Here is a 60,948-nt window from a genome sequence, read left to right as displayed (position 1 = left end):
ATGCGAGGAGAGTCTCACAATAAACAATTTTGTTCTGCTTGCCATAACTTTCATTATTTTTTCAAATAAATGTACATCATCAACATTGAAATTGCACTTTTAACATGTGTGCATTAATAAGAATAATCTCCGCAGTTCACCACCACACAGATTATGGCCCCCACACACAACCACTCTTTCCGCATGTTTAAAGTTCTGGGAACTCCACACAGTCCTGATTTTACTAAACGATGATTCAAAGCAACAGAATATAAATGGAAGCTTTTTCTAATCGATTATTTGTTGCAGCCCTAAATATATATATACAAATAATACATAAAATGTATGCTTATTAGTATTTATAAAATAACAACAACTACAATAAAAAATAAGACAAGATTAAAATGTGAATGCAAAATTGTACCACCCTACCTGAACTAATTTACAAATCCACAGAAGAACATCCATCCATCCATCCATCATTTTCCGCTTATCCGAGGTTGGGTCGCGGGGGCAGCAGCCTAAGCAGAGAAGCCCGGACTCTCTCCCCACGCACCTCTCCACATTAAAAAAATTACTCAGAAAAGGGAATCCATGCTGCTACGGTTCTTTTGACTTTGACTCATTTTTCTGTAAAGTCAGGTGGCTCGCACATGCCTGGGCAATATGGATATAAAATGATTCGCAAACAATTTACCTGCAACTGCGAATCAGATATTATAGTTCACTTAAAAGAGCCGTTCAAAAGAATCAACTGGTTGGTGAATGTCACATCTCGAGTGTTGCTAAGCGTGACTAACGTGAGTCAAGCCTGTACTGTTGTTGTGGTGTTTTCAGCAAGGAAGACAACAAAAATAGTCAACCTCCTAGACTGGTAAGATAGAAAATATCAGGGTTACAGAAGTAAAAGGAATACCACGGCCCCCGGTCCTATAAGCTTTCTAAAAATGTGAATAAAAGATGTGAATAAAAATGGAAGCAAGGTTGCACTTTGATAGCTCATCGCACTATTTTATTCAATTACTGACATCTCAGGAGAAGAGGAGAGTCTTTCAACTGTGTTGGTAAACCATTGATGTATTTTTCCCCCATAGCGTTGATGCAACACTGAACAAGCGCTATTTTCCACACAAACACAGGTCCCCCTTAGTGATATGTACGAGTTTCACCTGGACAGTTTTGCATGAAACATACAAATGAAACAGCTTCAACCTTTTTTTTTTTTTTTTGTATTTCCACATATAATAATAAATATCTATATCTATAAACACTCCAACATAATCAAAATATTAAGTCACATGTACTGGAAAAAGATCCACTGCCAAATCACAATGATAAATGTACAAAACAATAGACATCTCTATATAAATGGTCATGGTTTTTTGTGTTAGCGATTTCAGTCTCATTGCAGAGGAAATCAGTGGATACAAACTCCACTTGGAGATTGAGTATTTCCTGAGGTTTATGGGTTCCCCGTAAAGGCCAGGAGAGGGGAATGGCTTATATGTTACCAAGGATGTGTACCGTTCAAGATACCAGATGGGTTTAAGAGAAGTTTTCCGAGCACTTGTGTTTTAAAAATGTACCTACTCACCTCCTACAGGCCACACGAGTATTTGATTTAAGTTGTAATTATCTTTGATACACCTGTGATGTTCTCTTTCACCAACTCTATTCGCCCAGGTACCCACAACCATGTGTCATGGCAACCTTTGACCAGGTGAGTTGCACTTCGAGCAGAAAAAAGAAGACCGTCAGGTTGTGTGTATGCAAATAAGGGGAACAGGTGAGTGAGAAAAACCTCTTGAACATTTAGTGTAAAAGAAACATATTCTGAAAAACTGTACATGTAAACATCACACTTTCACTGAGTCCAAAACTGGAGGGAGGGGGATACAAAGTTTCACACAGGTGTACAGTACACCCCCCATGCACCGAGCTACAGTCTTATTAGTGCAGGAGAGGCAACCATGAAATCATATAAATAACAATAGCATTACAGACCACCACCAAATGATAAGTTAAAACAGGCAAGGGCTTAAACCACTTTGATTTTTTTTTTTTTTAAACAGTGCCGTACCCACAGAAAAAGAACACTTCAAAACATCTTTTATCACTCTTTGTACAGCTATACAGTACATTTATCTGACCACTTTAGCAATCCACAAGCTACCAGGGCATTTCATCAACACCAATAGATTATTACATTGTCCAGTCAATACAAATAGATGATCCATTGGGCATCATTAATAAAAAAATCAAATAAAAAACAAATGAAACCGACAACAACGAAATGGTTGTTGATCACACAAACTCCAGCACACAATGTTGCTTAACATCCACTTTACAAATCAGCAAGCAAAAGTTGGAGTGAGGGGGTCTGGGAGTGTGAGCTGCATGGCAAAAAAATTAATTTAAAAAAATTAGGAGACGAGGAAGACACCAGCGCACATCAGGGTTACTTGTGATACGCTGCACACGTGTGAGTTGGCAGACCGCCCCGCTGAGGAGCTGTAAAGCTGCTTGTGATTGACTAGCGACCATCATGACTTGGAGGTAAAGACACTCTCACGTATCACTATGTTTGTGTTTCCTTAATCCTGAGCTATAAAGTGCTTCCAAACTTGCAATAGTTCATAGAGATTACACTCGAAATGCAACTGGGATGCTGGCATGGCGATGACGTGTGTGTGACGCTCTGATGACAGACTTGTGATAAATAAAGAAATATATCTCTCTAATCTTTGTAAGGTACAAGCCAAGGTGGCTGCTTGGAGAGTCCTTGTTTGGAATGTGCTGAGTGACTGAAGAAGTCATCACAGACTCATGTACAAAATGGGTCACAAAGACACTTTAAATCAAACCACAATCATACTTAATAAAACATTTAAAACCTCAACAACATACTTAACGCCCATGTCTGTGCTGAGTTACTCACCGTCAAAAGTGTGAGACTATGTGCTCTCCATCTGGTTTGAGCACTCTGTGTGCCATCAGACCCCCCGCACGCACACACACGCAGACACACACTCACAGAAACACACACACACACATGCACACAAACAGCAGAGAGCGTAAACTGAGATGTCGTTACATCTTTGTCAAAGATTGTCTCTTGCGAGGTTTCAAACATCGATGAGGAATGTGGTGATGAGAGGGCATAGGGCAGGTCCAAAGAGATGCGGGGAGGGGTGGAGGGGCTATCTGAGTATCATCCGGTAAAGCCGTGTGGACATCTACAGTCGCCTCAACAAAAAGTAATCAATCAGTATTACAGTGGGAAAAGTGACAGATCAACAACAGGTCAGTCATGGCAATCTATGTGTACCTTCTGTAGATCTGTGAGTTAATGATACATGTTATTCACAACAGAAAACATTGAAATTGACTACAATGCTGCATTGGATTATAACATTTTTATAACAGTTAGGACAGGAGAGGATTGCGGTGAAATACTCCCCGTTTTTGCCTTCAAAAGTACACCATTACTGATTATCATCAATATTGCACCTTCGTCTGTTGACATTAAACAATATATTAATCTCTTTTTTACCCTGAAAGATTTTCATGATCTCATATCAACTCATATTCAGGTTTCATTGCCCAGCCAGGGTCAGAGTCTCTAGTCTCAGAGAACGAGGTAATGTTTTGACTAGGGCTGTCAAAAATAACAAGTTAACTCGTGTGATGAATCCCCCAAAAGTATCGCATTAATCATGTATATACACAGATTAATCACAGAATTTACTTGGAGCCCAATGATCCGGTCTGGGAGGCATTTCATCCCACTTCTGACAATTAGCGTGCTTGCTGGAAAATTTCGCTTGAAAATAAATCCAGACGAGGTTTTATATTAAACTGTTACCAAGTTTTGAGAAAATAAATGATGTGCATGCAAGGAAACATTAAAAAAAAATCTTGTATGACATTCTGACAATAAAATAGCATTTGTGTCCAAATATTGAGGTTTTTTTAAATCAATTTAAATTATGCAAGCAAGTAATCTGTCATTAATCATGATTAATCCAAAATGTAAAAGTGTGATTAATCTTATTTAAAAAATTTAATAATTTGACAGCATTAGTTTTGACCACGCAGCTTGAAGAGACGACTAAAATGGTCCAAAAAGTAGGCAGGCAATTTAGCAGCGATTTATCAAGGGACTAATTATTTATGGGAAGAGTTTGAAACGTAGTACCAGTGTGGAGTAGATCACCCAATCAACTCGTGCCACTGTACAGGATATTTTACACATGTGTGTTTGATAACATAAAGACGGCAAACTTTTGCACAGCAATGCTAATCAAAGTCCTGCTCCACTAGATGGACAAGCAGATGAGTTTTCCACGCAAAATATTATTTCCTGAGACAAATGGGGGTCGTGGCGGTGTAAGCAAGACAGAGCACTGAGGTCAAAGGGAACCAAATGCATAAATAATTGTGTGAGATGAGTAAAGGTACCTTACAGGACCTGCTGTGCTTGGCAGAACCACTCCCGTCTGTCCAAGATGTGCATGTCAGTGTGACATATTTACATATGTAGACGGACAGACTGCGGTTTGGGTCGGTTTTGAGCTCAATTCTGCTGCAGGATTAGGTTCTCTAGCTCATCTGCCGAGCGAAGAAGGAAGGCCGCCGACTCCCGGTAACCGGCGATGAGCTGCCTCACCGCCGTGACCTCCGGAGGACTGAGCTGGGCTGACGCTCCACCGCCGCCGCCTCCCTGACCGTGGCTGTTGGAGCTGGAGGAGTTTGGAGTGACAGACTTCATACTCAGGTCTGTTGGGCCTGCAAATAAGTGTCATGTCATTTCAAAACCAAATCATCAAATATGCATATATTGTATTATTGTGTGAATGCCCAAGCATTATTCCACCGTAAAAGTTTGGCGCGCTCCAGAGCCCACAGTTTTCATCCGATAAGAACCATTCCAATATCAACACGTTCGGCTCGACCGGGAATCGTGAGCTCCCCAAAAACATTTTTTTTAAACATCCCAGATTACCGGGACATTTTTCTATTGAAAATCAATGGACCATTTATCAAACTTGCACAATTACCACATTTCCCAACCAATTCGAACTGTTCCCCCATCCACACACTCCACTCACCAAGTTCATAGAATTCAGGGAATTCTCAGAATTCCCGGTTTTCCAAAGCCCTATTTTCACCTCTTCCTGGAAAGTTTTCAGAGTCCACATTTTTCAACCGTTTTTGACCATTCAACCTTCAAAACCTTCCTCCTATTTGGGACAAAAAAAATTATCTTTTTTGTAAAAATTCTCGATTTTCCCAAAATTCCAGGAATTACAAAATACCAATTCAAATTCAAACTGTTAGTACGGCAACATTTTTCAACCGTTTTGAAAAATTCCAACACCAACCCATTCATATCATCGAGGACAATTGTGGTGTTATCTACATTTTCAAAATGTCTGGTTTTTCCGAAATTCCAAAATTTCTAAGAAATTCCTATTCAAATGAATGGACAAGCATATTTATAGTTCTACAATGCCCGGCGTAAATTCTCAAAATGTTTAGGATTTTTTTAACCCGATTCAGAACTTTCAACCATCCACCCACACTGCTCTTCCGATATATGGAATGCAAAACATGTTTTCCCTTTCCCAAATTTCCAGGTATACCTGGAAATTCAAGTAATTTTCTACCCATTGACAATGAATGTAAAATATACAAAATCCAAAACCAGTGAAGTTGGCACGTTGTGTGATTTGCAAATCCTTTTCAACTTATATTCAATTGAATAGACTGCAAAGACAAGATATTTAATGCTCGAACTGAGAAACTTATTTTTTTTTTGCAAATAATCATTAACTTAGAATTTAATGGCAGCAACACATTGCAAAAAAGTTGGCACAGGGGCATTTTTACCAATGTGTTACATGGCCTTTCCTTTTAACAACACTCAGTAAACGTTTGGGAACTGAGGAGACCAATTTTTGAAGCTTTCAGGTGGAATTCTTCAAGTCAAGGGACTCCGTTGTGGTATTTTAGGCTTCATATTGCGCCACACATTTTCAATGGGAGACAGGTCTGGACTACAGGCAGGCCGGTCTAGTACCCGTACTCTTTTACTATGAAGCCACGCTGTTGTAACACGTGGCTTGGAATTGTCTTGCTGAAATAAGCAGGGGCGTCCATGATAACGTTGCGTGGATGGCAACATATGTTGCTCCAAAACCTGTATCTACCTTTCAGCATTAATGGTACCTTCACAGATGTGTAAATTACCCATGCCCTGGGCACTAATACACCCCATACCATCACAGATGCTGGCTTTTGAACTTTGCGCCTAGAACAATCCGGATGGTTCTTTTACTCTTTGTTCCGGAGGACACAACGTCCACAGTTTCCAAAAACAATTTGAAATGTGGACTCGTCAGACCACAGAACACTTTTCCATTTTGCATCAGTCCATCTTAGATGAGCTCGGGCCAAGCGAAGCCGGCGGCGTTTCTGGGTGTTGTTGATAAATGGCTTTCGCTTTGCATAGTAGAGTTTTAACTTGCACTTACAGATGTAGCGACCAATTGTAGTCACTGACAGTGGTTTTCTGAAGTGTGATATCCTTTTCACACTGATGTCGCTTTTTGATGCAGTACCGCCTGAGGGACCGAAGCTCCGTAATATCATCACTTACGTGCAGAGATTTCTCCAGATTCTCTGAAACTTTTGATGATATTACGGACCGTAGATGGTGAACTCCCTAAATTCCTTGAAATGTTTTTCTTAAACTGTTCAATGCATTTGTTCACAAAGTGGTGACCCTCGCCCCATCCTTGTTTGTGAATGACTGAGCATTACATGGAAGCGGCTTTTATAGCCAATCATAGCATCCACCTGTTCCCAATTAGCCTGTTCACCTTTGGGATGTTCCAAAAAAGTGTTTGATGAGCATTCCTCAATTTCTCAGTCTTTTTTGCCACTTGTGCCAGCTTTTTTGAAACATGTTGCAGGCATCAAATTCCAAATGAGCTAATATTTGCAAAAAATAAAAACGTGTTCCTGTTTGAACTTTAAGTATCCTGTCTTTGCAGTCTATTCAATTGACTATAGGTTGAAAAGTATTTGAAAATCATTGTATTCTGTTTTTATTTACGATTTACACAACGTAGCAACTTCACTGGTTTAGGGTTTTGTATAATGCACACTCTGTACACTAAATTGTAATGTTTGTCAAAATGTCAAAAAAATAACAATCAAACCTATGACCTATGATAATGTGACGTGCTGCGACCTGCGCCATGAACCTGACTGATCTAAATGCTGCTACTGCTGGTGGAGGCCGGCATCACGTCCCGTCACGGTCGAAGAAGACTATCCATCCATTCATCCATTTTCTACCGCTTGTCCCTCCGGATACTCCGGCTTCCTCCCACCTCCAAAGACATGCACCTGGGGATAACTTGATTGGCAACACTAAATTTGCCGTACTGTGTGAATGTGAGTGTGAATGTTGTCTGTCTATCTGTGTTGGCCCTGCGATGAGGTGGCGACTTGTCCAGGGTGTACCCCGCCTTCCGCCCGATTGTAGCTGAGATAGGCTCCAGCACCCCCCGCGACCCCGAAGGGAATAAGCGGTAGGAAATGGATGGATGGATGGATGGATGATAATATTTTAAGATAAAAAGGGGGACATCAAAGTTTTCCAGTGCAGCCTAAAAAAGCGAAGAAAGGAGGAGGAGGAAATACAGGCTAAAAGCAGAGGTATGTATGTACATTTAGCTAATCTATTTTTAGCGTTAGCATCTTGACTTTTCTTATATGGACTAACAGCAGCAACAGGCTGTTGTTGCTGTTATTCCTATTCAGGGACCAGCGAGAGTTGTTCATATATGATAACTATAAGCTCAATTGGGGGAACTTCTTAAGTAAACAGAAGGTATACATACATCAGCTGTAAAGCAAAAAAATCAAAAAATGGGGTGGAAAAGTCAGTAACCCAAACTTAAACTGTATTTGTTGTAAGCTCGGCTATTGGCTCATTTGGCTGCAATGTAAACTATTATTTAAATGATATAATGCATGCTATTTGCGATGATATAGATGCAATCAGAAAATATTTACAGCAACGACAGGCACATTGAGAGGCGGCTACAGATGGAGGCAACTGTATTCACCTGAGCCTCACCGCGAAGAAACATATAAGTGTTTCACTTTTGGAATATGATTGCAGGACAATTTCTTCCCATTATCTATGTTTTAAAATGATCAATAAATGGAAAATGAATGTAATATTTGTATCATATTAGAAAAAGTACTTTAGTGTTACAATGCATTCAGAGATTACATTTGTGCCATTTTGTGTTTTACACTTCAGCATCTATTCAGACAGCAAGCAGCGCATTTGCTGGTGAGAGACAGACTCAACATGTAGATCCAGGTGAGTATTTGGTATTTCTAACAGACTTTAGTAACAATCTGTTTTCAATTAAAAAGTATACAACATATATGTTCAATGGTAATACATCTAAATCAATATTAGACTCATTTTTGCCACAATCATTTTTAAATACTCCCAAAACATCCTGGCCTATTCATCTGAAATAGTTGTCTTACTTTGGCTGCATTAAAATTAGTGCGTAAATGTATTTTAACATTATTAACATCATTCTTTAAAAGAAAATAACGGATATTAATAATGGATATTAGCTTGCATGCTCATACTAATGTAGCTATCAATGCTGTTATATGGACTTTTTAACAACAGATAAGTATAGTTACTACACCTATTACTGGGATAACAAATAATAGGTTATACTGTACATACTGTATATTATGGGTTAAACCCTATCATTATATTTTACACATATATATCATATATACTTTGATATATAGTTACAGTATATCATTATATATACCATACTCACTATATTAACAGGGCATAGTGAACACTCAAAACAGTCAAAATTTAAAATGTTGGTCTTTTAATAGAATTAAAATCATCATTATTATTACATCTACATATATATTTCAAATTTGTTCTGTGTGTGTATTTAATTGTCTTACAGGGTGATGAAGCAGTAGCAGCAGACTCAATGTTACAATCCAACAAGCTGAAGGTACATCCTCAGCTTCAACAGATGCCTGTGAATCTATCAAAGCTGCCCCCATCGATCCTGCTGACTGGCCACACCATTTGACTGATACACTAAGAACTGAATTACTTAGTAGAGGACCTTATGAGGTAAAATCGGACTTCACATTCCCTCAAAGAGATAATAGAAGAAGTTTCCATCACCACAACTTCCACAGACATTTAGTGAATAGAGAGAATATTAAGAGAACGTGGCTCATGTATGGTTTGTATTCCGACAAGTGATTTCTTCCTGGAAGTAAAAACCAGTGGTGGTCAACCAAGCTAATATGGTTGTTGTACAGCAACTCTTTGAGTACACAAAGGGCCAATATCTTCCTGCAAAAAGCAGATACGGGCAAAAAATACAACTATGTAATGTAATACATCCCTATACTTTATTTAAAAAAAAAGTAATATTCTTTGGTGCAGCTACTAAACATATCAAACTCTCATGTGCTCTAGATGCCATTCTCCTCGACAAAACAGATGAACACCTGGAAAAGCATGGAGGTCTACAGCTTCTTTGTGTGTGGCTGGATCAAGGACATTGGTATCAAGGCTCTCACGGATAAATATGCATTGTTTTTGCTCGGGAAAGGTTGCATTTCATGATTTAACTTTGTGTCTACTGCCATGTTTGTTGCCTGCCCTTGCTGTTGCACGCACAAGACAAGCAGTCACATGACTACTAGAGTCTTCGGTGAACCTAGCATTCGCGCTTAAGGACTGTAAGAAGAATCCTGGAAGCGACACACAAGCACACGAATGGAATACAGTGGTACCTTAACTTACGAGGACCTTAATTTACAAGTAATTTGAGATACGTACTCTCTCAGCATTGTGTTAAAGGCCTACTGAAACCCACTACAACCGACCACGCAGTCTGATAGTTTATATATTAATGATGAAATCTTAACATTGCAACACATGCCAATACGGCCGGGTTAACATATAAAGTGCAGTTTTAAATTTCCCGCTAAACTTCCGGTTGAAAACGTCTATGTTTGATGACGTATGCGCGTGACATCAATAGTTAAACGGAAGTATTCGGACACCATTGAATCCAATACAAAAAAGCTCTGTTTTCATCTCAAAATTCCACAGTATTCTGGACATCTGTGTTGGTGAATCTTTTGCAATTTGTTTAATGAACAATGAAGATGCAAAGAAGAAAGTTGTAGGTGGGATCGGTGTATTAGCGGCTGGCTGTAGCAACACAACCAGGAGGACTTACTTGGATAGCAGACGCGCTAGCCGACGCTAGCCGCCGACCGCACGGATGATCGGGTGAAGTCCTTCGTCCTTCCGTCGATCGCTGGAACGCAGGTGAGCACGGGTGTTGATGAGCAGATGAGGGCTGGCTGGCGTAGGTGGAGCGCTAACGTTTTTATCATAGCTCTGTGAGGTCCCGTTGCTAAGTTAGCTTCAATGGCGTCGTTAGCATCAGCATTGTTAAGCTTTGCCAAGCTGGAAAGCATTAACTGTGTATTTACGGGTCCATGGTTTAATAGTATTGTTGATTTTCTGTCTATCCTTCCAGTCAGGGGTTTATTTCTTTTGTTTCTATCTGCATTTAAGCACGATGCTATCACATTAGCTCCGTAGCTAAAGTGTTCGCCGATGTATTGTCATGGAGATAAAAGTCACTGTGAATGTCCATTTCGCGTTCTCGACTCTCATTTTCAAGAGGATATAGTATCCGAGGTGGTTTAAAATACAAATCCGTGATCCACAATAGAAAAAGGAGAAAGTGTGGAATCCAATGAGCCCTTGTACCTAAATTACGGTCAGAGCGAAAAAAGATACGTCCTGCACTGCACTCTAGTCCTTCACTCTCACGTACCTCATCCACGAATCTTTCATCCTCGCTCAAATTAATGGGGTAATCGTCGCTTTCTCAGTCCGAATCGCTCTCCCTGCATTGTAAACAATGGGGAAATGTGAGGAGCCCTTCAGCCTGTGACGTCACGCTACTTCCGGTACAGGCAAGGCTTTTTTTATCAGCGATCAAAAGTTGCGAACTTTATCGTCAATGTTCTCTACTAAATCGTTTCAGCAAAAATATGGCAATATCGCGAAATGATCAAGTATGACAGAATGGATCTGCTATCCCCGTTTAAATTTTAAAAAATCATTTCAGTAGGCCTTTAAGCTTTAAGTTGCGAGCATACCTTGAGTTACGAGCATGTTCACCGCCAGTTGAAGTAATATTTGTCACAGGGTTATGTTGTTTGAGCAATAAAGAGGTAGTATATTGTTTCACGTTGCTGTCCCTGCTTTGTTTACACAAGAAACAAAAATAAGTTTTGACAGTGAACGTATGCATTTGAGCGTGACTCAGAGATCGAGACAATCCTGCCCTCAAATCATCGGTACTAAGAAAGTTAGTGGGAAGGAGAGGAAGCAGAGGACCAAATCAGAGAAACAAACCATTAAAAACTTGTCCTGTGTTAGCAGCCTAACATTTAACCATACAACTATTGAGAAGTTGCAGATTCTGTGTTTGATGTGTTTCAGTTGGTTCTGTCTAGTCCTGGGTGGTCCATCATGACCATTAATGCGCATACTCATAGACACACATATTGCTTGTTGTTAAAGCTGACTTCTCCAGTTCACCACTATCTGTCTATGTGGAACATAAACACAGATTCTCTAGTTCCTACGCGACGAAAACAGTGTTGCCAGAAGTCACGAGAGAAACCCTCAACCAGCTCTATGAAAACAAGTCGCTTATAATAAGTGAATATGGCAACACTGGACGGGAAAACAGCTCGAAAAAGACACCTCATTAGTCCGCTCTACAAGGTAAATGCTGATTAATATTATCACATTATCTCATTAAAACTACTGTAATTGTTTGTAGTGCATGCTATTCTTATGCTTTTCCAATATTTATTGTCTAAAGTTTGTTTGTCTTTTCAAAGGGCATGGTACGTGTTAAAATTGTGATTTGTGAATTATATTTTATATAGCATTTTTTCTAATGACTCAAAGCGCTTTACATAGTAAATCCCAAAACCTAAGTTACATTTAAACCTGTGTGTGTGGCACTGGGAGCAGGTAGGTAAAGTGTCTTGCCCAAGGACGAAACGGTAGTGACTAGGATGGCGGAAGCGGGAATCGAACCTGGAACCCTGAATTTGCTTGCACGGCCACTCTACCAACCAAGCTATGCTCACTCACTGTGGTGTTTCCTCTTGTTTAGTCTTTTGTGAATTTATTGTATCACTTTAATGGACACCTTGCCACTCATTTGACCAGAAATGCCGATGCTTAATTTCTGCATCAGAGTCCTCTAAACACATATGCAGACCATCTGTGCGTAACATGTCTGAGGCAGAACTCTCTATTACAAAGAAAAAAAATACGACCACATTTTTAAACTTGGTTACATGGTAGAGGAAAACCTACCTGGCTGTCATGTTCACCTTCAATGGAACTTAAAAGAGGTTTGGTATACTTAAACTCACCATTGGTTTGTGCTACAGCAGCAGCGTTCTGCTGGTTGCTGCCGACTGTGCCGTATCCCCGCAGGTTGTAGTTGAGGCCTCCATTGGTGTAGAGCTGGTCTTGGGCAAAAGCTGTGCTGGAAATGACGAAGCTTGATGGGGCTACAGATGCAGGATCCCTGGTGCTGAGCTTGTCAACAGAGATAGTCTCGTCCTGTGGGCAGATGTTTTCTTTTAGAGGTATATAAACATCTAGCGCTTACACTCACCAGCCACTGGATTGTGAAGTATTCATTGAACAATATGTGTACTGTTGCAGGTGTAGTCTGCAGTGATGTAGAGCTGTGCTTTGTCATACAATCATATCACTACAACCACGATAATAAACTGAGCATTATCTCTAAAATGTCATTTTTAGCTGGGATTGTATTTCATGTTATGATGGGAAATGTATTATAGCCATTCTCTGCAGATTCCCAAGCTTCCTGCTAAAACATTTACCGCTGGATAGACATCGAGCCGCATCCTCTTGGCAGCGTTTCGGGTTTCGCTGTCGCATGCAGCGGCGAGGATGTTCTCAGCCATGGCCGAGGTGAGGTGGGGAGGTGTCGGTCGAATCTGGCAGCAACATTTTTAAATATTACTCATTTGTATTTTTATACTGCATTTGCAAACATAAAAATACCTCAAAACCACTTTTTTTCATGCGGCGACAAGATTTGAGGTAGGTGCGAATGCGCTTGCGGGAGCGCTCTTGGAACTCGGGGAACTGGCGACTGCAGGACTCCATGATGGCCTGGATCTTCTCCTTGGGCTGTTTAGAGATGGGTACCATCCGGTCCAGATTCTCATCCACAAACAGACGCACAAACATCTGAGAGGGAAAGAGACGGGCAGAGGGGGATGGGAGTGAGAGGATGTAGAGCAGAAAAATGGAGTGTGTGGGGGGGGTCAGTGGTGGTGGAAGGTGCAGCGAGAGAGAGAGAGGGGTGCGAGAGTTGAAAACAAAAGAGAGGAAATGCGGGGAGGGGATGGGAGCGTACGGCGAGAGTGGAAGAGGATAAGATAAAGAGGCAGGGGGAGGTTGGGCACACACGCACACACACACAGGCGGTGAAAAGGGAACCGTTGCATCATGTGAAGGACAATATTGCTTGTGTGTCACAGTTATTTGTTTTAATAAGACTCAGAAATCCACTTTCTTGCAGCCTATATTGCACAGGAGTAGTCAAGCAAAAGATAAATATTCATAATTTAGCGACTGCAATGGCTAAAAATAAAGAGTCATTCATTCCTCGGCTATAGACTGGTTACTTACATTGAAGGCCTTAAGTCTCTCTGGGTCCATTCCTTCTGCGTCATTGATTTTGTCACTGTCGTCATGATCATCGTGATCGTCGTCATCATCATCAACTATCTGCGCACGGCCGGAGGTCAAGTCTTCTGCGCACATGCTCAGTTCAGTCTTCACCGAGTCATAGCTTCCTGAGCTGTACGGAGGAGACTACAGACACCCAAGCATATTCAAAACCATATTAATACAACGACTCATTGAAATGTGAGTGTTTACCTTGTTGGAGTATTCTGTTTTGATGGGGTACTTCCTGTTTGGGTCTGCTGGGTAAGAGTTTGGCGGCGAACACCCCGCTGGCAGCAGTCTGTCACTCAGGTTGACTGGCTGCTGGTCGTCTGAGGAGGACGAGGACAAGGTAGTGCTGAAGTCCAGAGGTGCACTCAATCGGTTCTCCGTCACCTCCCCGTATGGAATGCTGCCCTCTGGTAGGATCCCGCCCACAGGCTGCACCTCTGGCGAGGTCAGGGCCGGCATTCCGTTGGCACTGCTGCTCTCTGAGATGTCGTCATCTGCTGGAGGGGGGGATAGGAACAGGAAGTGAGGGATGGATTTGTTCATCATCAAAACTGTTTTAAGAGAGTTGGACTTTGCTGATGTTGCCTCGGGAGTATTTGGGTCAGGTGTCCAATATAGTGCTGTTGCTGTCACGTGATTATTTTATTTGACAGAATGTCATTCAGGGACATGTTTATACTGTTTGAGTTACTTGAATGCACTACATTTATTTGCTCAAAACCTGGTAGCAGTTGTATCTAAAGTCCAGTCAGGGTGCATTTTGAAGTGAGACTTGCCAGCGAGGACACCAGTTGGAGTCTCCTCACTCATCTTTGACATATGCATGATCACTGACCGTGTGCCACCTTTCAGGTAATTACATAAAGAAACAGGTGGGGTCAAAATTATTTGCGTGAATAATCTGCATATATCTATCCATCCATTTTCTTCCGCTTATCCGAGGTCGGGTCACGGAGGCAGCAGCCTAAGCAGAGAAGCCCAGACTTCCCTCTCCCCAGCCACTTCGTCCAGCTCCTCCTGGGGGATTCTGAGGCGTTCCCGGGCCAGTCAGTAGACATAGTTCTCCCAACGTGTCCTGGGCCTTCCCCGTGGCCTCCTGTCGGTCGTACATGCCCTAAACACCTCCCTAGGTAGGCGTTCGGGTGGCATCCTGACCAGATGCCCGAACCACCTCATCTGGCTCCTCTCGATGTGGAGGAGCAGCGGCTTTACTTTCAGTTCCTCCCGGATGACAGAGCTTCTCCTCCTATCTCTGAGGAAACTAATTTCGGCCGCTTGTACCCGTGATCTTGTCCTTCGGTCATAACCCAAAGCTCATGACCATAGGTGAGGATGGGAACGTAGATCGACCAGTAAATTGAGAGCATTGCCTTCCGGCGCAGCTCCTTCTTCACCACAACGGATCGATACAGCGTCCGCATTACTGAAGACGCCGCACCGATCCGCCTGTCGATCTCACGATCCACTCTTCCCTCACTCGTGAACAAGACTCTGAGGTACTTGAACTCCTAATCTGCATATAGTACATGATTAATGCAATATTTTTTGTGATTAATCACATGAGTTAACTCGTTATTTTTGACAGCTCGAGTTCAAAGGGTTAAAAGAGACAATCCTATATTTTTAAACAACAAAGACGGAGCATTGAGGATGAGGAGTGTACCGTGGAGGGTGGGGTGCCTTCAGTGTACATAGTTCCACTGTTGATTCCTACATGTGTCATGTGTTCCGTTCTTCCGTTCCATGACTTGCCCTAATTTCAGTATTTCCATGGGGTGAGGGTTAATACCGGCCTTTGTCCTACTTTTATAAAGCTCTGCACCCTGAGAGAGAGGGGTGCACATCGGATTGGGACTGTACTGGTGTCCCACCCACTGGATTTATTTGGATTAGTACACTAAGAACAAGGCAAGCTGTTTCCTGCGTAACACCCATTATGCTCGTAAAGAAGAAGTGCAAAGAACTGCATGTTACTCACCGTCCTCTTCCTTGACGATGGCTGCCTGGTCGCTGGCCCGCTCTCCATTCGGCAGACTGGGCTCAGGCACTGGTGGCTGCTCAGCTGCGACCCATGCAGGCTCAGCACCGTTCATATCCTCGCTACTCACCGAACTGTCATCCTGGAGGCGGGGTGAGGGGGGAGGGACACGTGAAAGTCTCACACTTTTGAAAGCAACTTTTGATCCATTCTGCCAGGAGAAAGATGACATCTGTGCATCTGTTGATGGGCGTTTTGATACGGGATAGCATAACGACAAGGGAATGGAGGCGCTTTTAAATGGGTTGTACTTGTATAGCGCTTTTCTACCTTAAAGTTACTCAAAGCGCTTTGACACTATTTCCACATTCACCTATTCACACACACATTCACACACTGATGGCGGGAGCTGCCATGCTTTCCTCCTAAGTAATATCTTTCTTGAAGCGGGGCTATTTTGAACTGTTAGGGCAGTGTTTTTCAACCTTTTTTGAGCCCAGGCACATTTTTTGCGTTGAAAAAAACCGGAGGCACACCACCAGCAGAAATCATTAAAAAACAAAACTCAGTTGACAGTAAAAAGTCGTTGTCGCAATTGTTGGATATGACTTTAAACCATAACCAACCATGCATCACTATAGCTCTTGTCTCAAAGCAGGTGTACTGTCACGACCTGTCACATCACGCCGTGACTTATTTTGAGTTGTTTGCTGTTTTCCTGTGTGTAGTGTTTCAGTTCTTGTCTTGCGCTCCTATTTTGGGGGCTTTTTCTCTTTTTTTGCTATTTTCCTGTAGCAGTTTCATGTCTTCCTTTGAGCAATATTTCCCGCATCTACTTTGTTTTAGCATTCAAGAATATTTCAGTTATTTTTATCCTTCTTTGTGGGGACATTGTTGATTGTCATGTCATGTACGGATGTACTTTGTAGACACCGTCTTTGCTCCACAGTAAGTCTTTGCTGTCGTCCAGCATTCTGTTTTTGTTTACTTTGTAGCCAGTTCAGTTTTAGTTTCGTTCTGCATAGCCTTCCCTAAGCTTCAATGCCTTTTTTTAGCGGCACTCACCTTTTGTTTATTTTTGGTTTAAGCATTAGACACCTGTTTACCTGCACGCTGCCTCCCGCTGTTTCCGACATCTACAAAGCAATTAGCTACCGGCTGCCACCTACTGATATTGAAGAGTATTACACGTTTACTCTGCCGAGCTCTAGACAGCACCGACACTCAACAACAACACATCATTTGCAGAATATAATTACTGGTTTGCAAAAAATATCTTTAACCCAAATAGGTGAAACTAGATAATCTCCCACGGCACACCAGACTGTATCTCACGGCACTCTTAAAAAACACTGTGTTAGGGAACATGCTTGCTGTAGCATAACATAAACATGAGCAAGACAGGGGATTGGCAAAGGAGAACAAACTATTCATGTGTCCTCTAATGACATTCATGTTTCATACCAAGGCTGAGCTAACCTGAGTGAGAGTCATCACACGTCACTAGCCATCATGATGTGACTTTACAAACAGGTTTGAATTATTTTGCAAAGAGGACCGGGATGCTCAGTTGGACACCAAGTCAGCCATGGAACCATAAAAGTGTCTGATAATGTCTGTGCACCTTTTTTTTTTTTAAGGCACATGTATTTCAGACCTTAAAATAAATACAAATTACCACCAAAATAAATCTGCATCTTAACAATGTCGCTTGTCTCAATAGCTTGCAACGATGATTTTACTATTTTAAAACAAAAACAAAAAAGGAAGAATGACGCGCTATACTAATAATTGTTCATAATTCTTACTTGATAATGAATATTGTTGTTGTGTTTACACTGTAATCATGTACACAAGTATGTTAGGATGTTAGACCCACTTTTATATTTCTCCATATCATTGTCCCGCAGAAGACATACGCAACACAATTATGCAGCTATGTAATTCAAGTTAAATTAATAAATATTACGCGAGTGGTACTCACTTGTGAATCCAAGTCTGGGCCATGAATCCCAATAATCCTAATTATGCGCAATTCGGGTCTACATTGTCATCCCAATAGTGCAGCTCCCTGCACTTTCGTGACAGCGCTTTGGGAGTGTTTCCGTCACAGCTTGGCATGGGCGTGGTCTCCGGCGTGACGTCATGGACTTAATCTAGCTGTTTCTCAGTGCGCTCCTCCTCCCAGCAGGAGCGCTGCACCGACTCTTTAATATTGAATTCAAAGTTGAGAGGCCCCACACAAAGCCCCGATGAGGCTCAAAGGGAAAGAAGTAGGGGATTTACTCCGTCAATACAAATTTAATTAGAGTAAATTGGGGAGGCGTGAAAGAGCTCGATTTTCCGACTAATTCATCACGACACCTTTTCTTTCTTCTTTCCTTCTTTCTTTCCTTCCTTCTTTACTTCCTTGCTTCCTACCTTCATTCCTTCCTTCCTTCCTTCTTTCCTTCCACACAAACAGTTACTTACCCTCTCCGTGGCTGTCATGCACTGCAGTTTCATTTGCTTCAGGTAGGTGGCAGTAAGAGGCATGTTGTAATCAATGAGGTCAGGGACCAGAGAGGTCGGTCTGTCATTTTCTGCAGAAGTGAAAGTACCAATGAATACAATGATTTACTATGTAATTAGTGAGGTAGTTAGCAAATCAATTAATTTTATTTTTTTTACCTAAATACTTTAATGCATTAAATAAGTCATCTGTATGTGTGTGTTGGGGGGTATTTTATTTAAATATATAGCCTGTTTATATATATGTAGTAACATTTTTGAACCGTTCTCTGACATCAGCTTGGTAATTGTGACTAAATTAAAGTAGTAATTTATGCAGTTCAACAATACTACTGTAGTCTTCTGGTCGGCCACTAGAGGGACCCTTCAGTCATTCTATGGCTGCACCAAGTCTTCTTGAGTCTTTGTTACATCATGTTGCTGATGGTTACATACTCGTTTTATCAATGAGGGATTCAAAAGTGGTCCAACCCACAGTAATGTAATTTTTTTTTAAATAAGTCGCATGGTTCTAAGTTCAACAAACAATACAAAACAAACAAATATTTCAAACAGTGTGAAAATGACTTGCAACATTATCACCACATTTCCATTACACCCGAACTTGCAACTTGCATGATCAGCATGGTATTTGATTGAAAATAGCATATCAGCTAATTGTGTGTGCACACATGGAGCGGGGCATCCACAGGTTATATTACCTTTGAACTCTGCAGTGCTGGGGTTGATGTGCATCCTTTTCTGACACTCTCTGCAGCTCATTAAGAACCGAGTCACTGCCTCTCTGGGCAGGAAGGCATAGGTCTCTGCGATCTGTGTCAGGGGATTGAGCGCAGAAAGGCTTTAAAATGGTTTCAAAAGTGTAAAGTGGATGCAGAGGATTTTTTGTTAATCAGTAAAAGTAAAATGTGTGTAATCTTGGAATTTGTCCCTTCTCTCTTGTGCCCACATGACCTAAATCCAGCTGCAGCCTGTACATCTTCCATACCTTAAAACACAATGATGTTTTTCTTCCTTTCTGTTGTTATTTCTCTGCCGGCACTTATCATATCTACACCTTCGTGTCATGGTCGGCTTCCCCTCCCTGCTCGTCTCCAGCGCCACCCTCCCCTCCTCGTCCCCTTTGGCGTTTCCCTGGAAAATGCGACCTTCACAAGACCATGGAGAGACAGCAGGGGTGCCCACCCCCACCAGGCCCACCGCCACCGCCAGTGCACCCCATCCCCTTTGCCCCCGCCGCCCCCCTCCACACATCACGACCCCTTGAGGCAGCTGAGAGGGAAAGGCCACCCAGAGGAGCGTGCTCCTCCCAGAAGGCCACAGTGACAATTCCATATTATGCCCTGCCCCAGTGATGCTGCCTCCTCAAAAGGGTACACTCTATGAGACGTGACAGGACCTCTCTACAGGGCAGGGGCACAGGAATTGGCTTTATTTTTCATTTTTTGTTCCTCAGGGGTGGGGGAGGGAGGAGGGATACCGAAGTCCCGTGAACGTGTCCGACACAGCGGCAAACACAAAGGACCTCGTTTTGTCCTGCACCACTTGGTCAGGGCATCACAATCAACTCTCATGTTGCCTTTGTTCTAGAGCAGGCGTCTCCAACAGGTAGCTGTAGCTCACCATCGGATTTTGAGTATCGATCACCAAAGGGTCAAATAATATTTGCTTCAACTGTATTTTCATAACTGTTCATTACCGACACATTCCACTATTTAATGACAAATTAGACCCAAATAGCATGCATAAACACAATGACCACACTGTTTAAGTGGAGAGCTGCCTGGCAAATAAAGTACAAATTAAATGCCAGTCGTACCGATAAAACAGAAATAGCTAATCTCTCCTTTCTTTTTGTAAAAATAGCTTTCAAATTTGGAGACCCCTTCTGTGGAGGCGTCAGCCATGTGACACAACTGCGTATACAGGTGAAACTCAAAGAATTAGAACACTGTGCAAAGGTTTGTTTATTCCAGAAATTAGATTTACAAGTCCAGATATTCCAAGCCTTCTTTTGATATGAATTTGATGAGTATTGTTTACCGTTTATGAAAACCTCCAATTGAAAATCTCAGAAAATGTGGGGTTTTCAAAAACTTTAAGCATGATCATCAAAAATATAACAAATAAAGGCTTGACATATCTCACTTTGCGTGAGTTTATACCACGTATTTTCACATTTTAAGATTATATGAATAAGTTTCGCTTGTAAATAGTGCACATGCAAGGTTAGTTTTGTTCCCTTGGAAACTACTGATGCTAAAAAATTATACATTGTGTTGCCAGTACAATTACATCATGTTTCTGACAGAGAAAACACATGTTAATCAGTGGCTAGTTTAAAGTTGAAATCCTGGGTAGGTTCCTACATATAGGAACGGTTATTGTTTGCATTTGAAATGATTCTACTACCAAATGGGTACTTGGAAAACAGTACCAGTGCTTAAATGGTGCCTAAACAAAGAACAAAAAACTTTGTATTCTTTTGGAATTTTGTAACATTCAAGTTAAACACACTTGTAATTGAAATACTTCAATTATTTCAATTAAAGGCCTACTGAAATGATTTTTTTTTATTTAAACAGGGATAGCAGATCCATTCTATGTGTCATACTTGATCATTTCGCGATATTGCCATATTTTTGCTGAAAGGATTTAGTATAGAACAACGACGATAAAAGTCGCAACTTTTGGTCGCTGATTAAAAAAAAGCCTTGCCTATACCGGAAGTAGCGTGACGTCACCGGAGGAAGGACTCCTCACATTTTCCCATTGTTTACAATGCAGCGAGAGAGATTCGGACTGAGAAAGCGACGATTACCTCATTAATTTGAGCGAGGATGAAAGATTTGTGGATTAGGAAAGTGAGAGTGAAGGACTACAGTGCAGTGGAGGACGTATCTTTTTTCGCTCTGACCGTAACTTAGGTACAAGGGTTCATTGGATTCCACACTTTCTCCTTTTTCTATTGTGGATCACGGATTTGTATTTTAAACCACCTCGGATACTATATCCTCTTGAAAATGAGAGTGGAGAACGCGAAATGGACATTCACAGTGACTTATCTCCACGACAATACATCGGCTAAGCTCTTTAGCTACTAAGCTAACATGATAGCATCGGGCTCAAATGCAGATAGAAACAAAACAAATAAATCCCTGACTGGAAGGATAGACAGAAGATCAACAATACTATTAAACCATGGACATGTAACTACACGGTTAATAATTCCCAGCTTGGCAAAGCTTAACAATGCTGTTGCTAACAACGCCATTGAAGCTAACTTAGCAACGGTACCTCACAGAGCTATGATAAAAACATTAGCGCTCCACCTACGCCAGCCAGCCCTCATCTGCTCATCAACACCCGTGCTCACCTGCGTTCCAGCGATCGACGGAAGGACGAAGGACTCCACCCGATCATCCGTGCGGTCAGCGGCTAGCGTCGGCTAGCGCATCTGCTATCCAAGTCAAAGTCCTCCTGGTTGTGTTGCTACAGCCAGCCGCTAATAAACCGATCCCACCTACAACTTTCTTCTTCGCAGTCTTCATTGTTCATTAAACAAATTGCAAAAGATTCACCAACACAGATGTCCAGAATACTGTGGAATTTTGAGATGAAAACAGAGCTTTTTTGTATTGGATTCAATGGGGTACCTATACTTCCGTTTCAACGATTGACGTCGCGCGCATACGTCATCATATATAGACGTTTTCAACCGGAAGTTTAGTGGGAAATTTAAAATTGCACTTAATAAGTTAAACCGGCCGTATTGGCATGTGTTTTAATGTTAAGATTTCATCATTGATATATAAACTATCAGACTGTGTGGTCGGTAGTAGTGGGTTTCAGTAGGCCTTTAAATGTATTGAAAAATGAGTAATAAAAATTACAACAAATTATCATAATTGCAATAACACAAAACAAAGAATGTGCAAACAACGTTTTTGTTAATATTGATGCTCATAATTTCGGGGATTCATGAAAGCAACCTCTCTTGCGTAATCATCATTGGTGCATAATGTGAAAATGTTGTGTTGTTGTAACTATTGGCTAGCCCAGCGCTGCATTGCTAGCAGTGTTATTAGGGCTGCTGTTGGCATGTGTAAGTCGGCAATTAGGTTTAAAAAGAGCGTCAGGACGCTACATTACTTACAAGACGTGAATTGCGCAATATCATCGCCAATTACTTGCTGCAGGTTGCTGTGACGGCATTCATTTAGAACTGAAATAAAGCAACAATGGTTTCTTTATTTTTTTTGGTCTAGTTATTACAGCTTACGTTGGCACCGGTGCCATTTTGAACAGGGTTTTAGTACCCATCCCTAATTGTAAGCATAAACCTATACAGATCAAGGGAATCAAACACGGGGACCGTCGGTCAAGGGCCAAAATCTTTACCACTCTCGACTATCTTGACTGTGATCAACGTCTTTTAAAAATGATGAAGTAGAAAATAAAACAAAAGATCTATAATTTTTATGTTAAAAAATGTAATGTATAGAAACAGGCTGAAGTGATTGATATTTCATGTTTCCATCACCAATGTACAGTAAAACATATATCGCAGTTTGAAGTAAAGAAGTCAATATTTAGAAAACAGTCAACAATTAGTTTTAAACATACTGCTTAACTTGGCAAATTTGACTGCAAAAAAAAAGTGCCTCAACATGAAGCACACACAGATGGTGCACTGGAGTCAAAATGTTGACTAACAACTCATTTTCACATTTGTGAAAACGCTGGCCTGAGACTGACTCAGCACATAATGTGCACACATGCAAAGAGTTACTTCAGACAAATATGGGAAATCCTACACTGGTTCATAAAATTGGAGTAAAACAGGTGGTCACCGTTTTACACCGTTTTTGTGGTTATGAGCACACTGCCTCATATTTATAATACTGTACAAAAAAAAACTATAGTTACGTGCGTGTGGCAGAAGAATAAATATACGTAGTAATACTGCATGTAGTGTATTGTGTGAACCAATCATCCGTGAGTGAGATTGGCCGATAGCAATCACATGTATTAGCTGTACATTTTTTCATTTATTCATGGTGAGTGCTATTAATACATATGTGTTTTTTTTAGAAAAACAATTAAACAAAATATAAAAATTATATCTATTGTGCATTCAAATTATTTTTGCCCTCAAAATGTTCAAGGAATAATTCCCTGAATTTGTAAACTTTAACCCAAACAAGAAAAAATGTATTTAAAAAAAATAGATGTATCAACCTAATTCATTTATGGATCGATCCGCCCTCTTACACCTGGTGGACTGACTATGACAATCCTGACACACCAATAGATGTTGTAATCATACTTGCCAACCTTGAGACCTCCGAATTCGGGAGATTGGGGGGGGGGGGGGGGGGGTTGAGGTGGGCGGGGTTTGGTGGTAGCGGGGGTGTATATTGTAGCCCGGAAGAGTTAGGGCTGCAAGGGATTCTGGGTATTTGTTCTGTTGTGTTTATGTTGTGTTACAGTGCGGATGTTCTCCCGAAATGTGTTTGTCATTCTTGTTTGGTGTGGGTTCACAGTGTGGCGCATATTTGTAACAGTGTTAAAGTTGTTTATACGGCCACCCTCAGTGTGACCTGTATGGTTGTTCATACAAGTATGTCTTGCAGTCACTTATGTGTGTCTGCAGAAGCCGCATACAACATGTGACTGGGCCGGCACGCTGTTTGTATGGTGAAAAAGCGGACGCGACGACAGGTTGTAGAGGACGCTAAAAGCAGTGCCATCACGGCACGCCCTTAATATTGTTGTCCGGGTGAAAATCGGGACAAATTCGGGAGAATGGGTGCCCCGGGAGATTTTCGGGAGGGGCACTGAAATTCGGGAGTCTCCCGGAAAAATCGGGAGGGTTGGCAAGTATGGTTGTAATATCATTTCTATAGCGTCTTTTTAATCTACTTGTTAATTTCCTGGAAATAGCTGCTTACTTTCTGCTGTAACGTGCCTCCATCTACACTTAAACTTTACTGTGCATCTATTTCTTGGTGGTGTTTTATGGCATGCTAATAGCTATCTTAGCTATTAGCATGCCTGCTCCTGCTTGCTCTCGGTGTGTAACATGTATAGCATCCTAATACTTGATAATGATACCTAAAATACTAAGAAAAGCAGTTTATTTGCTGCAATGCAAGTGATTATTATGAACGTAGGAGAGAAGCTCCACACTGTGTATGGAGATACATAGTTAGCTGGAATAAAAACAAATACAATGTCAGCCAGTAGGAATGGTGTTTGCAAACGCCATTAAAAGGCATTAATCAGCAATAGCGATCACATACTTTTTCATAAAAATCGTCCAATATTGATTGGTGGCCGATCAATCGCCACATCCAAAGTAGTCACACATCACAAGACTGAGAGCAGACAAGGCCTCTTTTGTTCTTTTTAGGTAACTTTTCAACCTTAACCTCAATGTCTTGCAAGCGTAAGACAGACTCTTCTGCTGACAGAACGAAAAGCAAAGGAAAGTGAAAAGGGAAGTGAAATTAGATTTCTCCTCCCATTTTTAAAACACCTGCTTTTACAATCAAAGTCGCTTTTCAACAACACAATATCGACAACATGTAATTGTGCTAACAAAAAAACTCAGTAGACTTTATTTTATTTAAGTCAGGAGTCAGCTGATCAAAAAGGCAATAAGATTTGACGGTATTTAAGCAGGTTGCTATAACCACTTGTTTAATGTGCTTTCTAATGTGACCTGATCTATTTCTCAAGGGTACAGTCAAAGAGTTTGCAATCGAAGAAGAACTCACCGCTTTGTAGGTTTTCTTTTGGCCTGCATGTTTCGGTGCCCTGCCAGGGTCCGCGCCAATCTCAACATGCATGGCATAGATGATGTCAAAGAAGTCTTCTACAACAGCCACACGCTTCAAAGAGGAGTTGTCATGGGCTGAATTTCCATCTGAACACTTGACACACAAAAAGAAACCAATGTTTATTTAGTATTTGTGCAGATAAGACATTGCCAGGCATATATCATCACTAATAATTGTCATGTCTGTGATCATGTTTTGTTTAGTTATGTCCTATTTGGTTTTTGGACTCTTTTTGGTTCCTGTTTTCACTCCATTGTTTTGTTTCCATGACAACCATTAGTTTCACCTGTTGCACATTTGGACTCACGCACCTGTCACTAATCATGTCTGTATTATTTAAGCTTGTAGTTGCCAGGCAGTCGGCCTGGCGACATTACTTCGGTTCACTCTGCTCATGCCATTGTCATGCTGCCATAGTTCATGCTGCTCGTTTCTTGCCATGTGAGTTTTGTGTATTCGTGTCACAGTAAGTGTTTTTGTTTCTTGTCCATAGTTTTTTCCCAAGTGCTAGTTTTTGTTTTCATCAGTCAAGTTTGCATTTCTGCCTTGTGCGTGCCTTTTGTTTGTTCCTTTGTTAGTATTAAATAAATCATGTCCTTACCTTCACGCCACGTCCGGTCCAGTTTCTCTTGCATCTCGGGAAAGCAAATCCCCCATAGTCCACGTCGTGACAGAATGTCGCCAGCTGTAAAAAGTTTTCTCGCAAAGAATTTGGACGAGTTGGACGAGGGAGCGTGGGAGGTCCTGCGCGCCATGGAGGCGGAAACGCTGCACTTTTCCTCCGTGGAGCGCAGGGACCTGGTCTGGGGTCCTGGCGGCGAACTGGTGCCATTGAGCTCGGTGTGGCCCGGCGGCGTAGGCGTGTCGCCCCAGCCGCGGAAGCGCCGCCCAAGACGAGGGATGTCAGGAAAGGCTTCCGCGAGTGGACAGGATGCGCCGCTCCCGCAGGCTCCTCCCCCTCCGGGCAGAAATAGACGGCAGCTCCAGGAGGACGCCACAGACCTGGATATTTTTTTTCCAAATTATTATTCTTTTGATCACCCGCCCCTAACAAAAGACTCTATTTCCATGATAAAACATTATCAGGACATGTTTTTAGAAATAAGATCTTGTCCAACCAAGCCATGTCCTAGTTTTCATGCCACGCCCACACCCCAAAATTTTTCCTTTTCTTCACCCACAAAAACCCAGGTGGGTAGGAAAAAAAGACAATTTGGACAATTTAGAGGGGAGGATTCTGCCCCCCTCCTGACCACTCTCCACCCACCCCGAAAAACGGTTCCAGACCGCGGGGAGCGCGTCTGGTATCCGCTCCTTGAGGGGGGGGCTAGGGCCGGAAACGGTACTAGTGGGGTGGCTCAGCTTCGTCATGCCAAGCCACAGCCTCCAGCCCGGCCGCCACCACCAGTCTTTTGGCCTGCCAAGCCACAACCTCCGGCCCGGCCACCACCAGCGGTCTTTCGGCGTGCCAAGCCGCAACCCCCAGCTAGGCCACCTCCACCAAAGCCAAGGCTAGCTGCACGCCATGTTCCAAGGCTAGCACCACGGCTAGCACCACAGCTAGGTCCACGCCACGCTCCAAAGCTAGAACCAGCGCCAAAGCTAGCACCAGCCCCAAGGCTAGCACCAAGTCCAAGGCTAGCATCTGCCCCAAGGCTAGCACCGGCTCCAAGGGTAGCACCATGGCAGATTCCTGTACCTGCACCACAGCAGGTTCCTGTACCTGCACCACGGCAGGTTCCTGTACCTGCACCACGGCAGGTTCCTGTACCTGCACCACGACAAGTACCATGACCTGCACCTCGGCAGGTTCCAGTCCCTGCACCTCGGCAGGTTCCAGTCCCTGCACCACGACGCCAGGTTCCAGTCCCTGCACCACGCCGCCAAGTGCCGCCAGTCGCAGCTCCACACCGCCAGGACTCAAGCCAGGACTCAAGCCAGGACTCAAGCCAGGACTCACCAAGCCAAGACCCACCAAGCCAAGACCCACCACGCCAAGACCCACCATGCCAAGACCCACCACGCCAAGCTTCACCGCCTGCCGCACCACGCCAAGCTTGTCTGCTGCACCCACGCCTGCTTCGTCTGCTGCGCCCGCGCCTGCTTCGTCTGCTGCGCCCGCGCCTGCTTCGTCTGCGGCTGCTTCCACGCCTGACTCGTCTGCTGCCGAACCCACGCCAGACTCATCTGCTGCCGAACCCAGGCCAGACTCGTCTGCTGCCGCTTCCATGCCTGACTCGTCGTCTGACTCCACGCCTGCCACGACGACGACGCGCCCACCTCCTCGTCGGCCACGGATGTGGCCATTTCCTGGGCATCCGCCACGCCGAGTGCGTCCACCTCCTCGTCGGCCACGGATGTGGCCATTCCCTGGGTGTCCGCCACGCCTCGTCGGCCACGGATAGTGGCCGTTCTCGGGTCGCCCACCTCGTCAGGTTCAGCGGTGGTCTACGCGTCGCCGCCACCTGATTAAGCCCCGGTGGATTCGGGGCCACGTGGTCTGGCGACCCACCGCCAAGTCCCCCTCCCGCCCTCCCATGACTCTTGATCATTGTTTTTTTGGACATCTGGTACCTGTCCTTAAGGGGGGACTCTGTCATGTCTGTGATCATGTTTTGTTTAGTTATGTCCTGTTTGGTTTTCGGACTCTTTTTGGTTCCTGTTTTCACTCCATTGTTTTGTTTCCATGACAACCATTAGTTTCACCTGTTGCACATTTGGACTCACGCACCTGTCACTAATCATGTCTGTATTATTTAAGCTTGTAGTTGCCAGGCAGTCGGCCTGGCGACATTACTTCGGTTCACTCTGCTCATGCCATTGTCATGCTGCCGTAGTTCATGCTGCTCGTTTCTTGCCATGTGAGTTTTGTGTATTTGTGTCACAGTAAGTGTTTTAGTTTTTGTCCATAGTTTTTTCCCAAGTGCTAGTTTTTGTTTTCATCAGTCAAGTTTGCATTTCCGCCTTGTGCGCGCCTTTTGTTTGTTCCTTTGTTAGTATTAAATAAATCATGTCCTTACCTTCACGCCACGTCCGGTCCAGTTTCTCTTGCATCTCGGGAAAACAAACCCCCCATAGTCCACGTTGTGACAATAATATGAAGAGAGATTCTCCAGAGCATGTGTTTGTGCACAGAGTAGTTGTTTGTGCACGTGGGTCATGGAGGTGCAGATAGTCACACACACGACACAAAAGGTTTGCCTTCACGTTGTTCTTTCAGCTCGAGAGGTCGGCGAACGTCGCCTCATTTCCGCACCGTTTAAAAAAAACTGTTCAAGACCAACAGTACACTCCCACCACCACCCCTGGCAGCCATCCTGCCTCCTGCACCGCTGACCTTGTCGCCATAGAAACAGCCACAGATTTTTCTCGAGCAGGTGTGCTGGGCAAAGGGTCATGTGACACACCATAGAAGTGGGATCGCCAGGACAGCGGCTGCATCCACGGTGCCCCGTGGGTCTTTCCTTCCCTTTTTTTTTCAGTTTTCTAACTCTTTCACGCCCTCAACATTATAATATAGTAACATTAAGTATAAACATGAAGTGCCTCAGCATGATGTCATTGAACTAGTCTTCCACGAGAGATGAAGCGCTGACATTTCCTGGAGAAAGGCTTCTAGTAAGAAGTGAGCTTGTTTGAATGAGAGGAGAATCCCGGGTTCAAAAAGTTCTGACAAGGCACGGTGGGCAGCACAATTTTCTCCCTACTACATTGACATTTCCACGCTGTTCCTGGAACCTGACATTTTCATTTCCCTGCTCTCCTTCTACTATACGTCTTTATCCCATAACTCCATCGGTCCAGACTATCTTTCCCTATTTCTTACTGTATCCCCTCCACCCTCCTTCTCTGTTCTTGCTCCGGCTCTCCCAAGTGCGAGGTAATGATCGTTGCCATGGCAACTAAAACCGGCTCACAGAGCCTGGTTTGTTTTAATCCGGCCCGCTCTCCCATTTTCCCAGTCCCTCTCCCCTGTCAGCATGGGCTAAATGTAACGATAATAAATGTAATAATAACAATCCTCCACCTCATCATCACAGCTGTAATCTAGCGAGGTATCATCATCCCCCGCCCCCCTAGACACACACACACACACACTCTCCAGCGACATCAGCAGCGCCACTGCCGCTGCTTGGGACAATGGTGTCAGGTCCATTCACGCTGGATTTAGATAATCTCATACAACTGTGGTGTGTGCATTGCACCGCTGCTGAATTCCTCCAAAATTGCTCACCAGCACCCACTTGCTAGTGACAAAAGATTCTGTAATAAAAAACAAAAGCAACGGGAAGAAAATGCGGCCACGTCTTTCATTATCCATCCTAACAGCCAAGGCCGTCTTGGGCTTCTGCAAGCGGTTGTCGGAATAATGCTTCCAAACTAGAGTCAACAGGGAGTTAAACATTCACCTCTCGACACAGCATGCTTTGAAAGAGCCTATTTGTGCGTGCTATGTGTGTTCAAGTACAGTACACGTCTACCGGGCAGAGCTGGAAGCATCTCATAGGAAAACAGCTGTTGAATGGAGCTGTAGATATTTGGTCTCATCAGCAACATGCCGTTTTAAAGAGCAAAGGAGACATGTCAGCATCCCTAAGTGGCAACGAGACATCATGAACACAGCACTGCAACACTCTCATCCTCCTTTTTCTCCTTCTCTCTTTCTTTCTAATCCCGCAGGACTTTGCTCTCCCCTGCCACTGTACAACCAGCCCCCATCCTCGGCTCCCTGTCCCGCAACAAACCGCTCTGTTGCTAGGAGACTGGAGGGTTTGAGTCGGCTGCCCCCACCCCCGCTGGCAGTCTTGCACACACACACAAACACACACACACACACGCACGCGCGCACACACACGGCTGAGTCGCTGATGGGGAGAGAGGAGCAGTCCTGCACACAGGCAGGTCAGGAGGAGGAGGTAGGGCGGTTCACAGGAAGCAGCTGGGTCACAAAGACAAGAGAGATGGAGGAGACGCGTCACACCGCAAATGAGCTGCACGGGCAAACCGATAAATAAGGTGTTGCTTTTGCGAAAGATCCAAACTTTTCAAGTCAACATCACTAAATTATACTTATAAGGCAGCTGTCGGCTGCTTGCACAAAGGCAGAATTGTTTACCGTACGACAACCTGCTGGTCCCAGTATGAGGTTTTAAAATAATATTTGTACTGATGCACACAACTCAATAATATACAATCCTTTTATTCAAACAGTTAAAAAAAATTATTCCACTCCCCTAAAGGAAGAAATACAAGCCACATCCTGATACAGTTGCTTTTTCATAGAATAACTCGCAGTTTCCATTGTTATATGTGCTTGTGTTAGAGGCAGTTTTGCAACCTTGAGAGATGCCTAGTGGGCGCTAACTTGCCAATGTGTTGTTAAGCAGGGGGGCCTCGGGGCTGATGGGGTTTTGGTGGCCCCCCTTAAACCTCAACAAACAAAAAGTAGCAACCATGGGGTGACTTCCCAAACTTCTGGCAGATACGGGTTTCACCCTCACAAGCTCAGGAATTTGCATGAACGTTGTGTGGCCCATCGATCCATCCATCCATTTCTACCGCTTGTCCCTTTCGGGTTCGCGGGGGGTGCTGCCTATCCCAGCTGCACTCGGGCGAAAGGCAGAGTAAACCCTGGACAATATTTTTTTTCTTGAATGTGTTGGCCCTGCGATGAGGTGGCGACTTGTCCAGGGTGTACCCCGCCTACCGCCCGAATGCAGCTCAGATAGGCTCCAGCACCCCCCGCGACCCCGAAAGGGACAAGCGGTGGAAAATGGATGGATGGATGGATAATCTTTTTATGATTGTGTCAGGCCATAACAACCTGCTCAGTGGCCTAGTGGTTAGAGTGTCCGCCCTGAGATCGGTAGGTCGTGAGTTCAAACCCAGGCCAAGTCATACCAAAGACTATAAAAACGGGACCCATTACCTCCCTCAGCATCAAGGGTTAGAATTGGAGGTTAAATCACCAAAAATGATTCCCGGGCGCGGTCACCACTGCTGCTCACTGCTCCCCTCACCTCCCAGGGGGTGAGGGTGATGGGTCAAATGCAGGAGGATAATCTCAACACACCTAGTGTGTGTGTGACAATCATTGGTACTTTAATTGAAATTAAAATAAAAAATGTGATTGCCCAGCCCTAACAGAACAGCAACGATGCAAAAACGTCATCAATTTTTTTCAGTAATTTTGGCGACAGGCGCATGCATGTCTTTGCGAGTGTTATTTCAAGAACATGGCTGGCAATCTTGTACAACCCCCGTTTCCATATGAGTTGGGAAATTGTGTTAGATGTAAATATAAACGGAATACAATGATTTGCAAATCATTTTCAACCCATATTCAGTTGAATATGCTACAAAGACAGCATATTTTTGATGTTCAAACTGTTAAACTTTTTTTTTTTGTGCAAATAATCATTCATTTTAGAATTTGATGCCAGCAACACGTGACGAAGAAGTTGGGAAAGGTGGCAATAAATACTGATAAAGTTGAGGAATGCTCATCAAACACTTATTTGAACATCCCACAGGTGAACAGGCAAATTGGGAACAGGTAGGTGCCATGATTGGGTATAAAAGTAGATTCCATGAAATGCTAAGTCATTCACAAACAAGGATGGGACGAGCGTCACCACTTTGTGAACAAATGCGTGAGCAAATTGTTGAACAGTTTAAGAAAAACCTTTCTCAACCAGCTATTGCAAGGAATTTAGGGATTTCACCATCTACGGTCCGTAATATCATCAAAGGGTTCAGAGAATCTGAAGAAATCACTGCACGTAAGCAGCTAAGCCTGTGACCTTCGATCCCTCAGGCTTTACTGCATCAACAAGCGACATCAGTGTGTAAAGGATATCACCACATGGGCTCAGGAACACTTCAGAAACCCACTGTCAGTAACTACAGTTGCTCGCTACATATGTAAGTGCAAGTTAAAACTCTCCTATGCAAGGCGAAAACCGTTTATCAACAACACCCAGAAACACCGTCGGCTTCGCTGGGCCTGAGCTCATCCAAGATGGACTGATACAAAGTGGAAAAGTGTTCTGTGGTCTGACGAGTCCACATTTCAAATTGTTTTTGGAAACTGTGGATGTTGTGTCCTCCGGACCAAAGAGGAAAAGAACCATCCGGATTGTTATAGGCGCAAAGTTGAAAAGCCAGCATCTGTGATGGTATGGGGGTGTATTAGTGCCCAAGACATGAGTAACTTACACATTTGTGAAGGCGCCATTAATGCTGAAAGGTACATACAGGTTTTGGAGCAACATATGTTGCCATCCAAGCAACGTTACCACGGACGCCCCTGCTTATTTCAGCAAGACAATGCCAAGCCACGTGTTACATCAACGTGGCTTCATAGTATAAGAGTGCGGGTACTAGACTGGCCTGCCTGTAGTCCAGACCTGTCTTCCATTGAAAATATGTGGCGCATTATGAAACCTAAAATACCACAACGGAGACCCCTGGACTGTTGAACAACTTAAACTGTACATCAAACAAGAATGGGAAAGAATTCCACCTGAGAAGCTTAAAAAATGTGTCTCCTCAGTTCCCAAACGTTTACTGAGTGTTATTAAAAGGAAAGGCCATGTAATACAGTGGTGAACATGCCTTTTCCCAACTACTTTGGCACGTGTTGCAGCCATGAAAATCTAAGTTAATTATTATTTGCAAAAAAATAATAAAGTTTATGAGTTTGAACATCAAATATATTGTCTTTGTAGTGCATTCAATTGAATATGGGTTGAAAAGGATTTGCAAATCATTGTATTCCGTTTATATTTACATCTAACACAATTTCCCAACTCATATGGAAACAGGGTTTGTAGATAGCCTGGGCTTTTTCCTCAGTAGTCGACACGCACGCCTTTTAAATGCAATTTGCAACATTATGAGAGCACTTTAGACATAAATCAACACATTTTAATCACCTTTACACTCTTTTAATCCAATATAATAATGCTGCCTGAGGCTGAGCCAATCAGTGGCCACAATACTGAACAGCGGTCTGGTTTGGTCACCTGTAGTGGCCATTACTACTGTAGTATTAATATTTGTAGTTTATTTTGCCATTTTGAAAATGCACACATGTAGGACCAAAAATTGTAGAATATGCTTTAATAATATTGCAAAAATTCTGAAAATATTTGAAGTGCGATGTGGCGAGAGACTAATGTAATTAGTAATTGTGAAAAATATATATATGTTCTGTTAAACCAGTAATGGCAAACTAAGATGGTGGTGTTCTTATATTTCTTGTTTCGAAATATGTAACTGTGAGCAAGTTGCAAACAGACCTTTTAAATGCAGTAGTTAGGTCACTTTAATTGTAGAAAATATTATAAGTTTTGTATTTGTAATTTGACTTTTTGCATTTGAGCTCATATCAGTGCGCCCTCTGTTTATGTTTGCATGTGCATTCATTAAAAAAAAAAAAATTGAAGTCATCAGCACTTGTGACTCAGATGATCTCTCTGCGGATGGGACAAGAGGTCTGTAAATATGCTAATGGACATGTAAATGGGGGCAACGCTTGTATCCAGTGTGTTTGCGTATGATTGATGGTGACAGGTTAAGGTGCACATGACATAAAACAGAGATATGAAAGATCATTAGTTCTTTTTCTGTATTCCTTTATATTTCTTCGTCCCTGTCCTTTCTTTTTACCATCATCCTCTCCCCTCTGCCTCAGCTCACAAAGTCTATCATTAATTTCATATTAAGTGCACCGAGCTCCAACCCTACGTTGTGTGTGCGTGTGTGTGTGTGTGTGTGTGTGTGTGTGTGTGTGTGTGTGTGTGTGTGTGTGTGTGTGTGTGTGTGTGTGTGTGTGTGTGTGTGTGTGTGTGTGTGTGTGTGTGTGTGTGTGTGTGTGTGTGTGTGTGTGTGTGTGTGTGTGTGTGTGTGTGTGTGTATCTGGGCTGCTCTCATAAGGAACATTATTTGTTAGCAAGGGTGACATTCCCAATATACTACTAAGCCGGTGAGAGAACCACCCGTCCTGCTTGGGACCCTCACTATAGTAGGATATGTTATGTAAATGACCACATTTGTGCGACATCACAAGCAGAGTCCAATTTCACATTTTGTCTCCACTCCCAAACTGTCACTATTCCTTAAATGTTGCCCTTGGAAAGGCATTAAAATGGCAGTAGCGGTGCATGAGGGGGATTATTGCCGACTTAAAGACATGTGTGACTGTGTGTGTGAGGAGCACAACTATGACTGTCTCCCACACAGGGGGGAGGCCTCCGGGCCAGTTAAAAATGGTGTTAATTTCTCCTCCTATGGGAACGCAAAGAACCATCTCTCCATGGCAACAGAGAGGGTGCTGAAGGGAGGAAAGACGGAGCAAGCGATCAGCGACCCCCTCTTTATACGCGTGCACATTCTAGCACATGCACAAAGTATCACATATGTGCAGTTTGCATTTTGCCACCAATGACCCCATTATTGACATTTGCTTATGAATATCTAACAAACAAGTGTTTATTATGAAAGCTAAGTTCAAGCTTATTTGTGGCTCCCTCCAAAGGCCTAAGAACAACTCTGTGATTCTCGTTTAGAGTGGGGAACATTTGGGAACCCATGAGAGTGCTGCCATGTGTCCCTCTGATAAGTGCTGCCAGACAGACAGAAATGAAACAAAAATTCATGACAAAAGCACAGGAGGTTCAGAATTCCCCTTAAAATTGTATTTATGCAAATGCTGTGGTATAATAGGGCCAGTATTCTTTTGACTCTGTGGCCCTTCCCCAAAAGAGGGCCTCTCCGGGGAAACGTGGCCTAATTAATCAGATAATAATGATGATGTTCCTCTTCTCGGTTGATGCGGAGGTGCACACGTCTAGAGCCCCCTTTTCAAGAATAATAGGTTCTACCTCAAAAAGAGAACATCCCAATGAAGGCTTTTATTTAGCATGGACGCACTATCCTGAAAATCAATTTGTCTGCTGTCCTGTTAGGAAGTTACTTAAAAGGTTCAATATTGAATCCTTTAGAGAACAAACCCTTGTCACCCCATCAAGTCTTTTTAATATACTTTTGCATTTAAAACCAAATGAAACATAAACATAAAACTTCATTCCGCACTCCATCCAGCTGTACAACCAGTCTGCGACCTGTATTAAATAATACTGGTTTATTACTAGGCCGCTTAAGGTTACCGCACCTTTCTTTGTTTATAGTGTATATTAAAGTTTTATATACTTGTCATTTATTTTATTTATTGCTGCTGTTATATACCATCACTTCTGTATTGTTGGTATTGTTTGTTGTATTGTATTTATTATTTTTTCCTCTTTTTTAGTGCCCTTATTGGGAGTGCTTTATAGTTATCCTTTCCTCTTGTAATTGAGCTATAATGTGCCAAACAATTTATTAGTCCTGCATGCCACGATCAAAAATGATTAGGTTGACTGATTATTCATCCTAGCACCCATTGGTTTATTTTTGGAGTTAGACTTACAATTTGAACTAGTGTTTAGGAGATGTTATATGTATTTGCAGCGTAGCCACCAAAACCTGCTGGGAGCGCTAATCAGAGATAGTTACAGATTTCAGTTGACATGGCAACTAAAAGCAGCAGCTAGCAATGATTTTTACATTTCAGGGACAAAATGCATTTTGGGCAACCATGTGCCCTCTTCTTTCTTTTCCCTCTATAGGATGCAATTTGGTGGTGCATCTCTGTGTCTGTTTCTGGTTCTATCCCCCTCCTCCTCTAATCAGGACATAATGAGAGCAAAACGAGGTTGCTTCTCCACACTGAGGGCTACTGGAAGAGCTGTGCAGAAAAGGCGTGCGACAACATGGACATACAGCCAAGGTAGAATAATTCAGTGTCAGCCTTGGACAGAAGCCTCTTCACCGAGTCGGCACTGTTCACCACGACTGCGCCCATGAGCCTTTGTCCGAACACACACTAAAGCCGCCTTGTACGCATCGCTGACAGATAGAAGAGACCTTCTCTGTCTGCACATCATCCAGCATCCATCCCTGCCCCCCACCGAGCCTCTCGTCATTTCGCCCCATGCCTGCCCCCATACAGAAACTTGGCACGGCCCGGGAGCAGCTGCAGTGGGGCGTCCAATGCTGGAGCTCCATAGACACGCCCCCATAGGCCTGCAGCCGTACGGCTAGGCAATGACCATTGTGTGTGAGTTGGGGCGTCCGCATGCGCGTGTGTCACTTTTCTACTGGACCACGGCGGCCTGTATACAAGGCCTCAAACGCGTGTGGAATGAAAAATGACATTGCAATACTTCATCATCCATATGCATGTACGTTTGTTGCTTCTGAGACATCATTAAAGGCAGCTTACGTTGCCTAATGTTTTGTTTGTTCTTTCAATTTCTCAAATGGTGCTGAGTCAGGAGCAGGTCTCTCTCCGCCACATGATAATAGCTACAAAGCATGTGCACTATTCTCAATAAAATCTATTCTAATAATACTTTGGTGACATGCCAACTGGATTATAGAACATCTAACAAAAAAGAAAAATCACTTATATTAAAAAAAAACGCACAGGAAAGCCACTCAAAACATTTTGTGCAGCATGCATGTGCACCTGCAGAGAGTAGTCACACCTGCCCTCTTGTCCAGGGGGAAACATGATATTGAGTAGAGATTATAAGCGTTTCTAAAGACAGTCTAAATTGTGCATTCACACAGGTGTAGCACCTGTGGAGGGGTCTGCACTATTCAACCCAAATCAAAAGGATTTACACTCTAATCTGTGCCAATATCTCCTCTGGTTTGTTAACACGATGTGTTTCTGCTCTTATGGGTCCAGAGAGACCGGGACAGGAGGTTGATTATTCCCAGAAGGCGCTTATTTAAAATGGTGGCTGTCTCTTCACTGTCACGGTGGGCCAAAATACCCTCCACGTGCACGCCCACACACAGGGGCTGCTGGTGGACTGTTTACAGTTTATGACTTTTGCGAGAGAAAACAGCATGACTACTGAGATGCGCAGTGGGACATGTGATGACCTTTTACACTTCCACTATGTCACATGTGAAGTTGTCGTGCATGTAGAGGCGAAGTTGAGCACAAACTGTGTGTGTGTTTGTCGCTGCAATAAGCCTTTTGTTTCAGCCACAGCCCTGCATGCATGCGTGGACACTAATCACGCAAAACTCACCCGACGTCAGTTAGCCTGTGAATTGCATGACTTTTGTCTAAAGTCAAATACACACGTGTCTACATATGTATAAATATGGGTCTATATAAATGTTTAAGGTTGAGTGTGCAGCAGAGGCAGGCCACCTCAGAGTACACATGTGTTGCCAGAGCAACGAGTGTCCATGAGTGGATCTGCATCCTGGCCAGGCCAATGAAAAGTGCCACTCAGACAGACCGACACCTATACAGTCCCATGCATGCACAGTCATATATTCTAATAAAGAGAGACATTTATTGTGCACATATATCACACACGTGAACATTGCCCATGTCCGTGGGTTTAAGACGGGACTGCCAATTTGTGGAGACACCCGCGGACGATCAACCTGACAGCCACAATCACCACCAGCAGGTGACTGTAGCATCTTCTAAGTTAAGGAGGCCCCCTCGGAGCGTCCGAACAGAGGCGAGCCGGCATCGCGTGCCGCTGCACACGTGCACGCGCACCACCACCGTGACAAGAGATGTGCACGGTCCGGTCCGGAAGTGTAATGCAGCACATTATCAGCACGGTACTTTTAAGCCTGGACCCACCTCGCTGTCACGGCCGTGCACAACAGCCTCTCAGCATCGCCAGCGCCGGGAGGCACCGGCGTTGCTATGGCAGCAGGGATGAGAGTGGGGCTGATCTGGCTGGGATGTGGACAAAGTGAAGCGTTATCGGGAAGGGGGATGAGGGTGCAGCCGGGACGACAAAACCTTATACTTCTTTTATTCATGTGACAGGTGCCTGTTAAGAGCAGTAAAATCACGACAACTTACAGACGGGACATCTCGTGCGCGTACACACACACACACGCACACGCACACACGTACACATGCACACACTTTACCGTTGACTTGACCGGGACATATAGCACGGGCTTCCCTGGAGCTCCTTTCTTGTTGTGCTCTCCCAAAACGTTGGTGCCCACCTGAAATCCTTTAGACTTCACCCAGAATTTGAATTTGGCGTTAATGTGGCTGTTGTCGACGTACACGCCGTCCGACTCGTCGTTTTGCAACAACGTCTGCATGATTTTGTTATATTTTCGCCGGGTGACGGTCTTTGTTTTGCCAGAGTCTCCATAAGTGCGGAGACACCAGTCCTGAAATTCACTGAACATCTCCGCCTCCAACACGACCGGACTCCGGCTCCTCTTGGGCGCATCCACGCACGCCTTCTTCGTTGCCATTGCTCGCCCTCGCTCCCACCTTCTCTCTCTCCCCCCGTCTGGATCCAACAGCTCGGGCTAATAAAGAGCACACTTCAGCGGCTTCCTCCTCCTTCGACCACCCCCCGCCGCCGCCGCCGTCCCACTCGATTCTTCCGGGACGCGTTGGTTCCTGATAGGCGCAAGGCGACGAGCCGGACAGCAGCACACCTGTTTGCAGCGGAGCAGCGCTGTCCCGAACCGCAGCGGTGATAAATGTCACTTCCTCAAATCAGGAGCTGAGGAGCAGAGAGAGGGGGGCTGTCCTATGCCGGGCGGCCATCTCCCACCTGTGCGTAAAAACGTCTTTTTTTTCTTCTCCGCGGGGACAAAAAAAAAAAAAAAAAAAGGAGACCCCAGCGGGGACAAAAGCGCGCAAACAAAAGTCGCTTCCAGTGTGTAATGGTGTACTTTCAAACCACCAGCACTATTCGTCACATGCGATGGGCTCGACCTTAAATATGCGAGGATGCTCACAATGTGCGCCATACGTGGCCCCCATGGCCGACCCACATGCGCCTCCCTCTCCTCACACCTGTTTGAATTGCATCTCTTGCATTGAACCTCTTGTGTGCAATAGCAGACCTATCCCGCCATTTAAACTGTACACAACGTTTATTATCGTTGTCATTCTCCTTATACATATACGGTTAACGAAATGGCGTTTTTTACACATTAAGTGAAACGGGAGCACCATCAGAATTCAGAGCACTTCATGCAGACTTTAAAAAAAAAACGTCCTGTGCAATAAGGCACATGTGTTTCTTTGTTAAATGATTTATTTAAACAGGAATGAGTGCATTTATGTCACAAGTGGCCTTGCAAATATTGCAACATCTGGCAAGCTGCACTTACTTATACTTAAGGCATGAGAGGTACAATGTAATCCTTAATTTAAAAAAAACAAATTGTGGATGAGAGGCGGAACCTTGCATATCAGAATGTGTGGTCTTAATTGTGGTCCTGCGTGCATGTGCAGTTTTTTGCCTGTGTGTGTGTGTGTGTGTGTGTGTGTGTGTGTGTGTGTGTGTGTGTGTGTGTGTGTGTGTGTGTGTGTGTGTGTGTGTGTGTGTGTGTGTGTGTGTGTGACTCGCCCCTGGCCTGTGCATTACAGGCCCAAGCTGGCGGTGGTGACTGCTGCTGTTGCCATGACAGCAGCTCAGCAGAGTCTCAGGCCGTGCAATGGGTGAGTGGGATGCCCCGTCCTCATGTCTCCATTGAGGCTCTGAAAATGGAACATTGAATAACACTTTTTTTTTTTTTTAAAAAAGCCCCACCCCGACTGTATGACCGTCATTCCGACACCAACACATCATCAAATACAGCAGAACTGAGGCTGTGTGTGTGTGTGGCCGAAGGCCGAAGCCTTTGCAAGCAATTTCATTCCATTTCATCATTTGGTCTCCTGTAGTTTTCTGTCAGGACTGGCCTGCATGTAGGAGGAGCTCCTAAAGCCTCCACATCCCTCAAGGGAGGAAACATTTCAATGCTGCTATTTTGTAAAGATTATCTCCAATTATTCGAATGAGTTCTCCACTGCTCCGGCTGTCCCGTTTACACAAACGTCAGTATGGCTCTGTCTTTTCACTAATCTGCAATCATTATTGACACATTTGTGTGCTAAATTATGGAGAAGACGTAAACTGGAAATTCTCCTCCGTGCACATTTAGATTTAAACAAAGGGAACTAAATGTTACATTGTTTCTTTCTATAAGGCCCAGTGGGGTGTGCCCTGAGGACTGTCAAAAATAACAAGTTAATTCATGTGATGACTCACAAAAAAATTATCGCATTAATCATGTACATACAAGCAGATAAATCACACACTTTTGACCCCACATGCTCCTTTAGCTTAACTGAGGATGGTTATAAGGTCAGTGACCAGGTCAATGTGTGTGTATATACTGTATATATATATATTATACTTCTATATCTCAAACGTATTTAAGTTTCTTGTCTTTTACTGTTTTTTGAAAACTTAAATCTTTCGGAGCGTTGCTGGTTACTGGGGTTCAATCCCCACCTTCTACCATCCTAGTCACGTCCGTTGTGTCCTTGGGCAAGACACTTCACCCTTGCTCCTGATGGGTGCTGGTTAGCGCCTTGCATGGCAGCTCCCGCCATCAGTGTGTGAATGTGTGTGTGAATGGGTGAATGTGGAAATACTGTCAAAGCGCTTTGAGTACCTTGAAGGTAGAAAAGCGCTATACAAGTATAACCTATTTATCATTTATTTATTATATATATTATTTTGTGCATAATATGGTGATTTGTACCTCTTAATGAAGCAAGTTTAAATGCCTTCATAACCATGTTAACAAAACTAAAACGCAAAATATTTGTTTAATGACAAACTGATTCCATCCACTTAAAGGGGAACTGCACTTTTTTTTCTGAATTTTGCCTATAATTCAAAATACTTATGAGAGACAAGAACACATGTCTTTTTTTTATTGCATTCTAACGCGTAAATAAACATAAATAAAAGTCTGCTTACAATGGAGACGCAATGGGAGCCGCAATGGGAGCTATGACGTCATTACGTCTATTCCCACCATAAAACCTACTTAATAATTTTGTAACCTAAATATTAACCAGGTATTAGCTATATTATTATTATTACAAGCGCTAACTTTCAGGACCTACCTTCAGCGGCGCATTGATCAGAGCGAGGTAACTACCTTATGCAGCTGTATTGATATCATCAGCTGGTGAGCTGCTTTCTCGCCTCGGAGCTCATGAAAGTTAAACCTAGATTATAAATCATGCCTCTCACCTTAAAATTAAAATGATGTGGACATAAACTGAGATGTTAGTAAACTTTGACAGCCAACTTAGACCCGGAGATGGTGAGAAAGAAATGTGAAAGAAGCTGGTTTGCACCCACATTTTTTTTTTAAAACCATTCGCAAGGATTATGAGTCATTCGTCATCCATACAGGAATATATCAACATCCTAACAACAGTCGGCATCCAAATGAGAGCAGACATTGTAAAGTAAGTGATGTTTTATTATGTTTGTTGCATCTTATGATGTCTGCAGCGGTTAGCAATCAGTGATGTTGTCGAAGGAAAAAGTGAATGTAATGATGCATTTGTGAAATTAATGCGCAGTCGCATGGATAAAAAAAAAAGAAAATCATGTGGGCTTGTCTTGCATAAGGACTGTGAATGATAGGCAAAACTCTTCTAAAAAAGTAAAGTTCCCTTTTAACATTGTCTGGTAAACAACTGTGCATCTAGTGCAGGATTGTCTCATATATGATTTTCTCCATATCAAAAAAAGATAAAAATGTTTCTTAAATTAATGAAAGCTTTTTCACAACTGCCTACAAACTGTTAGATGGCCTGCAACCACTAAACTAGACTGATCAACCATTAGCCATGCAGCATCCCTCAGATGTGTCTTTATACAAAGGCTTTGATCATGTTTTGGTACATGCTTGTTTCATTTCCTGTAACACTTTACACAACCTAGTCATACTCGGACCTGAAGGCTCGACACATTTATTTTATCACATTCTCTGTGGAAGAACCTGCAAGAGAGCTTTAGGGGGGGACACAGCAGCAGGCCGCTCAGTAAACGGGGCGAGGAATCAAACTGACACAGAGCCGTGAGTGTTGAAGTGAAGACAATGCGTGGCAGACACACTGACGGGGAGTGATGGTGAATCAGCCTCAGTTAAGGTGACAAGTTTACCCTGCTTGTCCCAGTCCTGATCTGGCGGCGTGATAAAAACAAACTGATGACTACTGCCTCCTGAAGGTGCAACTGAAAACTGCAGCTTCTTTGTGTCCCACCCTGAACAGGACCCATCCGACACAAAACCACAGCCAATGTATGTGTACATGTCTGTCACTGTCATGAGGGGGGAATATTTTGCAACTAAATCGTAGTGTACTAAAAATGACCTTTTTCTAAATAGCGTAACATTCCTTCGTATTTTTTAATGTAAACTAAACCTAGACAATTACAGCTCCATGAAGAGCACCATGGTAATGTGAGAAAATGTGTTTCAAAGGAATCTTGTTTCAGAAATGTTCAAATGTGATGTGGTGGATGTGACATGAAATGAAGCAGTGTAAAGGGGAGAGAGGTACATGCTGACTGCATATTTAGTGTCTATTATATCAACTCTGTCTTTGTCTGCTCAGTCAACCACAACATGGACCAGCCAGAAGCTGGATTTCCAGTCTGACACAGCGTGAGGCAGCAGCGTCGACGTGAACGCACACTGACAGCCTTATGGGACCATGAGGCACGGACGCTGGGAGGCAACGCGCTGTGGGTCAAGGCCCGGGGTGGCCACAGGCCATTGGGACAGCGCAGCCAAGAGGCAGCCAGGAGACGACAGAATGGGCACAGTCACCATGGAAACACAAACGGCCCAGCAAATCATGGCAACTGGTAACTTAGTAACAGGAAACAACAGACCAGGAGGGTGATGAGTCTGGTTAATCATGAAGAGAGGGGGTAGCAGAGAGAAAGGAGGGGGATAATAACATGGCGGTAAGGGCCACAGTTCAGACTGTTAACAGCGGAGTTCATTGCCACCTCACATGCACCGCACTGACACTAGATTAGTGTCAGCAGAGACTGGAAAAAAAGGCTTTGTGGTGTGTGAAAAGAGCTGGAGTACAGTCGTTTAAGTGAGCTAGTGTGTGGTTTTAAACTGATAAATATTAAGTTACCTTGTAAGGCTGTTCACCTTAAACGTTTTATAATTCTGAAATAATAAAATATTATACTGAAAGGGACAAGCGGTAGAAAAATAGATGGATGGATATAAACCAAAAAGTACTGTAGATACATAATAGAAAAGTAGAAAATTAAAAGAGTAGACGTGTCCCAAAACCACTTATTCACATCCAGTACGTTGACATTGTTGGAGCCTCGAGTATAGGCTGTTATCAATATCAATCCGTTACAATATCAGCACTAATAATAGTACATACTCGTATCATTTTGTAGTGTAGAATGTTACAAAAGGCTTGATCAATTGAAATGACTAAAACAGAGAACACTAGCAGGCATGAAAAACAACATACAATATACTTTCATTGGCAGAAGAAACACTGAATATAAGATATATAAAGAAATTTAACCAAACCCATGTATGAAGTGGAATGGACTTATGATTTGTTTTTGGCGACACCTAGTGATCACAATAATTCATTACGGTAAGCTAATGAGGAAGCAACTAACATTTGTTGGTGGATCCATCCATCCATCGATGTTCTACCACTTGTCCCTTTCGAGGCCGCAGGGGGGTCGCTGGAGCCTACTTTGTAATAATAAGCTTCTGCCTTGCATGTAGAATTTGTATCTGTAAGTAATATGCAACTGTAATTATTTCATACTTGTTTATATTGACAATAGTCGCGTTTTATACTACAATATTGTTTAATTAAGGACACTAATGGAACCGCAATGTGGTGTAATGAATGCAAAATGGAGGAGCGTCATGCTCAAAACAAAACTAATGCTAAGCACCTTTCCTTAAAAGCCTACTGAAATGAATTTTTTTTATTTAAACGGGGATAGCAGATTTATTCTATGGGTCATACTTGATCATTTCGCGATATTGCCATATTTTTGCTGAAAGGATTTAGTAGAGAACAACGACGATAAAGATCGCAACTTTTGGTATCTGACAAAAAAAAGCCTTGCCCCTACCGGAAGTAGCGTGACGTAGTCAGTTGAACATTTCCGCAAAGTTCCCTATTGTTTACAGTGATGGCGGCCAGAAGTGAGAGCGATTCAGACCGAGAAAGCGACGATTTCCCCATTAATTTGAGCGAGGATGAAAAATTTGTGGATGAGGAAAGTGCAAGTGAAGGACTAGTGGGGAGTGGAAGCGATTCAGATAGGGAAGATGCTGTGAGAGGCGGGTGGGACCTGATATTTAGCTGGGAATTACTACAACAGTAAATAAACACAATACATATATATACTCTATTAGCCACAACACAACCAGGGTTATATTCAATATGTCACAAATTAATCCTGCATAACAAACACCTAGGTGTTTGTTATGCTAGCTCCTAGCTCCTAGCTCCCATCCATATAACCCGCCAATACAATTCAAACACCTGCACAATACACACAATCACTCAGCCTAAAGGACCGTTCACCTAACCCAAGGTTCATAAAGCTTATATATTTACCCAAAGTTACGTACGTCACACGCACGTACGGGCAAGCGATCAAATGTTTGGAAGTGCAGCTGCGTACTCACGGTACCACGTCTGCGTATCCAAATCAAAGTAATCCTGGTAAGAGTCTGTGTTGTCCCAGTTCTCTACAGGCGTCTGTGTATCGAAGTCAAAGTCCTCCTGGTAAGAGTCTCTGTTGTCCGAGTTCTTCGATCTTGACTGCATCTTTCGGGAATGTAAACAATGAAACACCGGTTGTGTTGTGTTGCTGACTTCCCTCGCAAAATACTCCGCTTCGCACCGACAACTTTCTTCTTTGCTTGCTCAGCTTCTTTCTCCATAATGCAATGAACAAATTGCAACAGATTCGCCAAGACAGATGTCCAGAATCATGTGGAATTTTGCGATGAAAACTGACGACTTTAAGCTGGCCGCGGTGCTGGAATGAAATGTCCTGTCTAACTCGTGACGTCACATCCGCAGCGTCATCATACCAAAACGTTTTCAGCAGATATTTCGCGGGAAATTTAAAATTGCACTTTAGTAAACTAACCCGGCCGTATTGGCATGTGTTGCAATGTTAAGATTTCATCATTGATATAGAAACTATCAGACTGCGTGGTCAGTAGTAGTGGGTTTCAGTAGGCCTTTAAAGTACTTATCGCACGTGTCAAACTCAAGTTATGGCCCGCCACGTCCTTTTTTGCGGCCTGTGAAAGCCCGGAAATTGTGTGCCTCAATAAAATACTTAATCTTTATTACTAAATATATATGTTATTTCAATATTGCCACAAGAGGTACATGTACTGCCTGCAATTGTATATATTTTAAAGTTTATTATTAACTGATCATGCAACAGTGATTATAATATCATAAGAAAATGGGCGGATGGATGCATATTCCAAACACTTGTTGCTAGGAAAAAATAAAAATACTTTAATATCTGTCAATCCCCTTGAATTATGATTTCAAAGCAAATTATCAAAAAATGTGTATGCAAAGATTTAATTAAATGCATAAGCTATGTTGGGAATTACGATGGTGGATCCAAAAAAGGGCAGAAGACAAGAGCGGTAAGTGCGACAGGTTCCTTTATTGTCCACACTGTTACTGATCGCAATAACAAAAAACTATGGTGCCAGTAACAATAAAAATAGCACCGCGGGAAAAAGGATCAAGCACAAAAAAAACTCAAAGCACCAGATGAGTAGGCAAACAGGCGAGCTGCGGGGACGGGCAGGAAGGCGCAGGACAGGATAGGACCCTTACAAGTCAGAGACATGAAAACAGACTTCTTCCAACCTCAAACAGTAGCCAGCGCCTTCCTGCCACAGCTGAAGGGAATAAATGGGACAGGTTCAATGGAATACAGCTGTGGAAGTCCCGAAACTCCGCCTCCAAACTGGAAAAAATTACAAAAACATAAGGTCACAATATTAGGGACAACAGGCAAAAAACACCAAACAAAAACACAACTGTCCCAACCTGTGTCACAGCGGGTGTGACAGTATTACCCTCCCCCTCACTCAACGGGCACCACCTTCGGGTCTCTCTGGCTTGTCTGGGAATCTACCAAAAAAAATCAGATATTGGCAAAGGATCAAGGATGAGGGATTGTGACACCCAAGAGTGACTCTCTGGACCATACCCCTTCCAATCCACGAGAAACTGAACCCCCGTGCCACGCCTTCAGAAGTCCAGAATAGACTTAACAGTAAAGGCGAGATGGCCGTCAATCATTCTGGGAGGAGGAGGAGGCAGTGGTTGAGGCTTTCAATCGGGACACATGAAATACCGGATAGGTTCTCAGGGATAAAGGCAGCTTTAAAGGCCTACTGAAATGAAATTTTTTTTATTTAAACGGGGATAGCAGATCTATTCTATGTGTCATACTTGATCATTTCGCGATATTGCCATATTTTTGCTGAAAGGATTTAGTATAGAACAACGACGATAAAGATCGCAACTTTTGGTATCTGATAAAAAAAGGCTTGCCCCTACCGGAAGTAGCGTGACGTAGTCAATTGAACATATACGCAAAGTTCCCTATTGTTTACAATGATGGCCGCATGAAGTGATAGAGATTCGGACCGAGAAAGCGACTATTTCCCCATTAATTTGAGCGAGGATGAAAGATTTGTGGATGAGTAAAGTGCAAGTGAAGGACTAGTGGGGAGTGGAAGCGATTCAGAGAGGGAAGATGCTGTGAGAGCCGGGGGTGACCTGATATTTAGCTGCGAATGACTACAACAGTAAATAAACACAAGACATATATATACTCTATTAGCCACAACACAACCAGGCTTATATTTAATATGCTACAAATTAATACTGCATAAAAACACCTAGGTGTTTGTTATGCTAGCTCCTAGCTCCTATGCTAGCTTCTAGCTCCTAGCTCCATATAAGCCGCCAATCCAATTCAAACACCTGCCCAACACACACAATCACTCAGCCCAAAAGACCGTTCATCTAACCCAAGGTTCATAAAGCTTATATATTTAAACAAAGTAACGGCGTGGTGAAGTTGGTAGAGTGGCTGTGCCAGCAATCGGAGTGTTGCTGGTTACTGGGGTTCAATTCCCACCTTCTACCTTCCTAGTCACGTCCGTTGTGTCCTTGGGCAAGACACTTCACCCTTTGCCTCTGATGGCTGCTGGTTAGCGCCTTGCATGGCAGCTCCCGCCATCAGTGTGTGAATGGGTGAATGTGGAAATACTGTCAAAGCGCTTTGAGTACCTTGAAGGTAGAAAAGCGCTATACAAGTATAACCCATTTATCATTTATAACGTACGTGACGCGCACGTACGGGAAAGCGATCAAATGTTTGGAAGCGCAGCTGCTACTCACGGTACCTGATATTCAGCTGGGAATGACTAAAACAGTAAATAAACACAAGACATATATATACTCTATTAGCCACAACACAACCAGGCTTATATTTAATATGCCACAAATTAATCCTGCATAAAAACACCTAGGTGTTTGTTATGCTAGCTCCTAGCTCCTATGCTAGCTCCTAGCTCCATAGAACACGCCAATACAATTCAATCACTCAGCCCAAAAGACCGTTCACCTAACCCAAGGTTCATAAAGCTTATATATTTAAACAAAGTTACGTACGTGACGCGCACGTACGGGCAAGCGATCAAATGTTTGGAAGCCAAAGCTGCATACTCACGGTAGCACGTCTGCGTCTTTGTCATCCAAATCAAAGTAATCCTGGTAAGAGTCTGTGTTGTCCCAGTTCTGTACAGGCGTCTGTGTATCGAAGTCAAAAGTCCTCCTGGTAAGAGTCTCTGTTATCCGAGTTCTTCGATCTTGACTGCATCTTTCGGGAATGTAAACAATGAAACACCGGCTGTGTTGTGTTGCTGCTGACTTCCTTCGCAAAATACGTCCGCTTTGCACCGAGAACTTTCTTCTTTGCTTGCTCAGCTTCTTTCTCCATAATGCAATGAACATAATTGCAACAGATTCACCAACACAGATGTCCAGAATACTGTCGAATAATGAGATAAAAACAGAGCTACTTCGTATTGACTTCAATGGGGAAGCCATTTTACTGTTCGACCGTCTACGTCACGCGCATACGCATCATACATAGACGTTTCCAACCGGAAGTGTCGCGGGAAATTTAAAATTGCACTTTATAAGTTAACCCGGCCGTATTGGCATGTGTTGCAATGTTAAGATTTCATCATTGATATATAAACTATCAGACTGTGTGGTCGGTAGTAGTGGGTTTCAGTAGGCCTTTAATCTCACGTTCCACCTTAAAAGCACCCACAAATCTAGGTGCCAATTTCTTGCAATCCACGACTAGAGGTAGGTACCGGGACGACAACCAGACCTTCTGGCCGGGTTTGTAGTCAGGGGCTGGAGTGTGATGTTGATCCAACAGTCTTTGATTGCGCCTCGCCGTCCGGGACAGAGCGGCCCGGGTGTTACGCCACACCTGAAAGAAGGGCAGCCACCGACGGGACAGACAATTCTGCTTCCTGATAGGGGGAATGCTGGGGACTGGAAGCTGTTAGCCACATGAAATGGAGACAAGTTGGTGGACGCTCAGACGAGTGTGTTATGGGCATATTTCACCAGTGCCATCTAGAAGGACCATGAAGTTGAGTGCTGGTGACACACACACTTCAAAACCGCTTTCAGGTCCTGATTAGCCTGTTCAGTCTGGTCGTTAGACTGAGGATAGAATCTAGAAGACAAGTTGTCTGTCGCATCCAGGAACAAACAAAAAGCTTTCAAAATCTTGGAGGAGAACTAGGGGCCTCTGTCAGACAAATTGCTTCAGTTTATAAAATATGTACACAATAGTAAGAATTACCGTAAAACCCCTTGAAGCTGGAAGTCCAGTAACAAAGTCCATGGCAATGTGCGATAAAGGGTAGGCAGGAATTGGGAGGGGTCAAAGCAGACTTGCAGGAGCCTGGTAAGAGGCCTTGTTCCTGGCACAGACTTAACAGGCTGCCACAAATCTTCTGGTATCCGCCAGCAGAAATGGCCACCAGAAATGTTGAGCCAGCAGGAATGCAGTTCTTCTTGCCCCTTGGTGGCAGGCGACCTAAAGCAGTGTGCCCACATCAAGACCTACGAGCGAAGCGAAGAGGGAACAAACAGACGCCCTGAGGGACAGCCGGCAGGAGAAAGAGTGTCCTTTATGGCGTCCGCCAGACTCCACTTTCAACTGAAAAGACCCAGAATCCGGGAATGTGGAAAGATGGCCTCCGGAAGGCGATCTTCAGCAGCTGGTGAAAACATTCTTGACAGCGCATCGCGCTTGCCTTTGAGAGAACCTGGACGATAGACGAGACAAAAATCAAATGTTGTGACAAAAAGATCCCACCGTGCTTGGGGGGGTTGAGACGCAGAGCAGTACGGATGTAGGCTAGGTTCCTGTGGTCCATGGAGATGACGAAAGGATGGACAGTGCCCTCCAACCAGTCCCTCCATTCCTGGAGTGCCAAGACCACCGCCAAAAACTCCCTATTACAAATGTCATAATTTCTCTCCGCCGGAGAGAGACGCCTGGAGAAAAAGGCACAAGGGTGCAGCTTCTTACTCTGACCAACACAGTGTGAGAGCACGGCCCAAACACCAGTGTCGGACGCGTCAACCTCGACAAAAAAAAAAGAGAGAAGAGTCTCGGTGAGCAGGCACAGGAGCAGTGGCAAAAACAAACTTCAGACGCTGTGACGCCAAATCCCATAAAAATGGGACATTGCCAGATGTAAGTCTGTAAGGGTTCCACAGCCTTAATAAAATCTCTAAAAAATGCTGATAAAAATTTGAGAAGCTTAGAAACCTCTGTAAAAGTTTCCAAGACGTTTGAGTAGGCCAGTTTGCAACTGCCCTTATCTTGGTCAGATCGGGTCTAATCTCCTACCTCTCCACAATATATCCCAAAAACGACAGCGATGAGAGTAAAAAGTGCATTTTTTAACCGATTCTCTAACAGTATCTGAAGAACTTGACGGACGTGTTGACGGTGTTGTTCAATGGAGGGGGTAAATATCAGAATGTCATCAAGGTACACAAAAACAAATCGCCCTACCATGTCACAGAGGCGCATTAGTAAGCCCAAACGGCATAACACAGTACTCAAAGTGCCCCAACGCGGTGTTAAACGCCATTTTCCATTCATCTCCCCTCCTAATGTGAACAAGATGGTACGCATTGCTTGTGAACACTGCAGCGTCATGAAACGGCGTAGATACGGACTCCAGAAGGGGTAGTTGGTACCTGTTCTTGACCGTAATCTTATTGAGTGCGCGAAAATCAATACACGGATGTAAAGAGCCTTCCCTCTTCTTAATGAAAAAAAATCAGTCCGCAAAAGGTGACATGAATGGACGAATATGGCCGGCGGCGATTGACGAGGCGATGTATTCCTCCAGAGATACGGTAAGCCGTAGTGTGAGAGCGGAAGAAGAAGAGTATTCGTTCTTTGCCTATTCACAGAAGCAGGTGGGCGTGGTCACAGGGAATCCGCTTTACGCCTAACACTGTGTTCCCGGATGCGATTGTCAAGGCGGATGGACAAAGAGATCCAATGTCTGGGTCTCATCTCTCATGGCCAGAATGCGCTCCCCCGCTTCTCGTTCTCTCACGGGGTAGTAAAACAAGCTCTTGAGCTCGCCCACAAACTTTCCTCGCACACGGCCATGGACCAGCATATACGCTACTTGGGCTGAATCTGAAGCATATGTGTAGGGTTGCTGCACAAAGAATAATGAGCACTGGTGGATCAACAGTCTACATTGTCCAAAATCTCCTTCATACCTTGCCAGGTGCGGCAGACTGGGCTCCCGAGGAGGGGGGGTTACAGCGGAACCGGGGGCAGCAGCGGTCGTGGATGCCGTGGTCATCCGGGTGTGCATATCGCGGACTGGCATTGTCAGATTCTACAACGCTTGCTTGTGTTGGCTGACCATCTGTCCCTGCGACCTAAGGGCAAGCCAAAGGCCTTCATCTTCAGCGGGATCCATGTTCCTGGCTGGCTATACTGTCGGGAATTACGATGGTGGATCCAAAAAATGCCACTATCATTGACAATGTAATCAAAGAGTGCAGCCCAATTTAAGGCGGTCAACGGTTGCCTTCATTATACGCATATTTCAACAAACCAACAGATATAAGGCTTGCATTTTACACAGATTGTTTCTATTCTCACTTGATATGTCAATAAGACCATACAGTAATGCATCTGTTGATTATTTTGTCCCTCTAAAGAATGCAACGTCTTTCTCTCTCTGGGAAAAGAGGAAAGCTCCTCAATAATGATCAAGAACTTGCCATTGTATAAATAGTTGTTGCAAATAATGCAATTAAACAGCATGAAATTCAAACTAGAATTGTGGAGGACCATGAGATATTTGACAATATCGACAGCATCAGTCTCACAACCTTTACGCAAACATGGTCCAAAATAGGGCTGCACAATTACCGTAATTTCCGGACTATAAGCCGCTACTTTTTCCCCTCGTTCTGGTCCCTGCGGCTTATACAAGGGTGCGGCTTATTTACGGCCTGTTCTTCTCCGACACCGACAAAGAGGATTTCGGTGGTTTTAGTACGCAGGAGGAAGACGATGACACAATGATTAAAGACTGACTTTTCATATACCGGTAGGCTGGTTATTTTGATAACGTACAGGCGGGCACTTTGTATTACTTTGCACCGTTGTATTATTTGTACTCTGCACGAATGCTGTTCGCCATGTCAAAGATGTGAAAGTTTGATTGAATGATTGAAAGATTTATTGTTAATAAATGGGACGCTTTGCGTTCCCAAACAGTCATCTCTGTCCCGACAATCCCCTCCGTGGTAGCAGGAACCTCTATATACTACGGTAATTACACATCAAAACCCTGCGGCTTATAGTCGGGTGCGGCTTATATATGGAGCAATCTGTATTTTCCCCTAAATTTAGCTGGTGCGGCTTATAGTCAGGTGCGGCTTATAGCCTGGAAATTACGGTAATAACATTTTATAGTGATCACAATTTTGGCAGATATTTTAAAAAAGCCTTTCCAACCAGGCACGTTTACAACCAACAGTCAGCCAACCACCAGGGGGCAACAAATAGACAGTGGACTCATATGAGCCCGAGTAAGGGTGAGTGACAACCAAACAGCCAGTAGCACTCGAAAACATTAGGAAAAATAAATACATTACATCGGTGCCCTCTCCTCCCGCAGAGATACACGCAAGGTACCAACAGGCACGCAATTTAACTCCGGAACACGACCGCACGCCTAGCCGTTCTCTGAGCACTACCGCTCGTTTCCTGAAACCCGGAAATGCTCCTGCGTGGATGAACCAACAAAAAACTACATGATTTGCACGGCAAAGCTGCATAGGTGTACACGTCCTGACAAACTATCGAGTTGCGGAGACACGTTAAGCATTAACTACACTTCCTTTCTTTTCTCAACTGCCATCATTTTCCCGGGCTGTAAAGCTTTTTGCTAACAGAGCGGGCCGCCCGCAACCGACGCAAAGCCCCGACGAACAGCTACAAAAGCGGAGGTGCCCAAAATACAGACGACCGTAACATCATCCGTGCACCGAGGGACCGTGTATTCATCCACCTCTCAAAGACACGCCACAATAACCAATGTAATAACATATTTTATTTGGCCAAAGACACATGTTGTCATGATCCGTTGCACGGGTCATGTTATGTTTAGTTTGGTATATTCTGGGTTGTTGTCTCTTTCTGTTTCAGCACCTTCGTTAGTTTTCTTAGTTGCCATGGGTGTTGATTTTCTTCACCTGCCTCTGATTAGTGGTCCAGACGCTCACCTTCTCCCGGTCACTAATCAGAGAGCTATTTTTATTTTTGCTATTTTTGTCTGGCAGTCTTGCTCACTTCTTGTGACATTTTGCGTTTGGTTACTCCGACTTGTAAAGAGCCTCTTGCTCGTTCTTGTGTTAAGCTTTGCCGTGTTCCTTTGTAGGTATTTCATGCATAATCTTATTTTTTCACTTGTTTGCACTTTATGATCGCACTCTGCAATGTCATATTTATTTCAATTAGCCCTTTATTTTTTGTACATTTTATTTTATTATTTTTACAGTTTCATTTTGAAATGAAAACCACACATACTGTGTGTTAAAATAGAAAGTGCAATAGAATATGTTTTAATTAACAGTAAATAATAGTGAATAATAATCGTGATTTCAATATTGATGAAAATAATAGTGATTTTTATTTTGGCCATAATCAAGCAACCCCAGTCCAAACACAAAGTGCGAATGACGCAGCTCTACACTGTTCCCTCTGAGAGGAACAGTGAGAGAGTCAAGTAGCTACGACGATACTACGATATCTAAAATAATAGTACTGTATAGAGATGTCCGATAATATCGGCCTGCCGATATTATCGGCCGATAAATGCTTTAAAATGTAATATCGGAAATTATCGGTATCGTTTTTTTTATTATCGGTATCGTTTTTTTAGTTTTGGTTTTTTTTGGTTTGTTTTTTTTTATTAAATCAACATAAAAAACACAAGATACACTTACAATTAGTGCACCAACCCAAAAAACCTCCCTCCCACATACACTCATTCACACTCATTCACACAAAAGGGTTGTTTCTTTCTGTTATTAATATTCTGGTTCCTACATTATATATCAATATATATCAATACAGTCTGCAAGGGATACAGTCTGTAAGCACACATGATTGTGTGTGCTGCTGGTCCACTAATAGTACTAATCTTTAACAGTTAATTTTACTCATTTTCATGAATTACTAGTTTCTATGTAACTGATTTTATATTGTTTTACTTTCTTTTTTATTCAAGAAAATGTTTTTAATTTATTTATCTTATTTTATTTTTAAATTTTTTTTAAAAAAGGACATTATCTTCACCATACCTGGTTGTCCAAATTAGGCATACTAATGTGTTAATTCCACGACTGTATATATCGGTATTGGTTGATATCGGTATCGGTTGATATCGGTATTGGTTGATATCGGTATCGATAATTAAAGAGTTGGACAATATCGGAATATTGGATATCGGCAAAAAGCCATTATCGGACATCCCTAGTACTGTATATTCAATTCAATGTCCAGTTCTATAATCTTTGTACGTTACTAGTAGGTAACCTACACAGTAATGGGTTACAGTACAGAATGGTATACAGTAATGAGATTTACATAAACTTTGTTTCAGAGAGTTATTGAATTGGAGGCCAACCAGGCCTCTAATGAATTTGTATACATTAATGAGGCAAGATTCAATCTGGCCAAAAGGTGTCGACGTGGACAAAATGTAATTGGAAAAAAGGCCACAGTTGATGTGCCAAGACAGAGAAGGGCAAACATTACCATGTGTGCAGCAATTGTAAATGCAGAACTACTCCTTCACAGATGTCAGGTTAGACCCTAAAATACAGAGAGCCTCCATGTCTTTCTCAATGATCTACACCAGTGCCTGGTTCCAGAGCAGGATCAGGAGGATAAAAACCTGAGTACTTTTGTATTTACCGAGAATAATGTAGCTTGCCATTATTCGCAAGCAATAAAAACATGGTTTGAAGTGCACCCAAGACTGGTACATCTCTTCCTTCTACCCTATTCACCTTTCCTGAACCCCATAGAGGAGTTATTTTGTGCATAAAGGTTCAAGGTTTATGACCATCAGCCACATGACCAGATGTCCCTCCTTGAAGCCATGGATGCTGGCTGCAGGGACGTCACAGTTGATGATTGCCAAGGGTGGGTCCGCCATACCAAGCGGTTTTATCTAAAGGATAAAAATCTGATTTGCTTTCTACTGGAATGCTTTTGACTGTGAACATTACATTTGAACATACAGTTGCCAATTACAGTAAGCCATCGTATGTAAAAATGGTGCATTGCACGTTTTGCATGCAATTATTGTAAAATTGAAACATAAAAGTCTAAACCGTTTTTGTCATGTCAATAATAGCCAGTATTTTGTACTGTGATTGACTGCATGGACCTTGTGAAGTGAAAACAAGTGTTATTCTTTGACGGAATAATTTCATTTTGAGTTAGAGTGGCAGAGGGTTTAGTGCATCTGCCTCACAATACGAAGGTCCTGAGTAGTCCTGAGTTCAATCCCGGGCTCGGGATCTTCCTGTGTGGAGTTTGCATGTCCTCCCCGTGACTGCGTGGGTTCCCTCCGGGTACTCCCTCCGGGTACTCCGGCTTCCTCCCACCTCCAAAGACATGCACCTGGGGATAGGTTGATTAGCAACACTAAATTGGCCCTATTGTGTGAATGTGAGTGTGAATGTTGTCTGTCTATCTGTGTTGGCCCTGTGATGAGGTGGCGACTTGTCCAGGGTGTACCCTGCCTTCCGCCCGATTGCAGCTGAGATAGGCTCCAGCGACCCCCGTGGCCCCAAAGGGAATAAGCGGTAGAAAATGGATGGATGGATGGATTTCCAGTGTTTTGGTAAAGTGAGTGTGTGCAGAGAAAGATGTGCTCTATTTTGAAATGAAGAGTTAGTATATATTTCACAAAATGTGTTTTTAGAAGAAAATATTCTATTTGGCCAATTGTGTTTTGTGGGTGTGAGTCTGTGTTAAGAGTTTAGAAAAAATATCTGAAGTATGGGTAAACGCTTGTTAATGATTGAAAAAAACTTTAAGCAATGGATGTCCAGCAAATTCCTTCATCTAAACGCTAAGAAAACAGAAATGTTGATTATCGGTCCTGCTAGACTCAGGCACCTGTTTAAGAATACCACATTAAAATTCGATAACAAAACAATCATACAAAGTGACTCGGTGAAGAATCTCAGTGTTATTTTTGACCCAACTCTCTCGTTATGCTGCACATTGAGTGTTACTAAAACAACCTTCTTTCATCTCCGAAATATCGCAAGAATCTTTCCTATGTTGTCCATCAGAGACAATGAGCTCATTATACATGTGTTCGTTACATCTCGTCTCGATGACTGTAACGCAAATGTATAACCCACGTCACATATGATACTTTTTAAAGATGACGTGTCAACTGACTTTAAGCTCCCTCTGGATTGCTGCCGCTACTCTAATTAGTACAGTTTGGAAGCAATCAGCTGCTCCTGTTGTGGCTGGCAGCAGATGTCGGAAGACTGATGCTGAAGCGACACATAATATCTTCTTTCATTGTAAATTATCCACTCAATGGTAAGATGCAAAGACTTAAGTCAACATGACCATCATCTATGTAGTAGTTAGAGTTCCGTGCAGCGCTTTGAATTGGTTGATGGCATAATGCGCACCCTGAACTCCATTGTAAAAATATTTGTGATGTGTACATTTTCAGAATGTGCTTGTTTTACTTTTGGCCAAAGTAAACAATCTGAAAATGTCTTTATTTTTAAGTTATTATGCCATGATTTTACCAGTCCGGCCCACTTGGTAATAAATTTGGCTCCATGCGGCCACTGAGCTAAAATGAGCTGTAATGTATAATTTTCGGATCGCCCATGTCCAGCATCAAAAGATTACAATTGGTACAAAATGCGGCTGCTAGACTTTTGACTAGGACAAGTAAGCTTGATTATATTACGCCTATACAGGCCCACCTGCACCGGCTCCCGGCACGACTTTAAGTTTGTATTACTTATGTACAAAATATTAAATGGAAAATCACCATCTTATCTTGCTGATTGTATTGTAGCCTCTGTTCTGTCCAGAAACCTACCAAGAACGTTGGCTTATTAGTGATTACCACAGCCCAAAAAAAGTCTACAGGCTCTAGAGCATTTTCTATTTGGGCTCCAGTACTCTGGAATGCTCACCGGCAACAGTTAGAATGCCACCTCGGCAGAAGCATTTAAGTCGCACCTCAAAACTCATCTATATACTGTAGCTTTTAAATAGTTTAAGACCAGTGAACCTGCCACTTTTCATTTTGCCCGCTCTCCTGCAAGGAGGGATTAAAAGAAGGCCATGGACCATCACTGGAGAGATACCAGTCTGGAGGAAGTGCTAGCTGTTTTAAGTCATGACCCGGGGTGGACCATTCCTCTATGACCTGGATGAAGACTACCTACAACACTCTGCTTGCCCCCGATGGACTGGATTCTCACATCATCATGAATAATTCGCAAAAAGTGTACCAACTTGGCATCCGTTGCAGCCGGTCAGAATGACATTGATTAATCCCGCCCCTAACATAGGTTGTGTTCACCTGACTTCACGTCCCGCTCGTTAACTATGCAAGGCTTGCAGTGGTGGGCCAACGAGCGTCTGTTGTCATAACATTCTTGGCAGCATTTTTGCCTTTCTTGAAAGAAAAATGCCCAATGCTTGCATTGTTTTAGGCTGTTGGAACCTTTCAAATCGCGAAAAGGATAAAAATGTCTTCAGAGTACCTCGAGAAGAAATCAAAAAGGGCGAAAAATGTCAAGATTTTACAAAAGAAGATGAAAAAGGGGGCACACACTCCAGTCCAATAAGGCTAAGTGGAAGAATGCACGTAAGTTTGCAGTAATCTCTTCGTTAAAGGTTTGTACTTTTAACATTTTGTATTTCCCATTGAAGTATTATTTTAATATTATTTGTATTTCTTAAAACTCATTTTTGCTACTAGTGTTTTGTAAAACACCAACTTGGCAAGTTGAAATAAAAAGGGGGAAATGTGAGCAAAACCTAAGAGTTAAGCTTTTACCAAAGGTAGAAATCATAAATGAAGCTTTTAGTACATACTCAACATTGAGTATGTACAATGGGCTCACCACTCATGGGAGGGGCCATAGAGGTCGGGTGCATTGTGAGCTGGGCGGCAGAGGAAGGCAGGGCACTTGGCGGCCTGATCCTCGGCTACATAAACTAGCTCTTGGGACGTGGAACGTCACCTCGCTGGGGGGGAAGGAGCCTGAGCTCGTGCGCAAGGTAGAGAAGTTTCCGGCTGGATATAGTCGGACTCACCTCGATGCACAGCAAGGGCTCTGGAACCAGTTCTCTCGAGAGGGGCTGGACTCTCTTCCACACTGGCATTGCACGCAGTGAGAGGCGACGAGCTGGGGTAGCAATTCTTGTTGTCCCCCGGCTCAAAGCCTATACGTTGGAGTTCAACCCAGTGGACGAGAGGGTAGCCTCCCTCCGCCTTCGGGTGGGGGGACGGGTCCTGACTGTTGTTTGTGGTTAGGCACCAAACAGCAGTTCAGAGTACCCACCCTTTTTGGATACATTCGAGGGAGTACTGGAAAGTGCTCCCCCGGGTGATTCGCTTGTCCTACTCGGGGACTTCAACGCTCATGTTGGCAACGACAGTGAAACCTGGAGAGGCGTGATTGGGAAGAATGGCCGCCCGGATCTGAACCCGAGTGGTGTTTTTGTTATCGGACTTTTGTGCTCGTCACAGATTGTCCATAACAAACACCATGTTCAAACATAAGGGTGTCCATATGTGCACTTGGCACCAGGACTCCCTAGGCCGCAGATCCATGATCGACTTTGTAGTTGTGCCATCGGATTTGCGGCCTCATGTTTTGGACACTAGGGTGAAGAGAGGGGCGGAGCTTTCTACCGATCACCACCTGGTGGTGAGTTGGCTGCAATGGTGGGGGAGGATGCCGGACAGACCCGGCAGGCCCAAACACATTGTAAGAGTCTGCTGGGAACGTCTGGCAGAGTCTCCTGTCAGAGAGAGTTTCAATTCCCACCTCCGGAAGCACTTTGAACATGTCACGAGGGAGGTGCTGGACATTGAGTCCGAGTGGACCATGTTCCGCACCTCTATTGTCGGGGCGGGTGATTGGAGCTATGGCCGCAAGGTAGTTGGTGCCTGTCGTGGCGGTAATCCTAGAACCCATTGGTGGACACCGACAGTGAGGGATGCCGTCAAGCTGAATAAAAAGTCCTATCGGGTTCTTTTGGCTCATAGGACTCCGGAGGCAGTGGACAGGTACCGACAGGCCAAGCGGTGTGCAGCTTCAGCAGTCGCGGAGGCAAAAACTCGGACATGGGAGGAGTTCGGGGAAGCCATGGAAAACGACTTCCGGACAGCTTCGAAGCGATTCTGGACCACCATCCTCGCCTCAGGAAGGGAAAGCAGTGCACTGTCAACACCGTGTATGGTGCGGATGGTGTTCTGCTGACCTCGACTGCGGATGTTGTGGATCGGTAGAGGGAATACTTCGAAGACCTCCTCAATCCCACTAACACGTCTTCCTATGAGGAAGCAGTTTCTGGGGCATCTGTGGTAGGCTCTCCTATTTCTGGGGCTGAGGTTGCTGAGGTAGTTAAAAAGCTCCTCGGTGGCAAGGCCCCGGGGGTGGATGAGATCGGCCCGGAGTTCCTTAAGGCTCTGGATGCTGTGGGGCTGTCTTGGATGACAAGACTCTGCAGCATCGCGTGAACATCAGGGGCGGTGCCTCTGGATTGGCAGACCGGGGTGGTGGTTCCTCTCTTTAAGAAGGGGAACCGGAGGGTGTGTTCCAACTATCGTGGGATCCTACTCCTCAGCGTTCCTGGTAAGGTTTATTCAGGTGTACTGGAGAGGAGGCTACGCCGGATAGTCCAACCTCGGATTCAGGAGGAACAGTGTGGTTTTCGTCCTGGTCGTGGAACTGTGGACCAGCTCTATACTCTCGGCAGGGTCCTTGAGGGTGCATGGGAGTTTGCCCAATCAGTCTACATGTGCTTTGTGGACTTGGAGAAGGCATTTGACCGTGTCTCTCGGGAAGTCCTGTGGGGAGTGCTCAGAGAGTATGGGGTATCGGACTGTCTGATTGTGATGGTTCGCTCCCTGTACGATCAGTGTCACAGCTTGATCCGCATTGCCAGCAGTAAGTCGGACACGTTTCCAGTGAGGGTTGGACTCGGCCAAGGCTGCCCTTTGTCACCGATTCTGTTCATAACTTTTATGGACAGAATTCCTAGGCGCAGTCAAGGCGTTGAGGGGATTCAGTTTGGTGGCTGCAGGGTTAGGTCTCTGCTTTTTGCAGATGATGTGGTCCTGATGGCTTCATCTGGCCAGGATCTTCAGCTCTCACTGGATCGGTTCGCAGCCGAGTGTGAAGCGACCGTGATGAAAATCAGCATCTCCAAGTCCGAGTCCATGGTTCTCGCCCGGAAAAGGGTGGAGTGCCATCTTCGGGTTGGGGAGGAGACCCTGCCCCAAGTGGAGGAGTTCAAGTACCTAGGAGTCTTGTTCACAAGTGAGGGAAGAGTGGATCGTGAGATCGACAGGCTGATCAGTGCGGCATCTTCAGTAATGCGGACGCTGTATCGGTCCGTTGTGGTAAAGAAGGAGCTGAGCCGGAAGGCAAAGCTCTCAATTTACCGGTCAATCTACGTTCCCATCCTCACCTGTGGTCATGAGCTTTGGGTTATGACCGAAAAGACAAGATCATGGGTACAAGCGGCCAAAATGAGTTTCCTCCGCCGGTGGCGAGGCTCTCTCTTAGAGATATGGTGAGAAGCTCTGTCATCCGGGAGGAGCTCAGAGTAAAGCCGCTGCTCCTCCACATGGAGAGGAGCCAGATGAAGTGGTTCGGGCATCTGGTCAGGATGCCACCCGAACGCCTCCCTAGGGAGGTGTTTAGGGCACGTCTAACCGGCAGGAGGCCACGGGGAAGACCCAGGACACGTTGGGAAGACTATGTCTCCCGGCTGGCCTGGGAAAGCCTCGGGATCCCCCGGGAAGAGCTGGACGAAGTGGCTGGGGAAAGCAAAGTC

General features: G+C 43.7%; 1 protein-coding gene and 1 long non-coding RNA gene across 3 annotated transcripts; both read right to left on the bottom strand.

Moving 5' to 3' along the window:
- Positions 1-259: 259 nt before the first annotated feature.
- Positions 260-38,878, bottom strand: nol4la (nucleolar protein 4-like a). Of its 2 annotated transcripts, none has more exons than XM_062053414.1 (11): positions 38,258-38,878; positions 25,169-25,324; positions 19,088-19,199; positions 18,348-18,457; positions 15,876-16,017; positions 14,099-14,391; positions 13,847-14,032; positions 13,214-13,402; positions 13,030-13,146; positions 12,550-12,742; positions 260-4,767 (listed from the first exon to the last, which is right to left on the bottom strand). In XM_062053414.1, exons 1-11 carry the CDS (start codon positions 38,597-38,599, stop codon positions 4,556-4,558), a joined length of 2,052 nt encoding a protein of 683 aa, XP_061909398.1. In that variant the 5' UTR covers positions 38,600-38,878; the 3' UTR covers positions 260-4,555. The 2 variants fall into 2 exon arrangements, with proteins under 2 accessions (XP_061909398.1, XP_061909397.1); XM_062053413.1 differs by having other exon boundaries at positions 14,099-14,394; positions 38,258-38,877.
- A 7,001-nt stretch (positions 38,879-45,879) lies between these two features.
- LOC133653756 (uncharacterized) lies at positions 45,880-49,748 on the bottom strand. The gene is made up of 4 exons (XR_009826769.1): positions 48,565-49,748; positions 46,423-46,515; positions 46,260-46,343; positions 45,880-46,176 (listed from the first exon to the last, which is right to left on the bottom strand). It is a non-coding gene; the product is annotated as an uncharacterized LOC133653756 (long non-coding RNA).
- Positions 49,749-60,948: the final 11,200 nt, after the last annotated feature.

The sequence above is a fragment of the Entelurus aequoreus genome, linkage group LG07, assembly GCF_033978785.1.
Source record: "Entelurus aequoreus isolate RoL-2023_Sb linkage group LG07, RoL_Eaeq_v1.1, whole genome shotgun sequence".
Classification (NCBI taxonomy): domain Eukaryota; kingdom Metazoa; phylum Chordata; class Actinopteri; order Syngnathiformes; family Syngnathidae; genus Entelurus; species Entelurus aequoreus.
Note: the sequence above shows the minus strand (reverse complement) of the source record. Positions and strands in the feature narration are given on the sequence as shown.

What these genes read in the sequence shown, in the direction of transcription:
- nol4la (XM_062053413.1), bottom strand. Translation starts at nt 38,599, where the DNA reads ATGGCAACGAAGAAGGCGTGCGTGGATGCGCCCAAGAGGAGCCGGAGT. An exon ending in AAAAGAAAACCTACAAAGCG is followed by an intron (nt 19,200 to 25,168) that starts GTGAGTTCTTCT and finishes CCCCTGACACAG; the next exon opens with ATCGCAGAGACCTATGCCTT. An exon ending in AAACAGAATACTCCAACAAG is followed by an intron (nt 14,033 to 14,098) that starts GTAAACACTCAC and finishes GGGTGTCTGTAG; the next exon opens with TCTCCTCCGTACAGCTCAGG.